A 72,089-nucleotide genomic window follows, 5' to 3' on the forward strand; every position below is an offset into this window, starting at 1 on the left:
GGAAAATTTTCAATATGATAAGAACTGATGGTATCTGGTATGAACTGGCACAATAGCTCAAACTCTGAATAGAAATACCTTCATTCTCATTTAATCTGTTTATTCAATACTATTGTGTCATTGGCAAGCTCCTTCTCTTTCCTAAACCTCAATTTTGTCATTTCTAAATATGAAGAGTTCAAGCTCACCCCCTTATTTGTTGTGTGTGTTCATGTGCTAAAGCATCTGACTTAAGACAGATAGTAATTACATGGCACATGTGAAAGCTGTTTATATTCTTGGTCTTATTCTTGCTCTATAAGAAGGAATGATGATTCAAAACCAAGCCAATTAACTCTTTATTAAACTGTTTTTATTTTGGATTTTGTCAGCATTCCACACACTATGTTTTCAGATATTCAGATGTTCCATTTCATAACTTATAGTGATAAGCTTTTCATGGAAAAATACATTTTTGTTCAACAGGACAAATAAGCAGTAAAATTTTGATGAAGCTGAAGTATTCTGTTGTTTCAAAATAAGCCAACAAAAACAGTAATCTATTTAGTTCTTTGGCCCATTTTTTGATTGGGTCATTTATTTTTCTGGAGTTGAGCTGTAGGAGTTGCTTATATATTTTTGAGACTAGTTGTTTGTCAGTTGCTTCATTTGCTATTATTTTCTCCCATTCTGAAGGCTGCGTTTTCACCTTGCTAATAGTTTCCTTTGTTGTGCAGAAGCTTTTAAGTTTAATTAGGTCCCATTTGTTTATTTTTGGTTTTATTTCCAGTATTCTGGGAGGTGGGTCATAGAGGATCCTGCTGTGATGTATGTTGGAGAGTGTTTTGCCTATGTTCTCCTCTAGGAGTTTTATAGTTTCGGGTCTTACGTTGAGATCTTCAATCCATTTTGAGTTTATTTTTGTGTATGGTGTTAGAAAGTGTTCTAGTTTCATTCTTTTACAAGTGGTTGACCAGTTTTCCCAGCACCACTTGTTAAAGAGGTTGTCTTTAATCCATTGTATATTCTTGCCTCCTTTGTCAAAGATAAGGTGTCCATATGTGCGTGGATTTATTTTTGGGCTTTCTATTTTGTTCCATTGATCAATATTTCTGTCTTTGTGCCAGTACCATACTGTCTTGATAACTGTGGCTTTGTAATAGAGCCTGAAGTCAGGTAGGTTGATTCCTCCAGTTCCATTCTTCTTTCTCAAGATAGCTTTGGCTATTCAAGGTTTTTTGTATTTCCATACAAATTGTGAAATTATTTGTTCTAGCTCTGTGAAGAATACTGTTGGTAGCTTGATAGGGATTGCATTGAATCTATAAATTGCTTTGGGTAGTGTACTCATTTTCACTATATTGATTCTTCCAATCCATGAACATGGTATATTTCTCCATCTATTAGTGTCCTCTTTGATTTCTTTCACCAGTGTTTTATAGTTTTCTATGTATAGGTCTTTAGTTTCTCTAGGTAGATATATTCCTAAGTATTTTATTCTTTCCGTTGCAATGGTGAATGGAATTGTTTCCTTAATTTCTCTTTCTATTTCCTCATTATTAGTGTATAGGAATGCAAGAGATTTCTGTGTGTTGATTTTATATCCTGCAACTTTACTATATTCATTGATTAGTTCTAGTAATTTTCTGGTGGAGTCTTTAGGGTTTTCTATGTAGAGGATCATGTCATCTGCAAATTGTGAGAGTTTTACTTCTTCTTTTCCAATTTGGATTCCTTTTATTTCTTTTTCTGCTCTGATTGCTGTGGCCAAAACTATGTTGAATAGTAATGGTGAAAGTGGGCCCCCTTGTCTTGTTCCTGACTTTAGAGGAAATGCTTTCAATTTTTCACCATTGAGGATAATGTTTGCTGTGGGTTTGTCATATATAGCTTTTATTATGTTGAGGTATGTTCCTTCTATTCCTGCTTTCTGGAGAGTTCTTATCATAAATGGATGTTGAATTTTGTCAAAGGCTTTCTCTGCATCTATTGACATACAGATGGCTAACAAACACATGAAAAGATGCTCAACATCACTCATTATCAGAGAAATGCAAATCAAAACCACTATGTGGTACCATTTCACGCCAGTCAGAATGGCTGAGATCCAAAAGTCTACAAGCAATAAATGCTGGAGAGAGTGTGGAGAAAAGGGAGCTCTCTTACACTCCTGGTGGGAATGCAAACTAGTACAGCCACTATGGAGAACAGTGTGGAGATTCCTTAAAAAACTGGAAATAGAACTGCCTTATGATCCAGCAATCCCACTGCTAGGCATACACACTGAGGAAACCAGAAGGGAAAGAGACATGTGTACCCCAATGTTCATCGCAGCACTGTTCATAATAGCCAAAACATGGAAGCAATCTAGATGCCCATCAGCAGATGAATGGATAAGAAATCTGTGGTACATATACACAATGGAGTATTACTCAGCCATTAAAAAGAATACAACTGAATCAGTTCTAATGAGATGGATGAAACTGGAACCTATTATACGGAGTGAAGTAAGCCAGAAAGAAAAACACCAATACAGTATACTAATGCATATATATGGAATTTAGAAAGATGGTAACAATAACCCTGTGTACGAGACAGCAAAAGAGACACTGATGTACAGATCAGTCTTATGGACTCTGTGGGAGAGAGAGAGGGTGGGGAGATTTGGGAGAATGGCATTGAAACATGTATAATATCATGTATGAAACGTGTCGCCAGTCCAGGTTCGATGCACGATACTGGACGCTTGGGGCTGGTGCACTGGGACGACCCAGAGGGAGGGTATGGGGAGGGAGGAGGGAAGAGGGTTCAGGATGGGGAACACAGGTATACCTGTGATGGATTCATTTCGATATTTGGCAAAACTAATACAATATTTTAAAGTTTAAAAATAAAATAAAATTAAAAAATAAAAGAACAATAATCTATAGAGGGAAGAAATTGGTATTCCTTCTGTGTTTTATTTTTGGTTTCTAGGATACATCTTCCTCTTTTGCAGTCTTCTTTTTGAACGACATACCTTTAAGGGCATCCTGGGAAAGAGTATGTGGAATGAATTTTGGACTTATTTATGTCCGAAATATTTTTTTTTTCTTGCATGCTGGATTAATAATTTGAATGGAGTGTTCGTTCCATATTGCCATTTTAACAAATTATCACAACTTTAATGGCTTAAAACAATATAAATTTATGTGTACTGACTCGGGGACTATTGCTTTGGAAAATCAGCCTCCTCTAGAATTTCTTGAGAGGTTCTTGTGCCTAGACCTCCTACTGTGACTTCTAGGGAGACTGATAAATGACAGCTTTATTCAAGCTTAAGCTCACAGGGTCATAATAAATATAGATTATACATATAACAGAATGGGACACCAAGCCCTGGAATGGCACTCATCAATTTAATCTGCTGCTTGTGTGGTCCAATGCGCACCTTGATGATTTCTTTTATATGAAGGATGAGGGGCTCTTGTGGGAAACCAATCCACTCACTCCAGACACCAACTTCCTTTATTGAATCACTAAGATTATTTGCTTAAAGTTTACTGCAAAATCCATGTAATAAGATCTGTTGGTTGTGTTAAATTGTTGGCTTCTGTTTCCATCTTTCCTATTTCTCCATCCCAGAGCAAGTGGAAGGGTGAAGGGAAAAAATGGCTGGGGAGATAAGGGTCTGGTTGGGGAGAAGAAATCATAAATTCAGTGGCTTAAACGACACAAATTTATTTTCATACAATTCTGATAAATGGTTGTCTAAATAGGTCAGCAGAACTGCCTTCCTTCTAAAACTTTTAAAGGGAAATTCATTTTCTTGCTTTTCTGAGCTTCTAGAGTCCTCTATATTTCTTAACTTCTAACCTCATCTTACATTTTCAAAGCCAGCAACACATATCTTTGAATCTTTCTCTCAATTTTTATCATCCCATTGTCTTTTTCCTATTCTTATTTTTTGGTCTCCCTCTTATTAGGACCCTTAATCTTATATTGGACCTATTCAGATAACTCAGAATTTTTCCCATCTCAAGATTCTTAAACTAACACCTCCAAAGTCACTTTTGCCATGTAAGGTTTCAAGGATTTGGATGTGGGCATTTTGGAATGTTATTACTTTGTCTGTCACAGACCCTGAAAGATTCAAGTCCATTCTGAATGCCTGAAACACGTCCAACCTGTTCCAAGGTCCCCAACAATCTCAAATTGTTACATTAACATCTTAAGTCCAGAATCTCATCTAATTCTCATCATCACAAAGACACAAATTTCATTATCTAAATAATCTAAATTAGGTATAGGTGACAAGAGGATGAGATGGTTGGATGGCATCACTAACTCAATGCACATGAGTTTGAGCAAAGTCCAGGAGTTAGTGAAGGACAGGGAAGCCTGGTGCACTGCCTGGCTAGCAAAGAGTCAGACATCAATTAGCAACTGAACAACAACAGGTATAGGCAAAACTCATTGTATAATCCATCTGAGGGCAAAAACTTTACTCTCTGTATGTGAAACTTAAAAATATCTGCTCCCAAACTACAATGGCAAGATAACAATAGGTTAAGTGCTATCAATGTGCCAATTCACAAAAGGAGAAAACAGAAAGAAGAAAAGAGGTCTCCAGTCTTAAGTAATTTCAAAATCCAGCTGGGCAAGCAACCTTAGGTTCCCAATATAATGGGAATAATCCTCTGTAGTCTGGCTCTGCTCTCTGAGCCAGCGGCTCTACTGTCTGGCCAAGCCCCCACACTAGGAGTCTCCTTTCTTTTTGGAAAGGTGAAGGGCTGTATGTGTTTGCAGCTGAGTAGTTTTATCAACTTGTTTCCTGCCAGTAGAATCTTGGGAGCCCAGCAGTCTTTCTTTGTTCTTTCTGTTTCTTTCAGTCCAAGCTGGCAGTGTGGCTGCTGGCAGAGTATTCTCAAGAACCTTGTAAATCTCCCTTCAGTTTCAGGGGTTCACTCCATTAGACCAAAGGCTCATCTGCACATCTATCTTGGATAATCCCACTTCTGTTCTTGGCTTTTGCTTAGATGGTGAGGAGACCTGTGAGTTACTAGTATAATCTCTCAAAGAACCACATGTGTAATTGAACATTCTGCTCTTTTGATCCTCCCAGAGCACAAGGAAAAGGTTGTGCGGCCACACCCTTGGCCTTCTCTTCAGAAAAGGCTTCTTGAGAATCTGTTGCTGTTGTCCCATTGCTTAGTCATGTCTGATTCATTGAGACCCATGGACTGCAGCACACCAAACTTCCTGTCCTTCACCATCTCCCAGAACTTGCTCAAACTCATGTCCATTGAGTCAGTGATACCATCCAACCATCTTATCCTCTGTAGTACCTTTCTCCTCCTGCCTTCAATCTTTCAATGTGATTAAAATGGTAATGTTTCTTAAATTCATATGTTTGCCTTCTCCAAAATTCATATGTAGATCCCACAATATTCAAATCAAAACACCAATATTCTTTATTTATATTCACAAGGCAGTTACAAAATGCAGATGGAAAATAAAGAACTGAGAAGAGCCAAAACCATTTTAAGTAAGAGTAAATTTGGGGGAACCTGTAGTGAATTCCAAGTTGCCCTGCTTTTTATTAGTTAGATTTATAGTGAACACAGTCAGTATGTTATCAAGCTTCTTTAGTGGGGGCTTCCCTGGTGGCTCAGTTGGTAAAGAGTCTGCCTGCAATGCAAGAGACCTGAGTTCAATCCCTGGGTCAGAAAGATCCCCTGGAGAATGAAATGGCTACCCAATCCAATATTCTTGCCTGATTTCCATTAACAGAGGAGCCCGGTGGGCTGTATAGTCCATGGGGTTGCAAAGAGTTGGACATGTCTGAGCAACTAACACACACATATATTGCTATGATTCTCCCATCTCTAATGAGATTGGTTTTCAGTTCTAGGAGAGGGTAGCCTCTTGTGTGAGTGTTTTATTTCCAGTCCTGGGGTAATGGCTTCTCCCGATGTCTATTGCTATATTCTTTAGAGTTCTAGTTGCCTCTTATAAGTCAAAGCTCAATACTCCAATTCTCATGTTAAATTTTTTATATTAAAATTATCCTCCCAAATCATCCACCCCCCCCCCCAGGTTCGATGCAGGATACAGGAAGCTTGGGGCTGGTGCACTGGGGTGACCCAGAGGGATGGTATGGGGAGGGATGTGGGAGGGGGGTTCAGGATTGGGAACATGTGTACACCTGTGGCGGATTCATGGTGATGTATGGCAAAACCAATACAATATTTTAAAGTAATTAGCCTCTAATTAAAATAAATAAATTAAAAAAAAAACAAATAAAACCAATACACAAGGAAAAAAAGTAAAATTATCCTGTTCAAGTTATTGTGTGGCTTCTGATTGATGTATTGCCAAAAACAAAAACCAAAACAACCCTGAAAATAAACCAATACAACAGAATATTTATCAACAATAAAACAAAATACACTCTTGACATATGCAATTATATTGGTAAATACCAAAACATTATTATAAGAGAAAGATGCCATAAAGAAAAGACTACCTATGCAAAATTTAATTTACATGTTTCTGAAAAATGGAACAGGGAAGAAATCATATCAATGATTGTGAGAGGTAATTATTACAAATTCACATAAGGGTAGGTTTGTGGATGCAGCAAATATTACATACTTTGTCCAGTGGTCCAAAACTGCATACATTTGTCAACAGTTGGGATGATGAATGGAAAGTCAACTCTGATTCATTTGTTGACGAGCTATTTTCTTCTCTTGGAAGTTTTTAGTTGCTAATCCAAAGGGATGTCTTAGGTGTCAATCTGCATATCCATTATTCTTTTTGATTTTTCTAGAAGTTTGATTAGGCCCTTTCACTTTGATCAGCTTCCCTGATACCTCAGATGGTAAAGAATCTGTCTGCAACGTGGGAGACCAGGGTTCAATTCCTGGATTGGGAAAACCCCTTGGTGAAGGGAATGGAAACTCTCTCCAGTATGCTTGCCTGGAGAATCCCATGGACAGAGGAGCCTGGTGGGCTATAGTCTTTAGGGTCACAAAAAGTTGGACTTGACTGAGAGACTAATATACACCCTTTCACTTTAAAAGCTTGTTTAATGCTCAGGACAACCTCCTATAATGGATTCTTTAATAGTTTGTTCTCTTCTATTTCATGAAGGCCCTTTATATTCCCACTTTTCTGGTACCATTGCTCCTTTCTAGTAACTCTTCTCCGAACATTATCCTGTATTTTGTTGGGTTACTGTCATATGGTGTGACCCAATATATGTTGTCTGAAGAAATGAATGGCTACCCACTCCAGTATTCTTGCCTGGAAAATCTCACGGACAGAGGAGCCTGGTGGGCTACAGTCCAGGGATTGCAAAGAGTCAGACGTGATTGAGCAGTGGAGCATGCACACAATATAGCCTAAATGCAGTTGGTTGTTCCCAGGAAGACATGTGAATTAAATTAACATGGCACTTTTAGAAAGGAGTATAAAGCTGTTTTTGTTTCCAGGAGTTGAATCCTAGGTTGCAGAACTCAGTGTTTACATTTATCACTATGAAGAGAAAGTCATGATGAGAAATGAGTTATACCCATACCAACATCTTTATCTGTATCTCCATCTTCATTCTATATCTATCATCAGTTTCTGCATGAAACAGACCAATGTCTATATCTTTAACAGTGGTTTTCAACAAGGGAAAACTATGTCTCCAGGGAACTTTGGCTGTCACACTGGATGAGGTGCTCTTGGCATGGAGAAGGTAGACGGCAGAGATTGTGTTCAACATCCTGCAGGCACAGGACAACCTCCCCCTAAAAGGAATTCTCCAGCTCACAAGGTCCACAGTGCCAGGTTTGAGAAAACTTGATCTAGAGAGATCTTTAGAAAAATGGGATCCCGTGGTTCTTCTCCCCAACTAAGTACTATTCACTTCTTATTTTCTGAAAATATTCCATTATCTAAAGTTCACTCCTCTTTTTTGCTTAATGTAATTTAAATGAATTTTCAGTTTGTTTCAACAAAGAACGACTGAACTACCAATGGCTTTTTCTACATATTTTAGTGTGTGTTAAGTAGTGGAAGATATCAATACATTGAAATGATACTGTTCCTTCTTCAGTTGCCCTATGTGCTTGTATTTGAAACAGTACCAGATTTTACTGGAACTGAGAAAACAGAATTGCAAAAAGTTTACCTCTAAAGGCACTGCAGTGTTACTTTACTATTTTGAGCATTCATATTCTTTATATGTTATGATGGTGAAAAATTTTAACTAAATAGCATATGAATATAAAAATATAACTCAAACTGAATCATCACATTACCATGCACTGAAAACTAACACAATATTGTAAATCAAGTACATTTCACATTTTTTAATAAGAAAAAAGTAAAGATCAGTGTAAAATTCATAAACATATAAAACTTCTTTGCTTTCAGAACTCATGACTCAGTGTCTGCCAACCTGGAGATGCTGGTGTTCATTAGCAGCCAAAATTTGTTTTGAATCAGAAAATAATGTTTGATTTGAAGTCGAGATTTTCCCCATAAAGGCATTTCTGAAATTTTTTCTTCTCTAGTAAGTAGCAAACTTTCTGTGAGGTTAGTGAATACATGATGCCCTCATTGTGTGAACTGAAGAAGGCTAAGGCATGAGAAAACATGAGCATGAGAAATGGAAAAAAGTTATACATTATTAAGTAGTTAAAAATATTTTTCCTCTTAGAATGAAGGAAAAACAACTATTCAAGAGTTCTTGCACAGATTACCAAAGCATATGTGTATCTTTTCTTTAAAAATTTCTATTAAAAATTTACATGCTAATATCTGCATATCATCTATTTTTAAAGTAAGTGCTTTACTGACATTTGATTTAGGTCATACCTGAACGGTCTAGTCGTTTTACTTACTTTTTTCAATTTAAGTCTGAATTTGTCAATAAGGAGCTCATGATCTGAGCCACAGTCAGCTCCCAGTCTTGTTTTTCCTAAGTGTGTAGAGCTTCTCCATCTTTGGCTGCAAAGAATATAATCAATCTGATTTTGGTGCTGACCATCTGGTGATGTCCATGTGTAGAGTCTTCTCTTGTGTTGTTGGAAGAGGGTGTTTGCTATGACCAGTGCGTTCTCCTGGAAACACTCTATTAGCCTTTGCCCTGCTTCATTCCATACTCCAAGGCCAAATTTTCCTGTTACTCCAGGTGTTTCTTGACTTCCTACTTTGCATTCCAGCTCCCTAAAATGAAAAGGACGTATTTTGGGGGTGTTACTTCTAAAAGGTCTTGTAAGTCTTCATAGAACCTTTCAACTTAAGCTTCTTCAGCGTTACCAGTTGGGGCATAGGCTTGGATTGCTCTGATATTCAATGGTTTGCCTTGGAAATGAACAGAGATCATTCTGTCATTTTTGAGATTGCCTCCAAGTACTGCATTTTGGACTTTTTTGTTGACCATGATGGCTACTCCATTTCTTATAAGGGATTCCTGCCCACAGTAGTAGATATAATGGTCATCTGAGTTAAATTCACCCATTCCAGTCCATTTTAGTTTGCTGATTCCTAAAATGCCGACATTCACTCTTGCCATCTCTTATTTGACCACTTCCAATTTGCCTTGATTCATGGACCTAACATTCCAGGCTCCTATGCAGTATTGCTCTGTACAGCATTGGGCCTTGCTTCTATTACCAGTCACATCCACAACTGGGTATTGTTTTTGCTTTGGCTCCATCCCTTCATTCTTTCTGGAGTTATTTCTCCACTGATCTCCTGTAGCATATTGGGCACCTACCAACCTGGGGAGTTCCTCATTCAGTATTCTATCATTTTTCCTTTTAATACTGTTCATGGGGTTCTCAGAGAAGGCAAAGGCACCCCACTCCAGTGCTCTTGCCTGGAAAATCCCATGGGCGGAGGAGCCTGGTAGGCTGTAGTCCATGGGTTCACAGAGAGTCGGACACGACTGAGTGACTTCATTTTCACTTTTCCATTTCATGCATTGGAGAAGGAAATGGCAACCCACTCCAGTGTTCTTGCCTGGAGAATCCCAGGGACGGCGGAGCCTGGTGGGCTGCCATCTATGGGGTAGCACAGAGTCGGACACGAGTGAAGCGACTTAGCAGCAGCAGCAGCATGGGGTTCTCAAGGCAAGAATACTGAAGTGGTTTGCCATCCCCTTCTCCAGTGGACCACATTCCATCAGATCTCTCCACCTTGCCCACCCGTCTTGGGTGGCCCCACACAGCATGGCTTAGTTTCATTGAGTTAGACAAGGCTGTGTTCCGTGTGATCAGATTGGCTAGTTTTCTGTGATTATGGTTTCAGTGTGTCTGCCCTCTGATGCCCTCTTGCAACACCCACTGTCTTACTTGGGTTTCTCTTATCTTGGATGTGGGGTATCTCTTCATGGCTGCTCCAGCAAAGTGCAGCCACTGCTCCTTACCTTGGACAAGGGTTATCTCCTCATGGCCGCTCCTCCTGACCTTGAAAGTGGAGTAGCTCCTCTCGGACCTCCTGCACCCACGCAGCCTCCTCTCCTTGGACGTGGGGTTGCTCCTCTCGGCAAAGCAAAATGGCTGTCTGAGGAGGCCTTACAAATAGCTGTGAAAAGAAGGGAAGTGAAAAGCAAAGGAGAAAAGGAAAGATATAAGCATCTGATGCATAGTTCCAAAGAATAGCAAGGAGAGATAAGAAAGCCTTCCTCAATGATAAATGCAAAGAAATAGAGGAAAGCAACAGAATGGGAAAGACTAGAGATCTCTTCAAGAAAATCAGACATACCAAGGGAACATTTCATGCAAAGATGGGCTCAATAAAGGACAGAAATGGTATGGACCTAACAGAAGCAGTAGATATTAAGAAGAGGTGGCAAGAATACATAGAAGAACTGTACAAAAAGATCTTCACAACCCAGATAATCACAATGGTGTGATCACTGACCTAGAGCCAGACATCCTGGAATGTGAAGTCAAGTGGGCCTTAGAAAGCATCACTATGAACAAAGCTAATGGAGGTGATGGAATTCCAGTCGAGCTATTTCAAATCCTAAAAGATGATGCTGTGAAAGTGCTGCACTCAATGTGCCAGCAAATTTGGAAAGCTCAGCAGTGGCCACAGGACTGGAAAGGTCAGTTTTTATTCCAATCCCAAAGAAAGGCAATGCCAAAGAATGCTCAAACTACTGCACAATTGCACTCATCTCACACGCTAGTAAATAATGCTCAAAATTCTCCAAGCCATGCTTCAGCACTATGTGAACCATGAACCTCCAGATGTTCAAGCTGGTTTTAGAAAAGGCAGAGGAACCAGAGATCAAATTGACAACATCTGCTGGATCATTGAAAAAGCAAGAGAGTTCCAGAAAAAAACATCTATTTCTGCTTTATTGACTATGCCAAAGCCTTTGACTCTGTGGATCACAATAAACTGTGGAAAATTCTGAAAGAGTTGGGAATACCAGACCACCTGATCTGCTTCTTGAGAAACCTATATGTAGCTCAGGAAGCAACAGTTAGAACTGGACATGGAACAACAGACTGGTTCCAAAGAGGAAAAGGAGTACATCAAGGCTGTATATTGTCACCCTACTTATTTAACTTATATGCAGAGTACATCATGAGAAACTCTGGACTGGAAGAAGCACAAGCTGGAATCAAGACTGCCGGGAGAAATATCAATAACCTCAGATATGCAGATGACACCACCCTTATTGCAGAAAATGAAGATGAACTAAAAAGCCTCTTGAAGAAAGTGAAAGTGGAGAGTGAAAAAGTTGAGTTAAAACTCAACATTCAGAAAACGAAGATCATGGCATGTGGTCCCATCACTTCATCGGAAACAGATGGGGAAACAGTGGAAACAGTGTCAGACTTTATATTTTTGGGCTCCAAAATCACTGCAGATGGTGACTGCAGCCATGAAATTAAAAGATGCTTACTCCTTGGAAGGAAAGTTATGCCCAACCTAGATAGCATATTGAAAAGCAAAGACATTACTTTGCCAACAAAGGTCCATCTAGTCAAAGCTATGGTTTTTCCAGTGGTCATGTATGGATGTGAGAGTTGGACTATGAAGAAGGCTGAGGGCCAAAGAATTGATGCTTTTGAACTGTGGTGCTGGAGAAGACTCTTGAGAGTCCCTTGGACTGCAAGGAGATCCAACCAGCCCATTCTAAAGGAGATCAATCCTGAGTGTTCATTGGAAGGACTGATGTTAAAGCTGAAACTCCAATACTTTGGCCACCTCATGGGAAGAGTTAACTCACTGGAAAAGGCCCTGATGCTGGGAGGGATTGGGGGCAGAAGGAGAAGGGGATGACAGAGGATGAGATGGCTGGATGGCATCACCAACTTGATGGCCATGAGTTTGAGTAAACTCTGGGAGTTGGTGATGGACAGGGAGGCCTGGGGTGCTGGGATTCATGGGGTGGCGAGGATTCAGACATGACTGAGCGACTGAACTGAACTGAACTTACTGACATTATATCAGTTAACATGTTGTGCCTTTAGATGGAAGAAAATGAGCTCGATTTTTCTGCAATAACTAGGAGAATGTATTGGCTCACAAAGTTAAATGCCTAGAGGTGATTCTATCTTCTGTCTGGTTGATTTAACAGTTCAAGGATGTTACTGAGTTCCTTTTCCTTTCTCACCATTCTCGCTTCCAGTGTCAGGCTTATCCCAGGCAAAGTACCCAGGATACTCCCAAGATGAGTGCCAATAACCTTATGGGATATAATATATGCTTCTTCTCACACATATCGAGAGAAGAGAGAGTGAGTGTTTTGGAAGCTATCTCAAAGATCAAGCTTTCTTCCTTCTAATTTGCTATTGGAAAGAACAATTTAGTTCATATGCTTCCACACTAATTAGCATAGGACAGATGTCTGTCTTTTATGTATATATGAATGTAAATAGACATCACCTCTGGACCCTTAAAAGTTAAGATTCTTGTTCAGAAGGTCTGGGTTGAGGTCGGATAATTTACATTTCTAACAGGTCTCTATGCAATATTCATCTATGTTGCTGGTCCTCAAGTCTTTCAAATGGTAAATGCTTCTCAGATTTTTTCTTTATCAGAGATAATGGCTTGTGATCAAGTCTTCCCAAATAAAGAGTGCCTTTTCCTGCTTCAAAGAAAGAAGTCAGCATTTAATTTTGCTCTGTCTCTTTATGACCTTTCTTAACTCTCCATTCAGAGGAAGAGCTTTACAAAGTTGCCATTTAACCAAGTACGGCTAACCTAGAACATCTTTTATAAGAATTTTGAGAAAAGAGATCTTTAAAGATAATCTCCATATTATTTCTTCCTGCCATTGGTTTGAAAATCATACTAGAGAAAAAGAAATATTCTGAGAAAATATTGTTCAAGATTTCAGAATAAAGTAATGAAAATGTTGCTGTAAAGTTTAATGTCTTGAATAAGTCATCCCATTCTGGTGTAACTTTGTCATATTGACATTCAGATCAGATCAGTCGCTCAGTTGTGTCTGACTCTTTGCGACCCCATGAATTGCAGCACTCCGGGACTCCCTGTCCTTGACCAACTCCTGGAGTTCACTCAGACTCATGTGCATCGAGTCAATGATGCCATCCAGCCATCTCATCCTCTGTCGTCCCCTTCTCCTCTTGCCCCCAATCCTTCCCAGCAGCAGAGTCTTTTCCAATGAGTCAACTCTTCACATGAGCTGGCCAAAGTACTGGAGTTTCAGCTTTAGCATGATTCCTTCCAAAGAAATCCCAGGGCTGATCTCCTTCAGAATGGACTGGTTGGATCTCCTTGCAGTCCAAGGGACTCTCAAAGTCTTCTCCAACACCACAGTTCAAAAGCATCACTTCTTCGGTGCTCAGCCTCTTCACAGTCCAACTCTCACATCCATACAGGACCACAGGAAAAACCATAGCCTTGACTAGCCGGACCTTTGTTGGCAAAGTAATGTCTTTGCTTTGCAATATGCTATCTAGGTTGGTCATAACTTTCCTTCCAGAGAGTAAGCGTCTTTTAATTTCATGGCTGCAGTCACCATCTGTAGTGATTTTGGAGCCCAGAAAAATAAAGTCTGACACTGTTTCCACATTCTTCTATAGAAAAACCTAATTTCTTGATGACTGATCTACATAACTTCCAGTGGTTAATTTACAGATTTTTCTTTCGAAAACTTTCTTTCTTTCAATTTCAAAACTCACACATGGTCCCACTCTTGGCCATTCTCCTTCCTTCCTGGAATTTCATGCCCATATTTCAAAACTTGCTGGTATGTCTATCACACTCAAGTCCATAGCAATCTTTCCTTCATCTTTTGTAATACAACCTTTTAGAACATGTGAATCAGTTACAAAATGCATTGTAATTTTTGTTTTATTTCCTTTTACTTACATTATTTAACTTATGCTCTGTTCTCTAACATTATTTATGCTGTATGTCTTTTCCTAGTAACCTTCCTTCTATAATCAGCTATTCAAAAATATTGACTTGGCTGATTACAATGAATCTTAAAAAAAATTACAAGTTTGACAACTGCATTTTGAAAAAATGGGTTGGGCAAGCTTTATCTATAGAATATTTTCTTTACTACATTGTTGAATGCATATCCTGTAATAAGAAATATAAATGATTCTCCATGTTAGGAGACATAAACTTAAATTTCAGCATGGAATGATTTATTTGAAATGTTTATATCTTTCAGGTTAACTGCTTAGGCATTCTGAAAAATTTAGAATCATAAAGTATTTACCTTTTCACCACTAGCAAGATAGTTCCACAAAAACATCGATTTCTGCTTTATTGACTATGCCAAAGCCTTTGACTCTGTGGATCACAATAAACTTTGGAAAATTCTGAAATAGATGGGAATACCAGACCACCTGGCCTGCCTCTTGAGAAACCTATATGCAGGTCAGGAAGCAACAGTTAGAACTGGACATGCAACAACAGACTAGTTCCAAATAGGAAAAGGAGTACATCAAGGCTGTATATTGTCACCCTACTTATTTAACTTATATGCAGAGTACATCATGAGAAACACTAGGCTGGAAGAAGCACAAGCTGGAATCAAGATTGGTGGGAGAAATATCAATAACCCCAGATATGCATATAACACCACTCTTATGGCAGAAAGTGAAGAGGAACTAAAAAGCCTCTTGATGAAAGTGAAAGTGGAGAGTGAAAAAGTTGGCTTAAAGCTCAACATTCAGAAAACGAAGATCATGGCATCTGGTCCCATCACTTCATGGGAAATAGATGGGGAAACAGTGGAAACAGTGTCAGACTTTATTTTTGGGGTTCCAAAATCACTGCAGATGGCGACTGCAGCCATGAAATTAAAAGACGCTTACTCTCTGGAAGGAAAGTTATGACCAACCTAGATAGCATATTGAAAAGCAAAGACATTACTTTGCCAACAAAGTTCCGGCTAGTCAAGGCTATGGTTTTTCCTGTGGTCATGTATGGATGTGAGAGTTGGTCTGTGAAGAAAGCTGAGCACCGAAGAACTGATGCTTTTGAACTGTGGTGTTGAAGAAGACTCTTGAGAGTCCCTTGGACTGCAAGGAGATCTAACCAGTCCATTCTGAAGGAGATCAGCCCTGGGATTTCTTTGGAAGGAATGATGCTAAAGCTGAAACTCCAGTATTTTGGCCAGCTTATGCAAAGAGTTAACTCATTGGAAAAGACTCTACTGCTGGGACAGATTGGGGGCAGGAGGAAAAGGGGATGACAGAGGATGAGATGGCTCAATGGCATCACTAACTCGATGCACGTGAGTCTGAGTGAATACTGGGAGTTGGTGATGGATAGGGAGGCCTGGCGTGCTGTGATTCATGGGGCCGCAAAGAGTTAGACACGACTGAGCAACTGAACTGAACTAAACTGAACTTACAGAAAGTAATTGCCTTCAAATTAGTTAAAAAGGTGACAATTTGCAAGTATCTTTCATAATGTTTTAATGAACCTCTTAAAGTTTCAAAAAACTATTTCCTTGGACATATATTTAGATTTTTTTAATTCCCTAAAAATTTGCATTCATCCTCCCACATCATGTTTTACAAAGTTTAAAAGTGACCAAAAGTATCTCTGGCCAAAGACAGAAGCATAATGGGAAATTCCTTGTGCTCATATTCCACAGTCTGAATTTAGATGGGTTTCATCCTACTGATAGATCATGAAACACAGGACTTCCTAATTATTCTATAAGAATTTTGTTACCCTGGATGCACACTAGCCCTCTCTGAGAAGCTTATAAAAAAATTTTAATATCCAAGAATTATTCTACAGTAAACCTAAATATCAGTTGGCCAAAAGTTTTAGACATAGGTATTTTTAAGTGCTCTTCAGAAGATACAAGTGTATGGCAGGGTTAAGATTAATTGACCTAGGGAATAATTAGTGAACAAGGATGTTAAATACTTTTATGGTATGAGAACCATCATTTGGACTACTACCCAAGTGTTGCAAATGTAGGAGAAAGCCTGACTTTCCTTCCCTTTGGATTTACATTTCTGCTTCAAGCCAAAAGAATTGACTCCAATGTTTAGTTATCGGACCAATCTTTCAATCCCTTGAAACTTTATTACTGCTACCAGTGAGGTAAATATTCTCTTTGCTGCGAGCCTATTCATTGTTTTCAGTTGCAACTTTTTTTCCTGTTTTATTTTCATTAGTCTTTTTGTGGATTGAATTAAATTCTAGGTGCCCTCAATGATATACTCTGGTAACTACAATCCACCAGGGTGACATTGAATTCTAAGCATATTCTAAAGTTTCCTTTCCCTGGGAATATCTTCCCTTAGTCATGGAAAGCTAATGGGGAGAAGAGTCAGAAACTTCACTCTTGCTCCTACAAAGTATGAAGCAGTATGCATTGTGAAACTTTTAATTTCTTTTTGTTGTTCTTCTTCAGGTTTCTCACAGGCAGAGAATGTGCAGGCAGTGACAATAACAACAAAAATGGCACTTGCCCTTCTTCTGTGAGCTCTCTCTCATGGAAAGAGACACTTTTTTATATACATTATGCCATTTCTTCACATGACTTTATTTAAACATATCAACTTGAAGAAGATCTTTTAAGGATGTGACTAATTCTATAATAGTACCCAGTACTAATTGTTCCATAGATAAAACTAATAATAATAACATTTGGCAGAGGATGAGATGTTTGAATGGCATCACTGACTCAATGAAAATGAATTTGAGCAAACTCCGGGAAATGGTGAAGGACAGGAAAGCCTGACATGCTGCAGTCCATGGGGTTGCAAATGACTTAGTGACTGAACAACAGCAATGACAAATTTCACTATAATAAATACTTATTGACATTCATTGTTCTACTATTGGAGATACTCCTCTCTCTTTTCCAGAGCCTCATCCCATACAGTATCTTCTTGCATGCATGCTAAGTCACTTCAGTCATGTCCAAATCTTTGCTACCCTATGGACTGTAGCCCACCAGACTCCTCTGTCCGTGGGATTCTTCTGGCAAGTGTTCTGGAGTGGGTTGCCGTGCCCTTCTCAGGGGACCTTCCCTATCCAGGGATCAAATCTGCATCTCTTAAGTCTCCTGCATCTGCAGGCAGAATCTTTAAAATTTTCCTTAATTACTGGTGCTTTTTCTAGGCACATGTAGATCTCCCCTCATATTAATAGAGAAAACTGCAACCTCTCACTCCCTGTTCCCCTCCCAGCCACTCTCTATACCTCTTCTTCCTCCACCAACCAGGAGTAATAAACCTAAATTCTGTGCTCAGAATTTCTACCTTATTCTTTCCCTTCAAATTCCCCATGTGTTATAACTTGGCTTGCACTCCAATTCCTTTAAACCTACCTTAAATGCCAAGCGAAGTTCTTATCTAACTTCGTCTCTAAGACGTTTAACAGCATGGACACTTTTGCAATCCCTTTAGTTTCTTTGATTTCAGTCACATTTATTTTCATTTTGTGTCTTTGATCATTTCTTTCCTTTTTTTTTTTTCAGGCACTATTATCTCTTCCCATGACTTGAAAGTTGTCATTCCATAAAATTTTGTCCTTAAAGTTTTCTTCTCATCAATTTTCACACTTTCCCTAAATAATTCCTTCCACATCATTGGTTTGAGTTATATCTTCATCAAGTGATTTTAATATTAAATTTCATATAAAATTTTTATTTTATAAGATGCTGTAATCAAATTGTCAAAAGCCAAATTCATCTCCCTCCTTCTATTTTTATTCTTTAATCCATTATTGAACAGTTACTTACTGAACATCTATATATAAAGTATTATTTTAATTACTATAAAATTGCCATGAGCAAAAATGTCAAGAGTGCAAGTTCTAATAGTAATGGAGTAAAGGATGACTTGAGTGAGAGTAAAGAGTACGATAAAGAGGCAATTTTATGGTGTACAAGTTTGAGAGGGAACATTTGGAGTTTGATTTGTAGAGGATAAACTTGAGTAGTTTATTAGACAATGAAATACAGGAGTCCCATAGAGAGGTAAATGTGGATTTAACATTCACATGAGAGATCTTAGTTGTCTGTAATAAATAACAGAGAAATCAGAACTTAGATGTTAAGATTCATGGAATAGAATAAAAATCAAGGAGGTGATTATAGATAGGGAGTATCAGATATCTGTCTGACTTTTGAGACACAACAACCAGGTATTAGAAGGATGAGAATGGAAGAATAAAATGTCAGCTAAAGATAAGAGAATAAAGAAAGAATGATTTTCTGGAAGGGAAGTTACATAGGTATTTCAAGGAGGAGGAACTAGGAGTTAAAGTTGGAAATGCATTTAATATTTTGAGTAAAGTACCCTCTGAACATTTCTACCTGCTAGAAATTCACTGGTGTCCACTTTATGTCTTCATTAAGATATCTGTAACAAAATGTAGAGTGCTAGCTTGTTTGGAATAGTTTAAATAAGAAGTAGATGGAAAAAAATCCACAAAAATCCATTAATTAATGACTACATTTTTCAGAAGTTTTGTAATTAAAAGTAATAGTAAAATAAAGGGGTTTCCTTGGTGGCTCAGTGACACAGAATCCACGTGCAAAGTAAGAGATACAGGAGACATGAGTTTGACCCCCGGGTCAGGAAGGTCTCTTGGAGGAGGGCATGGCAACCCATTCCAGTATTCTTGCCTGGTAATCTCAAGGACAGAGGAGCTTGCCAGGCTACAGTCCATAGGGTTGCAAAGAATTGGATATGACTGAAGTGACTGAGCATACACACATGCACAGTGAAATAATGGGATAAAGAGAGAGATTTTGTTTTCTTTTGAAGATGTGTGGAGTAATATAATGATTTAATGGTTAAGCAAATGACAACAGGAAAAAAAAAGAGAGAGAGAGAGATGCAGGAAAGAGAAGGAGCATTGCAGGACTGATTTTCTTGAAAAGGTAAAAGCAAATGAGCCCTATCACATAAGTGGGGTGGTCAGTCATAGAAAGGACTATGAAATATTGATTCACAAGTATCAGAGAAAACACCAAAAATGCAGTGAGCTAGTGGATGTGATGGTATTAGTGTATGGAATTTTACTTCTGAGTTCACCTGTTAACATTTCACCAAGAGGCTGGATGCAATGTCATCATGTGACCACGTTAGTGGGAAACAAGGAGGAGAAAGGAATGTAGAGGAGAGAATGCAGCCAAATAGTCATTTAGGACAGTAAGGGATTCTGGGTGAACTGAGTAGGGGACTGTCACAGGACTGCTATGCTAGGGATGCTTTTGAAATTAATGGTCATGAATTACAAATCCAATTGGTATCACATTTTACAGCATCAGATACCTTTTTTTTGGGGGGGGGGTGCGGATCTGGCCATTGACTAGACATAATGTTAAATTTAACCAGAGTTTTGAGTTGTTTTTCCCAAGAAAACATAACTAAGAAGTTTGGTAAATAAGTTGAGTGTAAGAAAGGAAATTCATACACCCTGCACTCCATAAAAAGAGAAGTTAAATGAAGAGACTATAAAGCAGTGGAAAAGAATTGAGGACCATCACTAAAGACCATCAGAGATGAGGTAATCTGGTATATAACAAGGAATAAAAAGGTAGCAATTGGAGAGTAGACTCTTGAGTCCAAGATTTTGGTACAACTTTTGGTAATGATATGTTCAAGGTTATGATAAGACAGTAAAGTTGTAACTGGAGTGAAGAACAAAGTAACTATAGAAGTGAAAAAAAAATGAGATAATCACAGAAGAATTTTCTAAGTAGATATTTAGAGCAAGAAGAATTATAAAATGAACCATGTTGAAGAACTTAATAAAGCAGGTTGAAAAATATTCATGGAATGTGAGCTAATGTGACCAAAAATCTATAAGCAATTAAAGCAAAGAGTTGTGGTAGGTGATATAGAAGAGTATTAAGAATAGATGGTATATGAGTTGTTTTCATTGACATATAGTTGATTTACGATGTCATTTTAGTTTTAGGTGTACAGCATTGAGATTTGATATTTTTATGGATTATACTCCATTTAAGGTTATTATAAAGTATTGGTTATAATATCTGTGCCATCCATTACATGCTTGTATCTTATTTTATACCTAGGAGTTTGTACTTCTTAATCCCACCCCCTTATATTGTACCCACATTTCTCTTTCCATTAGTAACCAACCACTAGTTTGTTTTCTGTATCTCTGAGTCTGTTTCTATATGAGTTTTAAAAGTGGGGACTTGGCAAAAAGAAGGGAGTTCCAAAAGGGTGGATAATACTATCAAGAGCAAAGAGGACACTTATCTAGTTTCTCTCCCTGGTCTTACAAAGACTGTGAAAGACAAACAAGCAAACACAGCTGTAAGAAAACAGCTGTAAGAAAAATACTTCCACATTAAGGAGAAAATTTTCAATTAGAGCAAGAAGGTGAAGATAATATTCAATACAAGCTTAAGGAGGTAGAGGCTTGCTTAGTCTGGACATCAGGAGGAGCTAGTGTTTCAGATATGAAGCAGCCCATCCTTAGGGCTGAGATATGATTCCAGGTAATGAGGACTCTTGAAATCTTGAGTGTCTTGTGGCAGTGATATAAAACAAAAATTCGGGTGTAAATGACAATTATCTTGTATAGTTTTAGAGATGCAGTAGGCTATGGTTTTTCCTGTGGTCATGTATGGATGTGAGAGTTGGACTGTGAAGAAGGCTGAGCGCCAAAGAATTGATGCTTTTGAACTGTGGTGTTGGAGAAGACTCTTGAGAGTCCCTTGGACTGCAAGGAGATCCAACCAGTCCATTCTAAAGGAGATCAGTCCTGGGTGTTCTTTGGAAGGAATGATGCTAAAGCTGAAACTCCAGTACTTTGGCCACCTCATGTGAAGAGTTGACTCATTGGAAAAGACTGATGCTGGGAGAGATTGGGGGCAGGAGGAGAAGGGGACAACAGAGGATGAGATGGCTGGATGGCATCACTGACTTGATGGCCGTGAGTCTGAGTGAATTCTGGGAGTTGGTGATGGACGGGGAGGCCTGGCATGCTGCGATTCATGGGGTCGCAAAGAGTCAGACACGACTGAGTGACTGAACTGAACTGAACTGAATGAATAAAACTCAACCTTTCTTGCCATTTCTGCAAGTAGATTTCTTGTAGTTCAAAACATGACCTGATGTCTTTATAAACTTCTTCCTCTTCCTTTCTACTAAAACAACTTTCTGCTAAAAGTATTTTGCACTTATTCAAGCATTCTTGCCCTAGGTTTATTCTACTAGCCTAGATTTTTTTCTAATTGCCTCTTTGCTTTGATTTTCCTTTGAGTCTTGTGCAGCATGCTCTCTGCTTGCCCTAAGCCAATCACTCTTTCATAGTGCTAAAGACAGACAGATTTTTCTCACATGAAAATTTATCAATTTAATTCTCAAGTTCAACATTCTAGCAGGTTAAAATCTAAACACATTTCACAATATTCAAAGTATTTTGTAATCTGGCCTATACTCTCTTTAACTCACATTAACCATTTTCCAGTTATAACTTTCTGCAGTTAGATGTGGAACCATACCTGTACACATGCCATCTTTTTGAAATCTTTTCTTAATATTTTCCCGTAAAGCTAAATCTGATTTATACATTTATTTCCAAGTAAAAGATAAATCCTCCATGTTCTTATCCCTAGGTATCCAAAGCTGATTTACTCTCAGTCCCACCTTTTCCTCTGGTGCTCCAGGGCAGGAATTATCTCTTCTCCTTCTAATTTTCCATTGGCATAGCTCCATTAATCAGTGGGCTCCTTCAAGAATGATTTCCTTTGATTTTTTTTTTCCTTTTTTTCCCACTTGGTTAAAAATGCAATCTTGACAAGTAGAAAGCATACAGTAGATGCTTTAGGTAGACACATCATTAGGTGGACACTTTATTAACTATGTACACAAAGAACAAGATAACTTTAAGCATTACCATGGAATTCACTCAAATATAGATTTCTGTTTGTTTGTTTTATTTTGTTTTTTCAGAAGGAAATATTTGAATAAGAGGGAAAAACTGGTTAGGGGCTTCTAGTAACTTTAAGGACAAACGAAAAAAAGGTATTATTTTAAAAATATAGATAAATATCAATTGATCATGACAAATCCCTTTAATTGATTCCAGGTATACCATTATCAACACAGAAGGGAGATTCATCCTTATTGTTGGAAAATTGATTTTGAGATCATTGTGCCTTCTGTTATTTCAGTATGTGGTATCAAGGTAAAGTAGCTCATGGTAGGTGTAGTGAATTGCACTACTGGTCTCTTCATTAGTAGACTGATAGGTTAACCTTCATACAAGTGGATGATTCCTAATTGATATGTTTTGTGTAATTGAATTGGAACATTTCTTCCTGGTTTGTCTTCTACAGTCTAAAGAAAGAAGTACATACAAATATGTGAACCAAAATGACTTTTCTATGAATAGTTGACAGGTGTCCTTAGCAACTGAAGGTGCATACTTTTTAACTTCTGGAAATGATGCCTTTGACCAAGTTATTTTTTAAAAGAGACACTAACAAGATTAAGAATTAGACTTGATAGTTGGCTAGGAGTGTAATTTGATGACTTAGTATGTCAGGGATATTTTCATTTCTTCTCTAATATTCACAGCCCTGTCTCTGGATAATTACACTTGTTTTAGTGTACATGCACCCTTCATACAATCTGTGTTTTATGATGAAACGTGGGTGTCAAAGCTGAGCTAACCGGCATAACATTAATCAGTATCCATGGGACTCAGCAAATGAGACTAGAGAAAACATTTCTAAAGTAGTATGCTCTCTCTGAACCTTTCAAGGTGGGGCATGGCAGAAATGTGCATACTGCTATGGTTATCTTCTTTCTCAGGAGTAAATCAGCCTTAGGATAAAAAGAGCTCATTATGAGAGGCAAAGTAGACTCATAAAAGGATCCTGCTTCCTGATGAGGTAGCAAAGCAAAAAACCAAATAAAACATGAGCCTTTGAACTCTCCAGATAGCAGAGCCAGTAAATCCACTTTATTGCTTGAACTAATTGGAGTTACATTTTCCATTATGTCAAAATGAAAGACTGATAACCAGTATACAGAGGATTGTTACGAATTGCCATAGCAAGGCTGTTGTTTTCTGGAGGCAGTTGCTCTTAAGATATGTTTGGGTGACGACAAAGACCATGTTTTACCAAAACATAGATTTCTTCTATTTGATCAAAGTATAGAAATTCCATAAAGGCATTAAATTTTTGATGGTGAACACAGAGAGCAGTCCTGACATAATGAGGAGAAAGGACTGGTATATTTCAGTGGGAAGGATATGTAATTTTAAAAGCTTTTGGTTTCACTAAATTCTGTGGGGGTTTGGACAATGGGGAGCTGTGGAGGGAAGTATCTGGGGAAGATTATTGCTGGGGCCTCCAGGGAGTTTTGGATGAAAAGGATGTGTGGGTCCCAATTCACACAGATTGCTTGTCCCTCAAAAGCAGCCCCTATATATATGCAGTGCTTTAAGTTGATATAGATAGGTGGAAAACAGAATCAAAATTTAACGGTATGAAATATTTTTACCAAAGTTAATTTTTTGAGTGTTTGTACTCTTTTAGAAACTGGAATTTTCTAAAATAAATTGTTATTTTTCTGTTGAGTAAAACAACATATATTTGGTTTTAGCAACATTAAAAAAAATAGATTGAAGTGGGTTATAATTGAACTCCCCACAATATTCTTGCCTTTCTTATTTGAAAGTTCTTATTATGACTTACAATGAAGAATTTCAGGAATACTATTATGAATTTTCATTGGAGTCTGAATCAGGGTTGGAATTTTGTTCTTTTTTAAGTCCCTTGGGTTGTTTGAGTATTTTTTAGGGTAAGGCCTGACTGGGGCTTCCCAGATGGCTCAGTGGTAAGGAATTTGCCTGCCAGTGCAGCAGATGCAGGAGACACAGGGTTGATCCCTGGGTTGGAAAGATCCCCTGGAGCAGGAAATGCAACCCACTCAACTATATTTGCCTGGAAAACCCCATGGACAGAAAAACCTGGCTTTTTTGTCAGTTCTTCGAATCAGGTGGCCAAAGTATTGGATTTCAGCTTCAGCATCAGTCCTTCCAATGAGTATTCAGGACTGATTTCCTTTAGGATGGACTAGTGAACTTTTATCTCCTTAAGAGTGTTGTTTATAACACGACCTTACTCTATCAGCTGCTTCCCTCTTTTCACTAATTAATTTTCATAGCATCCACCAACCTAAATGAAAGCTCAAACTGTATGATAAGTGAAGATTGCTATTGTCACATTCAAACTTGTTACAAATGACGATAAACACTAAATGACACATGAGTTCAAGATGTGAGTCATACTTAATTGTTTACCTTTGTGTGGAGAGCAGTATTCAGAAAACCCCTTTCAATTTATTCATCATTATGATGCTTGGAAAAAAGTCATATCAATAAATAAAATAAATATACCAATAACATTCTTTTCCATCTATTAAGTATGGTGAAAAATAGATATTTAATAGGTAAAACCAAAGTTCTCAAATTCAAATCTTTTGGCCTAACACATTTAAAAAATTTATGCAATCTGTTTAATATATACTTAATACTAAAGAAGATACTCAAATATTTTATTTTATGGATTTTCATATAAAATACTAGATGCCTTTAACTCATATTAGGACTTTTTCTTTATTTTTATTAAATTTATTGTGCTTTACTACTTATGTGCAATGATAAAAAGAATTTAACACCATAAAACCAGCTCCAAGGTGCCAGTATTTCCTAAACTGATGAAAATCTAAATTACTTAAGTAAAGACTTGAGTATAGTTATATACTTTTTGGGAAAATAAATATGTTCTCAGAAATTTCAATTCTTTTCCATTCAGTTCAGTTTAGTTCAGTCTCTCTGTCATGTCCGACTCTTTGCGACCCCATGGACTACAGCATGCCAGGCTTCCCTGTCCATCACCAACTCCCAGAGGTTGATCAGATTCATGTCCATCAATTCGGTGATGCCCTCCAACCATGTCATCCTCTGTTGTCCCCTTCTCCTCCTGGCTTCAATCTTTCCCAGCATCAGGGCCTTTTCCAATGAGTCAGTTCTTCACATCAGGTGGCCAAAATATTGGAGCTTCAGCTTCAGCATCAGTCCTTCCAAAGAATATTCAATTATTAATTAATTAAAATATATTCCATGCCTTCCCTTGGGGGCTTGTGGCTGAGCTGGTAAAGAAGCCACCTGCAATATGGGAGACCTGAGTTCAATCCCTGGTTTGGGAAGATCCTCTGGAGAAGGGAAAGGCTACCCACTGCAGTATTCTGGCCTGGAGATTTCCATGGACTGTATAATGGGCTCACAAAGAGTCAGACAAGACTGAGTGACTTTCACTGTCACTTTATATTCCCTGCCAAAATATTAAATTTTGATATCATATTGTGTTAAATCAGAATGCATCTAGATAGGCAAACTTTCTCTGCAAAGAAAGATAAATAATATTCTAGCTTTGTGGTTCATAAAGTCTCTGTTGCAAAAAACCTCTGTTATTTTACACCAGAAAGTAGCCATAAATCATATGTAAATAAATGAGATGTCTGTGTTCCAATAAAGCTCTTTTTACAAAAATAAAAAGCTATGAGCTGGATTTGGTCCATAAGTCATGGTTTTCTGACCTCTGATCTAGATATGTAGAACATCATTTTCTAATTTCTTAAGTAGACGAATGTATTTGGTCTGCCTTCAGAATATGTATGTATCCATAAATATATCTACATATTTTATATATGTCAGGGGGATGTTGCAGGAGTGGTTCCAGATCACCACCATAAAATGAATAAATCAATAAAGCAAGTCATGTGAAATTTCTGGTGCCAGGGTGTATAAAAGTTATGTTTGGACTATTCTATAGTCTACTAAGTGTGAAATAGGATTATGTCTTAGAAAATGTACATAGTTCAATTTAAAAAATGCTTTACTGTTAAAAAATGCTAAGCATCATCTGAACCTTTGCTGCTACTGCTGCTAAGTCGCTTCAGTTGTGTCCAACTCTGTGCGACCACAGAGACGACAGCCCACAAGGCTCCCCCATCTCTGGGACTCTCCAGGCAAGAACACTGGAGTGGGTTGCCATTTCCTTCTCCAATGCATGAAAGTGAAAATAGTAATTTTTTTGTTGTAGAGGATTTGTCTCTAATATCTGAGTGATCAGGGTGGTGATTGCGTGAAGGTTGGAATAGCTGTAGAAAATCTTAAAATAAGACAATGACGTTTTCTGCATCAGTTGACTCTTCCTTTAATAACAGAGGAGAGCAATCTGACGCCATGTTGGATATTCCTTTAGCTCTAAGTTTTGTGCTCTGTCGTCTGTGCTTAGTCATGCGGGCTGTGAAACGTTGTCTAATAGAATGTTTCCTATAACGTGAAACATGCATATAGCCTTTTACCAAGGCTCTGCCTCTAGGCTGGACCTTTAAAGCCATAACACTTTTCATTCACACAGAGACAAAATGTTGCAGAACAGAAAATGACATTTGTTGTATTGGGGGTTTGCAGGAAAACAGTGACTAGACTTAACCAGACAGCTGCAAGAACAAAGGATTATCACATACCCTCTAGAGTGTGGCCGGCACCAGGAAGTCTGCAACAGCCAGTTATGCCTGCCCTTGCCACCAGCTCTTACTATAAAAGAAGCCTGAATTTTAACTCAGGTAAAATGGTTCTTTAGACACTAGCTTGCCATTTACTCCATCTGCTGGCTTTCCCTGTAAAACTGCTGTTTCTTTTCTCAACACATCTCTCAGTGTGACCAAAAAGCACATGAAAAGAAGCTCAGTATCACTATTTATTAGAGAAATATAAAAAAAACTACCGAAAGGTGTCACTTAACGTTAGTCAGAATGGCCAGCATCCAAAGATCTATAAGCAACAAATGCTGTAAAAGGTGTGGGGAGAAGGGAACAACCCCACGCCTGGGTGTATGTATACCCAGAGAAAACTCCAGTTCAAAAAGATATATGCACCCCCATGTTCACTGCACTGCTATTTGCAATAGCAAGCTGACAGGGAACTGACACATACACACTGCTATATATAAAATAGATAACTAATACAAACCTGTTGCATAGCACAGGGAACTCCGCCCAATTCTCTGTAATGACCTGTCAGAAAAGAACCTAAAAAAAAAAAAAAAGTGGATATATGTATAACTAATTCACTTTGCTATGTAACTGAAAATAAAACATTATAAATCAACTACAATAATTTATTTTTAATTGCTAAAATGGAAATATCTTAAAGCAGGTAATTTTTTGTCTTTTCAATCACATTTGCCATCAAAACTGATAATATTAAAAAAGGAGGTCCTGATGCTAAGTCTAATATGTAAAGAGCCTAGAGGTTTTCACTGCATAGTTATAATAATAAAAGGCTGAGTAAATTAAAAAATAAAGACTTTTCTTAGACTTAGAGAAATCGAATTGAAGTACAAAACACTAGACTGTAATCTAAAGAGACAGCAAATTTGAGAGTCATAGTGAGGTCTCCTAATCTGGGATAGATGCTGCTCAAACCAGCAACTAAGAACACTTGAATGGGAGTTTTGACAAATTTCTGAAGACTAAATGTAAGACTAGTGTAAAACGGAGAAAATCTTTGGATTTTTATAGGTCCCACTTCTAAAAATCTTACCAGATTATTATGGTGATGGCTCAAGAAAGATTGTATGTGGCTCTATCCAGGAGAGGGCCTAGACATTAGAAATACACTCAAGATATTATAACAAAGCCAACTTTCCACTGAAAAGGATTTGACCAGAACCTTGTCTGATCGATGACAGGGCACCAGCTGAAATCCAGCCCCTCTAGTCTTCCTGTTTCACCTAAGGATGGGGTCAGTGGGGAGTGATAAGACATTGGTTAAAATCACAATTAAGGTTGGTTACAAATCAAGTTAAATACTGAGATTTAAACGTAAAATTATAGAACAATTATTCTCTTCCACATTCTACTCCAACACTAACAGAGATCCAGGTTATAACAGTAGATTACAGATGAAAAGAGTGCAGGACACAGACTATCTGTGAGAGATCTCTTAGCAAATCCCAAAGACAACATGAAAAACAAAATCTAAGACACCAGAGGACTTTGAAAACTTTGGCACCTTCAGTTATGTCAAGCAATCAGTTCAGTTCAGTTCAGTTGCTCAGTCATGTCCAACTTTTTGCGATCCCATGAATCGCAGCACGCCAGGCCTCCCTGTCCATCACCAACTCCTGGAGTTCACTCAGACTCACGGCCATCGAGTCAGTGATGTCATCCAGCCATCTCATCCTCTATTGTCCCCTTCTCCTCCTGACCCCAATCCTTCCCAGCAGCAGAGTCTTTTCCAATGAGTCAACTCTTCACAGGAGGTGGCCAAAGTACTGGAGTTTCAGCTTTAGCATCATTCCTTCCAAAGAAATCCCAGGGCTGATCTCCTTCAGAATGGACTGGTTGGATCTCCTTGCAGTCCAAGGGACTCTCAAGAGTCTTCTCCAACACCACAGTTCAAAAGCATCAATTCTTAGGCGCTCAGCCTTCTTCACAGTACAACTCTCACATCCATACATGACCACAGGAAAAACCATAGCCTTGACTAGACGAACCTTTGTTGGCAAAGTAATGTCTCTGCTTTTGAATATTCTATCTAGGTTGGTCGTAACTTTCCTTCCAAAGAGTAAGCGTCTTTTAATTTCATGGCTGCAGTCACCATCTGCAGTGATTTTGGAGCCCCAAAAAGAAAGTCTGACACTGTTTCCACTGTTTCCCCATCTATTTCCCATGAAGTGATGGGACCAGATGCCATGATCTTCGTTTTCTGAATGTTGAGCTTTAAGCCAACTTTTTCACTCTCCACTTTCACTTTCATCAAGAGGCTTTTTAGTTCCTCCTCACTTTCTGCCATAAGGGTGGTGTCATCTGCATATCTGAGGTTATTGATATTTCTCCTGGTAATCATGATTCCAGCTTGTGCTTCTTCCAGCCCAGCGTTTCTCATGATGTACTCTGCATAGAAGTTAAATAAACAGGGTGACAATATACAGCCTTGACGAACTCCTTTTCCTATTTGGAACCAGTCTGTTGTTCCATGTCCAGTTCTAACTGTTGCTTCCTGACCTGCATACAGATTTCTCAAGAGGCAGGTCAGGTGGTCTGGTATTCCCATCTATTTCAGAATTTTCCAAAGTTTATTGTGATCCACACAGTCAAAGGCTTTGGCATAGTCAATGAAGCCAAAATAGATGTTTTTCTGGAACTCTCTTGCTTTTTCCATGATCCAGCAGATGTAAACTCCTAGATAAACATACACCATCACACCAAAGACCTATTTACCCAATACATCTAGTCCAGATTTTAACAAAATTGCAAAATGTGCTAAAAGCCAATAAAGAGTCCGAAGAGACAAAGCAAATTATCAGAAATAGACTGATATTAAACAGATATTGAAATTATCAGAGAATTTAAAATAGCTATGATTAACTTGTTATGAACCCTAATGGAAAAAAATTGACAACGTGGAAGAACAGATGGGTTAGATGGAAACACTAAGAAAGAATTAAGAGTAAATACTGGAAATGAAAAAATACCGGAACAGGTTTGAAGAATCCTTTGATCATCTCATCAGTAGACTGGACACAGCTGAGGAAAAGATCAGTGAGCTAGAATATATGACAATAGAAACCTCCCAAACTTAAACACAGGGAGAAAAAGGAATAGGAAAAAAAGAAAAGAGAGTGAGCCATAGGACAATTTCAGAAGATGTAACTCATGTGCAATTAGAATACTAAAAGGAGAAAAAAAACAGAATGAAGAGAAAGATTTAGCCAAATATTTTCCAAAATTAATGACAAATAATAAAGAATAGATGCTGGAAGCTCAGAGAATATCAAGCAAGCTAAATACTTAAATACTGAAAAATCCACAGTAGGGATAATGTATTCAAATTTAAGAAAATAAAAATATTTTAAAAGACAGAGAAATAACACCTTATCTGCAGAGGAAGAAACAATTATATGAGACTTCTCAACAGATAACTCACAAGAAGTGGGCTGTGACAAATTTCATTCTTTTTTTTAAAGCTAACAACACAGAATTCTTTGTCAAGCCAAATTATGCCTCAGAAGTAAAGAAAAAAAAAACTTTCTCAGAAAAACAAAAATTTAGGATATTCATCAACAAAAGAAATATCTTGAAAGAAATATAAAAAAAAGTTATTCGGGGAGAATTGAAAATATATGGGTCAGATATCAAATCTATGTAAAGAAAGGAAGGATGTAAAAAAATAAATGAGTAAAATAATTGTTAATTATTTCTTTTTAGTGATATAAAAATAACTTTAAAATAAAAACAAGAACAACATATTTTGCACTTATAGATTATGGCTGAGTCTAAAGTTTAAGGGGCTTCCCAGGTGTGGGAAAGAATCTGCCTGCCCATGAAGGAGACTCAGGAGATGCAAACTTGATCCCTGGATCAGGAAGGTCCTCTGGAGGAGAAAATGGCAACCCACTTCAGTATTCTTGCCTGAACAATCCCATGGACAGCTGGAGCCTGGCCGGCTACAGTCCGTGCGGTTGCAAAGAGTCGGGCATGACTGAGTACATCCACACGTGTCTATTGGGTGGGTGGTAACAGAAGGTCCCTATAAACCATGAGATTTAAATGGTAAACACAACGATAAGAGGAAGTGCAAACAAAAACAAATGATGCAACCAAAATTCAAAACCTACACGTTTGAAAATCAAAAAGCCATTTAAGCACATAAACACTCTGAGTCACCCTTGTTCCAACAGTAACATTATTTACTCTCAAATATGGATAATCTTAGAATACTCTTGAGGATATTTTTCTGCCTATCTATAGCATTTTATGACATAAAGTAAGTTATAAATAATAGCCAACTAATTGTAGCTTTTTCTTCTACTTGCCAATAATTCACTTACCATAAAAATACATTTTGTATATTCTACTATATTTTTATTCATTTATCAAATGTCTAGTGAATACTAACCACAGGTAACTGCATCATAGAACTATCTTGCAGATGTTTTCGGGCATGTATTATGTAGTGGCCAAGTTTGAAGAATCTGAAAGTTTCATATCCTGGACCCATCACTTACAAACCACATAAAGAAAAGTGAAGTCGCTCAATAGTGTCTGACTCTTTGTGACCCCGTGGACTGTAGCCCACCCGGCTTCTCCATCCATGGGATTTTCCAGGCATGAATACTGGAGTGAGTTGCCATTTCCTTCTCCAGATCTTCCTGACCCAGGGATTGAACCCGGGTCTCCCACCTTGTAGGCAGATACTTTACCGTCTGAGCCCCCAGGGAAGTCACTGTACATCCCATGGAGTTCTCCAGGCCAGAATACTGGAGTGCCTAGCTTTTTCCCTTCTCCAGCAGATCTTCCCAACCCAGGAATCGAACTGGAGTCTCCTGCATTGCATGCAGATGCTTTACCAACTGAGCTATGGAATTCTCCTATAAACCATGTGGTTGTGAGCAATTTGTTTATCCTTTCTATATTTCACTTTCTTAATCTGTGTGCTGTGTGTCTTAAGTCACTTCAGTCATGTCTGTCTCTTTATGATCCCATGGAATATAGCCCACCAGGCTCCCCTGTTCATGGGATTCTCTGGGCAAGAATACTGGAGTGGGTTGACATCTCCTTCTCCAGGGGACCTTCCCAACCCTGGAATATCCCCAGGACTGAAGGACTGCAACTTTTCACTTTCATTAATATGAATGTAACATATTTTCAGAAGAGGACACTTATTATTTAGTTTTACAAAGTTACTCTAAGGAAGAAAACTTTTGAAACAGATCAACTTCTCGATCCTAAAATTTTCCTTTTCCTATTCATCTCCACAGCACAGAGTCAGGAGGAAACGTGTTGCCAACGGGTGTCCATTTCTAAGACATGACACTGTAGAAATGATAGATCAGACCTGGAAGCAAGTAGAAAGCCTTTTGAAAAAAAATTGGAAAACAGTCTGATTTTCCCCTCCTGCATGCTTCCTCAGGCCAGAGATACATTGGATGCTGAAATATTTGGGACACTTAATATGTCCTTGAGGCAAATATAAATAAGATAGCATCTTTGTTTCACAGTGACTGTGTATTTATTGACTGTACATTGATTTGATTGCTTTTGTGTTGTTCTTGTTCTGGAAATGCTGTTTTATACTTTGTCGGAAATAGGAAGAGAGTTTAGGTTCATTTGACCTATTAGCCTTACTATGACTTGTGTGTGTACCAGAAGATTTTCCAATGCCTGATTATTATGGAAAAAATTATGAAAGTGTAAGACTTTCTGGGAACTAATTGGCTGTTGCCACAATTTCTATATTTTCATAACCAGTGTCTGGGTATTTTGATATTATTATTTGGATGGAAAATCATGCAAAGAATATTAAATGTTTTTTTTTTCTTTTGCTTCAATGACTGCCAGATATTAAGCAATGGTTAGAATGTACTTCCTTTGAAAAGAAAAGAAAAAAAAAAAAAACCACACACAGACACTGTTCAAGTACTTTTTACCACAAAAGGAAGATTAGCTCCATTACACCCTTAAGCAAACACATGTGAAACTCAAACTCATTTTAGAAAATAACTACAATTAAGAAGTAATGCAGATCTTCCCTTTATAATTGCAATATACCAAAGATATGCATTTCTAATATTTTTCAAGGCTACAATTGCTATTCAGTTTTATAGAGACACTTGTTATAGAAGCACTTGGAAGGACTTATATTCTCTAAATATATTCTAAAAGTAAATTTCCATTATGCAACAGCTGGACAGAGAATCCAAAAAATTGGAAATTCAAACTCTTTAGTAGAGGCCATTAAAGTTTATCCAAATGAGAAAGTGTAGATTTGGCTGAACCACTCCCTTACCTTCATAGAATAATCACTTAGAAAGAAAAACTCCCTGGATAATTCAGATGATTTGGAAAAGATGTTCTTCCTCAGAAAATTATTTTAAACTCTGAAACAGAAAGTCAAGTTTCCCACACTATCTCACACACCCTAAAAGGAACTAGTTTGTAGCCAGTGGTTACGCCCTTCCCCTCTCCTATCTGAGTCTTTGGAAATGGATTCCAGCATTCTAAATATACTGGATCTCTTCTTTAAAAACTCAAAAGGAATCTCTAATTTCCTAAGGACATATCATGTATCTGCTAAACAAGAGAAGAGCTTTAAAGACAAGTTCATTTCCTAAATGTCAATCAAAAAAGTATACAGAAACCATAAAAACAACTGAAGACTCCAGAAAGATGATGCTGTCAGTGACCATGGAAAACTCAGTCTGTGACTTACAGGGTGGCCGTCCGCTGGATCTTCACTGAGGTGATGAGCAACGCAGAAGTGTCAGCCAGTTTGTTCCCAGGGCTTCTGTAACTGTTTTCAGATGGATACTTGTGCAAAGTTAAAAAAAAAAAAAGAAGAAGAAGAAGAAAATGAATCTTCTTCTCAGAAATTGCTCTTACAACAACTTTGCTCTGAAATGTAGCCACAATGGAGTATTTCTTGGAAAACATGAAAGTCTATATAGTGGATAACTTACATGAATAAAGAAAACACATATGATAGTGAAACACTAGAGAAAACTTAACACTCTGGCAAGGGACTCATGATACATCAACACAGAGACCTGCGTTTCTTCACAATATGAGCTGTTGATGAGCAGGCAGTGGGTGAAAAATAAGTCTCAAACACATTAAATATAAGGGCAATGAATGGGAGAATGGATCTCGATAAGGATCCTACAGGGTAATTGAATTTGGTGGGTGAAAAACAGAAACTGGCTTTGGAAGGGGCCAGAGACATTTCTGTCTTAGGGTATTGTTTACATCATATCCTTACAAATGAGCTGGAGATACATAGAAATATGAAATTATAGGTCAGCCATATCATCTTGCCTTGAAAAATGTTCAGAAATGGAAGGCTGTACTTACATATTTCCACCTATTTATGTATCCATTCATTAGTATCGCTACAGAAGGAGATAAAAACTAAATAAATAGGAAAAAACAACAACAACAAAAATGAATGAGACAAGTGACTAGGTCTAAACTGGAGCGAAGTGACACTATATCAATGGATTTCTACGTTATCTTTGGAAGGTAGACTAGACCTCCTAGGACGTGGCAACTAAAAAGACTCTGAGGACAACAAAGTAGTCATGCGACGATCAGGGACCGCATATTTCAGGAAGAAGAAAACAAGGTCTTTGAGTTCAATCAAGTTTGATTTATTTAGAAAGCAGCAAGAAAGAAGACAGTAACAGGAAGAAAAGTGAAAGTGCTCTTTCAAAATAGTCGTGAAAAGTTGGGAGCACCACAGGTTTCTCACCGTGATGCACTTATTTTTTAGCTTATTTCTTTTTTTTTTTAATTTTTATTTTATTTTTAAATTTTACATAATTGTATTAGTTTTGCCAAATATCAAAATGAATCCATCACAGGTATACATGTGCTCCCCATCCTGAACCCTCCTCCCTCCTCCCTCCCCATACCATCCTGCTTATTTCTTTTTTTAAATAAATTTGTTTGCTTTTAATTGAAGGATAATTCTTTACAATATTATGTTGGTTTCTGTCCATATATCAACATGATGCACTTAAAAATCAACCAACCAATTACCACAACCAGTAACAGCAACAAAAGCAAACTATGTCCAAGATCAAAACCAATGAGCTGGATTAAAAACCATGATGCAGGGAAGCAATATAGAAAGAAAACAAACTATTTGGTGAAGGAGGACTAGAGTCCACTCAGTGAAGCTAAACTATGGTCTGGACTGGTCCGAGTTTTGATTGAAGGAACATCTTATTGTTTCTAGTTTTTGAGTTTCTTTAGTTCAAAGATGATTTTTCCTTAAATCTGATTGTATCAGGATGAATCAACTGAATATGTACAACTTGGAAAAGTGAATTAGATCAAGTTTTGGGTCTGAACCTCTACAACATATGATGCTTAAAATTTTCAGTTTAGGGGTGAGCACACTCAGGGGAGCTGAATGATTTTAACCCTGTTAATTATCTTTTAGCACACAAGAAGGTCAAATTCAGGTGGAAAGCCAGGAAAGTATCATAATAGTACAATAAGATTAGAAGGATAACCTGAAAGAAAAACATCTCTGAATAAGGTATGAACACAGAAGTGTTTTACTGACTGTCAAGGTAAGGTTCACCTACAAAGATGCTTCAGTTCAGTTCAGTCACTCATTCATGTCCAACTCTTTGTGACCCCATGGACTGCACCATGCCAGGCCTCGCTTTCCATCACCAACTCCCAGAGTTTACTCAAAGTCACACCCATCGAGTCAGTGATGCCATCCAACCATCTCATCCTCTGTCATCCCCTTCTCCTCCCACCTTCATTCATTCCCAGCATCAGGGTCTTTCTAAATGAGTCAGTTAAATAAAGATGCTTACAGAATTTAAAATCTCCAAAGAGCACTGACTGAACATTGAAGCAGATAGGCAAATTCTTACCCAAGACCATACTAATTGCTTCATGTTTCTTTATTAATTATGCAATTATTTTTAAACCTGAAATATTTTGATGTATTTATTGAAAGGGATATTATTCAACTGATAAAATAAATGCTTCTAAACTTCTCAGAAATTTGAAAGTGCCTACATGTATGTATTTCATGTTCATGTTTCAGTTAAGACACAAATATAAAAGTTTTCAAGAAAATTATGAGCTGTAACATATAATAATTTCATGACTGAAGGTACTTTTAAAATTGTAGAGCAATATACCTATGTGAATTTTAGTATTAGTATGCTTTCTTGTTGTTGTCACTAAGTCGTGTCCAAATCTTTGCAACCCCATGAAGTACAGCACGACAGGCTCCCCTGTCCTTCACTATCTCCCAGAGTTTGCTCAAATTCATGTCCACTGAGTCAGTGATGGTATCCAACCATCTCATCCTCTGTTATCCCCTTCTCCTCTTGCCTTCAATTTTTCCCAGCATCAGGATCTTTTCCAATGAGTCAGTTCTTCTTCACATCAGGGCCAAATTATTGGAGCTTCAGCTTCAGCATCAGTCCTACCAATGAATTGAAAGTGTTGATTTCCTTTAGGATTGACTGGTTTTATCCACTTGCAGTCAAAGGGAATCTCAAGCATCTTCTCCAGTGCCACTGTTTGAAACATCAATGCTTCAGCACTCAGCCTTCTTTATGGTCCAGCTCTCACATCTGCACATAGCCACTGGAAAAACCATAGCTTTGACTATATGGACCTTTGTTGACAAAGTAATATCTCTGCTTTTTAATATGCTGTCTATGTTTGTCATGGGCTTCCCTAGCAGCTCAGTTGGTAAAGAATCTGCCTGCAATGCAGGAGACCCAGGTTTGATCCCTGGGTTAGGCAAATACCCTGGAGAAGGAAATGGCAACCCACTCCAGTATTCTTGCCTGGAGATTTCCATGGACAGAGGAGCTGGGCAGGCTACAATCCATGGAATCACAAAGAGTTGATGTGTGAATTTCCCTTTCCCTTTTCTTCCAAGGAACAAGCCTCTTAATTTCATGGCTGCAGTCACTGTCTTCAGTGATTTTAGAGCCCAAGAAAATAAAATCTATCACTGTTTCCATTTTCCCCCCATCTATTTGAAATGAAGTAATGAGACCAGATGCCATGATCTTAGTTTTTTGAATGTTGAGTATTAAGCCAGTTTTTTTCACTCTCCTCTTTCACCTTCATCAAGAAGCTCTTTTGTTCTTCTTCACTTTCTATTTTAGAGTGGCATCATTTGTATATCTGAGGTTGTTGATATATCTCTTGGCAATTTTAATCCAGCTTGTGATTCATCCAGCCTGGCATTTCACATGATGTACTCTGCATATAAGTTAGATAAACAGGGTGACAATATACAGCCTTGACATACTCCTTTCCCAATTTTGAACCAGTTAGTTGTTCATGTCTGTTTCTAACTGTTGCTTCTTAACTTGGACTACAAGGAGATCCAAACCAGTCAATCTAAAGTAAATCAGTCCTGAGTATTCATTGGAAAGACTGATGCTAAAGCTGAAACTCCAATACTTTGGCCACCTGATGTGAAGAACTGACTCATTGAAAAAAATCCTGATGCTGGGAAAGACTGAAGGCGGGAGGAGAAGGGGACAACAGAGGGTGAGATGGTTGGATGGCATCACCAACTTGATGGGCATGAGTGTGAGTAAGCTCTGGGAGTTGAGGATGGACAGGGAGGCCTGGTGTACTGCAGTCCATGGGGTCGCAAAGAGTCGGACACGACTGAGTGACTGAACTGAATTGAACTGAACCTACATACAGGTTTCTCAGGAGATAGGTAAGGTGTTCTGGTATTTCCATCTGTTTAAAAATTTCCAGTTTGTTGTGATCTGCACAATCAAAGGCTTTCACATCATCAATGAAGAAGTTGTAGATATTTTTCTGGAACTTCCTGGCTTTCTCCATGACCCAGTGAATGTTGGCAGTTTGATCTCTGGTTCTTCTATCTCTTCAAAACCCAGCTTGTACATCTGAAAGTTCTTGGTTCACATACTACTGAAGCTTAGCTTGAAGGAATGTGAGCATAACTTTGCTAGCATGTGAAATGAGAGCAATTGTATGGTAGTGCAATGATTCTTTAGGTTTAGAATGAAAACTGACCGGCTCCAGTCCTTTGGCCACTGCCAAATTTTCCAAATTTGCTGATATATTGAGTGCAGCACTTTAACAGCATGATCATTTAGGATTTTCAACAGTCATTTCATTCTTTCTGAAGCTATTAGTAATTGCCCTCTACTCTTTACCAGTAGCACACTAGACACCTCCCAACCTGGGGGCGCTCAACTTCTGGTGTCATAGCTTTCTGCCTTTTCACACTGTTCATGGGGTTCTCGTGGCAAGAATACTGGGGAAGTTTGCCATTCCTCCAGTCAGAACTGCTTTGTCAGAACTCTTCACTACATCTGATCCATCTTGGGTGGCCCTGCGTGGCATGGCTCATAGCTTCCTTGTTACACAAGTCCCTTCACCATGATAAGGCTGTGATCCTTAAGGGGCATTATTATGTTTAGCTTCTGATAAATGATTGGAAATAACTAATTCAAGTCACTATGGATTCTTGTCCAATCGGACACTTCAATACTTCTAGTTCCTTGTTGTGAAGGCTCCAAAATCTTATGCTTCATTTTTTGTAACTCCTTTGAGGTCTGCCCTTAAATTTTTTTTATTCTATTAAGATTACCTGTATGGTCTACATCTTTCTTCATTCCTCACTTAGAGTCTCTGTCCTCACAAACCAAGTCAGTTCAGTTTAGTTGCTCAGTCGTGTCCGACTCTTTGCGACCCCATGAATCACAGCATGCCAGGCCTCCCTGTCCATCACCAACTCCCGGAGTTCCCTCAGACTCACGGCCATCGAGTCACTGATGCCATCCAGCCATCTCATCCTCTGTCGTCCCCTTCTCCTCCTGCCCTCAATCCCTCCCAGCATCAGAGTCTTTTCCAATGAGTCAACTCTTTGCATGAGGTGGACAAAGTACTGGACTTTCAGCTTTAGCATGATTCCTTCCAAAGAAATCCCAGGGCTGATCTCCTTCAGAATGGACTGGTTGGATCTCCTTGCAGTCCAAGGGACTCTCAAGAGTCTTCTCCAACACCACAATTCAAAAGCATCAATTCTTTGGTGCTCAGCCTTCTTCACAGTCCAACTCTCACATCCATACAAGACCACAGGAAAAACCATAGCCTTGACTAGATGAAACTTTGTTGGCAAAGTAATGTCTCTGCTTTTCAATATGCTATCTAGGTTGGACATAACTTTCCTTCCAAGGAGTAAGCATCTTTTAATTTCATGGCTGCAGTCACCATCTGCAGTGATTTTGGAGCCCCCCAAAAATAAAGTCTGACACTGTTTCCACTGTTTCCCAAACCAAGTCAAATATCCCAAAGTAAAGTATTAGCCCCAACATTTCTTATCTCTAAAATGTCTTTTGTATCCCACGATTTTTTAAATAAATATCTCACATATGTTATCTCTAAGTTATGAGGTTTGTTGTTGTTGTTGTTCCTGTTATTCTAAGATTCCTACCAATTAGTAAATTCAAGAGTGTGATGAGCAGGATGGCTTTCTAAAGCTTTCCAGTCTCTAAACACTTGACTAGGTTATATTAAATCACACACACACACACACACAATCTATAGATAGAATTGAGATCATGACTTCTATTAATAGATGAGAAGATTATTCTGGATTATTCAACTGGATAATGGGGTAATGGAGGCGATGGAATTCCAGTTGAGCTACTTCAAATCCTAAAAGATGGTGCTGTGAAAGTGCTGCAACTCAATATGACAGCAAATCTGGAAAACTCAGCAGTGGCCACAAGACTGGGAAAGGTCAGTTTTCATTCCAATCCCAAAGAAAGGCAATGCCAAAGAATGTTCAAACTACCTCACAATTGCACTCATCTCACATGCTAGCAAAGTAATCCTCCAAATTCTCCAAGCCAGGCTTCAACAGTATGTGAACCGTGAACTTCCAGAAGTTCAAGCTGGATTTAGAAAAGGCAGAGGAACCAGAGATCAAATTGTCAACATCCACTGGATCATGGAAAAAGCAAGAGAGTGCCAGAAAAACATCTATTTCTGTTTACTGACTATGTCAAAGCCTTTGACTGTGTGAATCACAACAAACTGTGGAAAATTCTTAAAGAGATGGGAATACCAGATCACCTGACCCACCTCCTGAGAAATCTGTATGCAGGTCAGGAAGCAACAGTTAGAACAGTTAGAAGCAATAGACTCGTTCCAAATTGGGAAAGGAGTACATCAAGGCTGTATATTGCTACCTTGCTTATTTAACTTATATGCAGATTACATCATGTGAAATGCCAGGCTGGATGAAGCACAAGCTGGAATCAGGATTGCTGGAAGAAATATCAGTAACCTTAGATACACAAATAACACCATCCTTATAGGAGAAAGTGAAGAGGAACTAAAGAGCCTCTTGATAAAATTGAAAGGGGAGAGTGAAAAAGTTGGCTTAAAATTCAACATTCAGAATACAAAGATCATGGCATCTGGTCCCATCACTTCATGGCAATAGATGGGGAAACAATGGAAAGAGTGAGAGACTTTATTTTGGGGGAGGGGGCTCCAAAATTACTTCAGATGGTGACTGCAGCCATGAAATTAAAAGACACTTGCTCCTTGGAGGAAAAGCTATGACCAACCTACACAGCATATTAAAAAGCAGAGACATTACTTTACCAACAAAGGTTCATCTAGTCAAGGCTATGGTTTTTCCAGAGGTCATGTACAGATATGAGAGTTGGACTATAAAGAAAGCTCAGCAGCAAAGAATTGATGCTTTTGAACTGTGGTGTTGGATAAGACTCTTGAGAGCCCCTTGGACTGCAAAAAGATCCAACCAGTCCTGACTAAAGGAATCAGTCCTGAATATTCATTGAAAGGACTGATGCTGAAGCCAAAACTCCAATACCTTGGTCACCTGATGCAAATAACTGACTCATTTGAAAAGACCCTGATGCTGGGAAAGATGGAAGACAGGAGGAGAAGGGGAGAACAGAGGATAAGATGGTTGGATGGCTTCACCGACTCGATGGGCATGAATATGAGTAAGCTCCAGGAGTTGGTGATGGACAGGGTGGCCTGGTATGCTGCAGTCCATGGGTTGCAATGAGTTGAACATGACTGAGTGATGAACTGACTAATTCAGGTAGGTTCAGTATAATTATAAGAGCTCTAAAAAATAAGAAACTTTCTCTTACTGCAGAAAGATATAAAGAAGGTAGATAGGTGCAAAGTGTAAAAAGACTGTGTTATCCTGTCATTGATTCTGAGAAGTAGCCATCCATACAATGATGAGAGAGAAACATCTAGAGGCTAAAAGCAGGACCCATATGATAGCCAGTAAGGACCCTGAGATCTTCCACCTACAGACACAAAGAACTTCATTCTGCTTGGAACTGAGATGAATTTGACAGTGGATTCTCCTTCAGGGTTTTCAGATAATAGCCCTTGCTTACCGACACCTTGATTTTGGCCTTGTAAATTCAGAATGTATGATCCAGTGAGCCCACTTAGCCTTCTGACCCTCAGAACTGTGAGAACGTAAATGGGTATTGTTTAAAGTTCTAGGTTTGAGATGATTTGTTACAGCAGCAAGAGAAAACTCATGTAAGTGAAACCATACACCTCAGATTTGGACTCAGTCCACATGCCAAGACTTGAACCTATAAAACCCTAATTGGAACTTGAGTCCATGGTCTTCCAACTGAGATTATATATGTGGTTTCAGCACTTAATGAAGCTCAGATTCTTGATGTCATATTGCCTAAAGAATTCAGTGAGAGACAAAGTGATAGGTAAGAAGTGGATTTATCTAGAGAGAAATCACTTCACAGATGGGATGTGGGCCATCTCAGAGTGCAAGAGTGGCCTCAAAATGTGATGTGGTTAGTTTTTATGGGCTGGGTAATTTCATAGGCCAACGAGTGGGAGGATTATTCCAATTATTCTGGGGAAGGGGACAGAGATTTTCAGGAATTGGGCCACTGCCCACTTTCTGGTCTTTGATGTTCCATGACCAGCCTTGGAATTGTCATGGTGCCTCTGGGTGTGTCATTTAATTTGTTGATGTGTTACAGTGATCATATACTGAGGTTCAAGGCTTAGTAGAAGTCCATTTGTCTGCCTGTGGACCCATTTGGTTCTAATCAGTTTATATTGTGTCCTGGGCCTATGCCATCCTTTCAAAGGTTGTGCCCTGCCTCCTTCCTTCCTGTTTCATGAGAATTCACTGTTCCTAAATAACCTTTGGTTATTATTAACAAGATTAATTGGAGATGAGGGGTACTAAAACTACTAGCACTGATGGGAGGTTTTCTACCACTGTGCTCAGAAGAATGTTAAAGAGCACAGAAAAGAAAAGAGGTTTAATAGAAGCTGAGTATTTCTTGGAAGTCATTTATATTCAGGGCAAAATGTCAGCAGCAACTACCCCTAGTATGTCTTTAAAACATATTTACATCAAAGAGGGTATTTCTTTTGTTCTCATTAAGAAGAATTATGGCAAGTTCATGTAACTGAAAGCCCTACCTCAGTTGGTTTGATTTTTTTTTCAATATATGAGTCATTACCAATGCAGTTCTTAAATTCCCACAAGAAAAGAATAAGTACTTAGCTGACAAGCAATTATTTTTTTTTCATAAACAAAAAGCTAAGCAATTCTCTTCTTCCTATTTTACCCTAAACTCTATTATGATGTGTTGGTTTTTCCTTTAATGCCATCAAAGATTGCGGCTGTTGTTTAGTCTCTAAGCCATGTCTGACTCTTTTTCAACCCCATGGACTGTAGCCCAAAAAGCTCCTCTGTTCATATGATTTGCCAGGCAAGAATACTGGAATGGGTTTCCATTTCCTCCTTCAGGAGATCTTTTCGACTCAGGAATCAAACCTTCATCTCTCCCATTAGCAGGCAGATTCTTTAACACAGAGCCACCAGGGAAGCCCTGTCATCAAAGATTATTATAAAGTAAAAGCTAAAAACTTGCATTTAGCTGCTTGTATATATAAAATAAATGAATAACTCCTTTTTCCCCCCTTATTAAGTCAGTATCTAATTTAAGACCCATCTCCCACTTACTGATTTTATTCACTTTTTAAAACAACTTTATGATACAACAAAAATGGACTAAAAAGTGAAAATTCTGGAGATAACTGGGAAGATGTTAAACTATTTTAAAATATTAAGGCAAATGTTATTGCCACCAATAAAGTAATTTTAGAAAAATACTTTGATATTTTGTTAATGCCTTTGACTCTTGAGAGTCCCTTGGACTGCAAGGAGATCCAACCAGTCCATCCTAAAGGAGATCAGTCCTGGGTGTTCATTTGAAGGACTGATGTTGAAGCTGAAACTCCAATACTTTGGCCACCTGATGCGAAGAGCTGACTCATTTGAAAAGACTCTGATGCTGAGAAAGATTGAGGGCAGGAGGAGAAGGGGACAACGGAGGATAAGATGGTTGGATGGCATCACCGACTTAATGGACACGGGCTTGAGTGTACTCCGGGAGTTGGTGATGGACAGGGAGGCCTGGTGTGCTGCAGTTCATGGGGTCACAAAGAGTCAGACACGACTGAGTGACTGAACTGAACTGAACTGAATTTTGCAACTTTCTTTTATACAAAATTTTGCATCCTTTTTATATTCCAAAAATACTTATTATAGGTAAATAATAATTTCATTTCACACTTTTTCACATAACTTTTCTGCTCTTGTGATATCTCTGAATCAATACTTGTCATGAAAAAAATATTAATAAGTGCTTTGTGAGTAATTAGGATATGATAGTATATAGAAGCAGGAAGTCTCTAACAAATTTGGCAGACTGCTTAGATTATTACAAGATAGTTTTGAATTGTATGTAGGCAAAGAGTGATTGAGGTGGCACTAGTGGTAAAGAACCCACTTGCCAATGCAGGAGACATAGAAATGCAGGTTCAGCCCTTGGGTCAGGAATATCCCCTGGAGAAGGAAATGGCTACCCACTCCAGTATTCTTGCCTAGAGAATCCCAGGGACAGAGGGAACCTAAAGGGCTACAATCCAGAGTTGCAAAGAGTTGGACATGACTGAAGTGATTTAGCATGCAAAGAGTGAATATGTTAGTTGCTCAGTCGACCCTGACTCTTTTGTGATCCCATGTACTGAAGCCCACCAAGCTTCTCTGTCCATGTAATTCTCCAGGCAACAACACTGGGGTAGGTAACCATCCCTTCTCCAGGGAACCGTCCCAACCCAGGGATGGAACAAGGGTCTTCTGCATTACAGGTGGATTCTTTACAGAGGATGAGATGGTTGACTAGCATCACCAACTCAATGGACATGAGTTGAGCAAACTCTGGGAGATAGTGAGAGACAGAAAAGCCTCACGTGCTGCACTTCATGGTGTCATAAAGAGTCAGACACAACTTAGTAACTGAGCAACAACAAAAGAGTGCATAAAAAATTTAAAAGTATCATAAATTCATAACTTCAATTTCTATATTAATTTTTTATGTTCTGATGTGGTTATAACTCTGCTTATTTTAAAATATTTCTTATATAGGAAAATTAAGAACTCTAATTTATAATATTCTTATCTACAATATTCTTGGAGCATTATTTAATTTTCACCTATCCATTTGTTCATTCATTTATCCAGCAACTATTTAATTGAGCATGTCTTATATAGTAAGCACTTTTCTAGATTATGGGGGCATAGTAAAGGTAATAAAATAGCCCCCCAAATCCTGTCTTCATTGAAGTCACATTATCATTGACAGAGAGGTTCCTAATTCAATGAGTGTTTATAGAATAGCTCAAAATATATTATTCATGTGAATTTCTATATACCTGACTTAATTTAGTTCATCTCCAATTATTTCACTCTTTATCTGGCAACCTTTAGAAAATAAAATATCAATCCCATTATGCTCTTAAAGTTGTTGTTAAAAAAACAAAGAAACAAACATACATGAACACTAACCCAGAGGATAGCAGGATCAACTTACTCTGCTTAACTTGAATGAGGAAATATTTTTTCCCACTTTACAGCTGGAAAATAAGGGACAGGCAAATGTTAAGTAACTCACTTGAGGTCAGTCAGCGAGGATCAGTTGAGTCTGGGCTGTAACTCAGAAGTTCCTGATTCCCTGTGGTTGGGCCACAAGTTCATAGCCGCTGGCTCATAGCAGCTTCCGGAGTAGAGCATAGTTTTCCTGTAAGCTCTAGAGAGTTAGGCTGACACATCAACATAAGTGCTTTCAGAAACCAGGCTCCAAGGAAGGTCAGTGACCACAGGTTCTTATTGCTTTAACCTTTCTGTCCACGTTGAGGAAATTCACAACAAGGTAAGACTTGCCAAGAGAAGGAAAGCAAGAAAGATAACTGTAGGATGTTGTGCCTAACAGTCCATGGGTGAAAATTTAGGGTTCACAGAGTCTGGGAAAATTAACTTTTCTGCAGCAGAAGTTGTGAAATTAAATTTACCACTCTTGGCAGTTTTCTGACAAATATTTTTGTTTTTTCATTAATCCCAAAAGAAACAGTACTAACTCCAAGTTAAAATTAGAGCCAGGCCAGTGAAGAGACTGTGAATCTTTATACCTGAGAGTTTAATGTGCTATAGATTTAGACAGTTAAGCCTGGGAGTCTGAAGAATAATCAACTTGGATTCAGGTGCAGCTAAATCAATTCCAAAAACTCTGGCGCACAAAATGCAGGGTTTCCTGATTTGATGGATTGCAGTGCACTTGGGTGGGCTCAAAAACTATGAGAGAAAAACAAAATTAAATGCTTTTAAATTGACTCAAACCACTGGATTGCTAACATTCAGCACATGAAAATAAGGACACAGTATTGAAAAGTTGCATTGCAAAAAAAAAAAAAAAACCAGCACAATAGAACAAAAACAAACAAAACAAAAATCATACTCAGTTCAGTTCAGTTCAGTCGCTCAGTCGTGATCGACTCTTTGTGACCCCATGAATCGCAGCACGCCAGGCCTCCCTGTCCATCACCAACTCCCGGAGTTCACTCAGACTCATGTCCATCAAGTCAGTGATGCCATCCAGCCATCTCATCCTCTGTCGTCCCCTTCTCCTCTTGCCCCCAATCCCTCCCAGTATCAGGGTCTTTTCCAATGAGTCAACTCTTCACAGGACGCGGCCAAAGTACTGGAGTTTCAGCTTCAGCATCATTCCTTCCAAAGAAATCCCAGGGCTGATCTCCTTCAGAATGGACTGGTTGGATCTCCTTGCAGTCCAAGGGACTCTCAAGAGTCTTCTCCAACACCACAGTTCAAAAGCATCAATTCTTCGGCGCTCAGCCTTCTTCACAGTACAACTCTCACATCCATACATGATCACAGGAAAAACCATAGCCTTGACTAGACGGACCTTTGTTGGCAAAGCAATGTCTCTGCTTTTTAATATGCTATCTAGTTTGGTCATAACTTTCCTTCCAAAATCATACTAGGAGCATTCAATTCTCTCAGTCTCTGAAGACTACAGATTGTCCAGTGTGATTACTTTGCTGCTGCAATGGAATTAGAGAAATAGAACAAACAAACATTTCCAAAGAGAGATGGGGTTATTCACTTATCAGCAGAATCCTACTCCCTATGGTACAATTAGACATCCAACATATAGAGATCCACTTAATAGCTATTTAAATGCTGAGGTATTTAGATATAATGTGTATCTTTGATGTGCTCAGCACTACTTTAGGTACTGAAAGAAGTGCAATGGACAAAAAAAGAAGAAAACACCCTTTAGGTATAAACTATTCTCATGGACCTTACATATAAATTGTATGAATAAACAAAAGTTAGATAAGATGAAACAAAACATCTATAAAGAAAATCAGGTCAATGATGTCTCTTGTTTTGCCATTGCTCCATCACATCTGACTCTTTGTGATCCCATGGACTGTGGCACACCAGACTCCTCTGTCCTCTGTCATCACCTGGAGTATGCTCAAACTCATGTCCATTGAATTGATTTTGCCATCCAACCATCTCATCCTTTGTCACTCCCATTTGCTCCTGCCCTCAATCTTCCCCAGCATCAGGGTCTCTAGAATATATATATTGTCATAGACTCAGGGTCAGTATTTGGTTACAGGTAGAGTTGAGCAGGTATCTTGAAGTTATGTATGTATAGTGACATCACTGCTTCACCTAGGATATAGATTTAGTGTGGGTAGCTAAGGGAGGAAGTTACTGATGGAGATAATCAGGGAGAAGGGGGATTAAAGATCCTGAATTTATCCTCTATATACCCACTCTGTCCTCTGGCTGAGTGTATTTAATATTTTAGATAAATTGTTAGATATAAGAGTTTCTTCTGCAGCTATATTGACAGAGAAGGAAAAACAGCCTTTGGCCAATTATATCACATGTTTCCTGTGCTTTCCATAAAAATAAACATTGTTTTCTAAGAGAGTTAAAATGATATGACTAAAAGTCTAGAAGTCAGGCTTTCCCTGGTAGCCAGTGGTTAAGAATCTGCCTTCCAATGCAGGGGACACGTTTGATCCCTGATTGGGGAATCAAGATCCCACCTGCCATGGGGCTACTAAGCCCATGCACTGCAACTACTGGACCTACATGCTCTAAGGCCTCTGTCCCGCAACAAGAGAAGCCTGCTTGAAGCAACTAGAGAAAGCCCATGCTCTGTGATGAAAGAAACAGCAAAGCCAGGAAAGGAAAGAAAGAAAAATCTCAGAGCCATCACTCTTGCACACGTAGTTATCAAGTTCTTTTATCTGGTGTTTGTTTTTTCACCTCTTACCATACACATCACCGCAAGGTACAAGGATTGCGACTAAGCCTATAACACATTCCTCTGCCCCCTTTTTGCTACCTATCATTTTGTCTTAGGTCTTCCCAGGTGGTGCTAGTGGTAAAGAACCCGCCTACCCGCCAATACAGGAGACATAAGAGACGCGGGATCTATCCCTGGGTTGGGAAGATCTCCTGGAGGAGGGCATGGCAAACCCCTCCAGTATTCTTGCTTGGAGAATCTCTATGAACAGAGGAGACTAGCGGGCTACAGTCCATGGGGTCACAAAGAGTTGGAAAAAAATTCTAGATGATGTAGTGCCTTCAATTTTAACTCTACTGCCTGGCACTAATCAACTAAGCACACACTGCCTCTTGCACTCTGTACTCATAGCTCCAGCTGAACCTTGCTCTTTCATTCACTCCCCCTGGCATATAACCTATTACATAGCTTTCCTCCCTCCCTCCCTTCTTCCAACTTCTTTCCTTTTTCCTTCGTCACTCTCTACTTTCTTTCTCCAGTTTTTTCTTTCATTTCCTTTTCTTTCCTTCTTTTTTCTCATCACCTATCCTCTCCTCTCTTCTCTTCTCTCTTTTTCATCCCTTTCTGTCTTCCTCCCTCCTTCCATCCCTCCCTCTCTTCCTTCTTTCCATTTTCCCTTCTTTTGTTCTTTTATTTATTTATTTATTTTGATCTTCATTAAGATACCTCAGGTGCCAAATCACTTTACATAGGTTTAACATCAACCTCTCTGATTAACACAGAGAAAAAAACAATGCATACTACTGGTTTTCTCTTTCATGGCTTGGCTGAGATTAAAAAACAAAAAGATTGATAACACACTCAGGTGCTGAGAGACTGAGAAGCAGGAATTTATATAATTGGATTAAATTAGTAATATTTGGTAAAACCTATGGGGAAAGCAATTTGGTTATAGCTACTGCAAGTGAAGATGAACATGACCAGTGAAAAACCAATGCTGCTTTTTTAAGACTTATTAGTATCTTACAAATATATGCACATATGTGCAATAAATGCTTATTCTTTGTAGGGTTTTTGCTTTTCAGCATAGCAAAGATTTATATAGTAAGTATTTATCAAAAGAGACTTTAGATTAATGAATTTCACACATGGAATACATCTGACTAAATAGGACACATGTATTTAAATAATTAAATATGATTATTTTTAAACAAAATTAAATAATACTTATTCATCACTTTAAAAAACAACAAAATAACTTTCTGTTTTAAAGTGGAAGCATATATCCAATATATATTGATTAGAAAACTGAAACAATAACAACAAAAATCAAAGTGCTGAAAAGCATATGTATACTACAATTTTCTGAAAAAAAAAAACAAACAAAAACCTGGAGAAATTAACTATATATTTAAATTTACTTGTATATCCATGGATATATTCTGCAAGAGTACACAAGAAGTTGGAAACATTGCCATTAAAGAAAGGAATTGGAGCAGACTAGGAGGGGAACTTTTCACTAAGTGCACTTTTGAAATTACGAAAATTGAAAATGTACTTTTGAAGAAAGAAGTTCTTACTAAACACTCACCTGAACTGTTTTTTCTTGTCACCATATGCTACAGTTACTGAAAATTAATGTGGATTTCATCGCTAAGCACTAAGCGTTGCTTCAGCATGATGGTGATCAAAAAGCCCAGAAACTCCTAGGACTTATTTCAAATTTCAAGAGTAACATGTTCTGGTGTCTTGGAAGATTTTCAACATCATTTCAGTGATTCTTCACGTGGCTCTAGCTCTGACAGGATGTGGCAAACTTGCCACGTTTTGTGGACCGTTGCATATTCAGGAATCCACCATTCGTCAGTGAATATTTCCTCATGTCGGTATTTTTGTTTTTGAAAATTACCAAACACTGAAGACACATTAGACCGCTAAACATTCCAAAGACCTATGATTCTAAGGTGGTTTCCAAAGGAAAATAAAAGTAAAAATGAAGGGAAAAATTGATGACATAGCATTCTTGATATAATCCATTATGATTATGGTTTAAAAGGCAACATATACATTTTTGTGAATTACACATTTGACAGATAATCAAGCATCATTCCGAATATGAAGAGAAAAATTTGTTCTTTGGGCAGTTTTCATTTTTATAAAGACACTTAAATCAAAAAAGAAAGCTACTATTGCATGGAAATTTTGTGTTCTTGCTTATATTTTCTGCATACACATTTTTCAATGAAAAATTATTTTTCCCCTTTGGACTGAAGGATTTAACCTAAATTTTCAACCCCTCTAGAAAATTTCCAGGGAATATTTTATTTTGTTTGGCATTATGTAAGCACTGGGAATATTTACTGAGTAGGAACCAAACCACAAAGTTCTACAGCCAACTTCAAGCTGAATTAACTCCTAGAAGCTTCAATATAGCATATTTTGTATGTGATTTCTTTTGCATTACTTATCCTCTTGTTTATATATCTCACTGCAGTAAATTTGAATGTAAAACTGTGTATATGCAGCAAAACAGGAAAAAAAAGATTTTAAATTATATATGAAAACTATTTATGAATTACATTTCTTTTTCTTCAAAGATCAAAGGAAAACATACTAACCATATCTTGATCTTAGTAAAAATAAAGTTTGATAATATGCTGCCATAAATTATTTAAAGTTTAAAAGTTATTCTTTCTTGTAACTTGATGATTTTACCATGAATTGCCTTCCTTTTTAATTGCTTGTTAGTGTTTAAACTAATTTTAAACACATACATGGAGAAGGCAATGGCAACCCACTCCAGTACTCTTGCCTGGAAAATCCCATGGACGGAGGAGCCTGGTAAGCTGCAGTCCATGAGGTTGCTGAGAGTTGGACATGACTGAGCGACTTCACTTTCACTTTCATGCATTGGAGAAGGAAATGGCAACCCACTCCAGTGTTCTTGCCTGGGGAATCCCAGGGATGGGGGAGTCTGGTGGGCTGCCGTCTATGGGGTCGCACAGAGTCAGACACGACTGAAGCGACTTAGCAGCAGCAGTAGCAAACACATACATATCAGGAAATGTTTACCTTTTATTCCTTGTAACTAAATTTTTAGCCATACTTAAAAATGAAGATTATCCTACCTAAAATTAATTCTTTCATTTCACTTCTTAATCCTAATTCTGTTGATGGTTTAGGATTATCCTTTAGGATAATTTCAGAATTTCTAAAAATAGATACATACAAAAATATCATTTTTAAAGGTACACATGTAGTTCTAATATGTAAAAAACATTATATTTTAAGGGGGTTGTAATATTTGAGAATTTTTTTGCATGAGGTGGAGGATATAATTAAAAGATGAGCAGCATTCACATATCATGACCAAATTTCAGACAGCAGTTGAAGCCATGTTCTTGTGAATTAGGATTTTTACTTTTTAGTATTGGGATTACACTTTGTTAGTCTCTTCCTAACTTCTTGAAAACATGTTAAGGATCAGTGTATACTAAAGTTTTAATTCTCATTTAATTATTGTTATTTAGCAGCTAAGTCATGTTTGACTCTTCTACAACCCCATGGATTTTAGCCTGCCAGGCTCCTCTGTCCATGGGATTTCCCAGGCAAGAATACTGGAGAGAGCGGCTATTTCCTTTTCCAGGGGATCTTCCTGACTCAGGTATGAAACCCAATAGATGTATTTAAATACAACCCACTACTTGAAATATTCCCATTGAAGGGACTCTCTTAGCTTTAATGACAGCAGCCTTAGCAAAAGACATAGCTATCACTGTTGTATTTCCCTCTGACTTTGGGGATCAACTTCACCATCATAACTAGAGTTTCACCTTTCTTCTGGATCAAGTCTTCTTTCAGAAAGACTCAAAATGTTGTGTCTACCTCTGCCACTGGACAGAACTAACCCCTGCCATGTTGCTTAACTGCCACGGCCATGGCCTCAACTCTGGTACTGAGAAGCCCAGTTCATTAATGCTAAATATTCCCTGCTCATCTTGTAATTTGACAGATACTAGATACTAATAGTCTAGAATGGCCTGACATCCAGTGGAAATGGCAAACAGAAAAAGAGCTTTAACTCAGATGGCAGTGGCTATTTGGCTAAGAGAATCAGGAATACAATAAGAGAAAGTGGTGGCCCATCTCCATCATTGCTAGTGTCTGAGATTACCACCAGATCGAGAATCAGTACAGGTCTGCAGGGAATAATGGTCCAAAATCAATAGCTAGTGCCTCTGTGCTCCTATTAGTACATTGAAAAATGAATCATTCAGATCTTGTGATCTACACAGTCAATGGCTTTTGTGCAGTCAATGAAGCAGAAGTAGATGTTTTTCTGAAACTCTTTTGCCTTTTCGATGATCCAATGGATGTTGCCAATTTGATCTCTGCTTCCTCTGCCTTTTCTAAATCCAGCCCGAACATCTGGGAGTTCTCGATTGAAGTTCTACTGTTGAAGCCTGGCTTGGAGAATTTTGAGCATTACTTTGCTAGCCTGTGAGATGAGTGCAATTGTGTGGTAGTTTGAATATTTTTTTGCATTGCCTTTCTTTGGGATTGATATGAAAATTGACCTTTCCTAGTCCTATGGACACTGCTGAGTTTTCCAAATTTGCTGGCATATTGAGTGCAGTGAGAAACACTGGGCTGGAGGAAGCACAAGTTGGAATCAAGATTGCCTGGAAAAATATCAATAACTTCAGATATGCAGATGACACCACCCTTATGGCAGAAAGTGAAGAAGTAAAGAGCCTCTTGACTCTTGATGAAAGTGAAAGAGGAGAGTGAAAAAGTTGGCTTAAAGCTCAACATTCAGAAAAACTAAGATCATGGCATCTGGTCCCATCACTTCATGGCAAATAGATGGGGACAGTGGAAACAGTGGCTGACTTTATTTCTCTGGGCTCCAAAATCACTGCAGATGGTGATTGCAGCCATGGAATTAAAAGATGCTTACTCCTTGGAAGAAAAGTTATGGCCAACCTAGACAGCATATTAAAAAGCAGAGACATTACTTTGCCAACCAAGGTCCATCTAGTTAAGGCTATGGTTTTTCCAGTAGTCATGTATGGATGTGAGAGTTGGACTATAAAGAAAGCTGAGCACCAAAGAATTGATGCTTTTGAACTGTGGTGTTGGAGAAGACACTTGAGAGTCCCTTGGACTGGAAGGAGATCCAACCAGTCCATTCTAAAGGAGATCAATCCTGGGTGTTCATTGGGAGGACTGATGTTGAAGCTGAAACTCCAATACTTTGGTCAACTGATGTGAAAAGCTGACTCATTTGAAAAGACCCTGATGCTGGAAAAGATTGAGGGTAGGAAGAGAAGGAGATGACAGAGGATGAGATGGTTGGATGGCATAACCAATACAATGGACATGGGTTTGGGCAGACTTCAGGAGTTGGTGATGGACAGGGAGGCCTGGCTTGCTGTGATTCATGGGGTCGCAAAGAGTCGGACACGACTGAGTGACTGAACCGAATTGAACTGGAGTGCGGTGCTTAAACGTCATCTTTTAGGATTTGAAATAGCTCAGCTAGAATTCCATCACCTCCACTAGCTTTGTTCTTAGTGATGCTTCTAAGGCACGCTTGACTTCACATTTCAGGATGTCTGGCTCTAGGTGAGTGATCACACCATTGTGGCTATCTGCATGATTAAAAACTCTTTTGTACAATTCTTCTGTGTATTCTTTCCACCTCTTCTAACGTCTTCTGCATCTGTTAGGGCCATACAGTTTCCGTCCTTTATTGTGCCCATCTTTGCATGAAATATTCGCTTGGTATTTCTAATTTTCTTGAAGAGCTCTTTAGTTTTTACCACTATTTTTTTCTCTATTTCTTTGCATCGGTCACTTAGGAAAGCTTTCTTATCTCTCCTTGCCATTCATTGGAAATCTGTATCCAGATGGATATATCTTTCCTTTTCTCCTTTGCCTTTAGCTTCTCTTCTTTTCTCAGCTATTTGTAAGACCTCCTCAGACAGCCATTTTGCCTTTTTGCATTTCTTCTTCTTGGGGTTGATTTTGATCACCGCCTCCTGCACAGTTTTACAAACCTTCAGGCACTCTATCAGATCTAATCTTGAATCTATTTCTCTAAGGGATCTGATTTAGGTAATACCTGAATGGTCTAGTGGTTTTCCCTACTTTCTTCAATTTAAGTCTGAATTTGGCAATAAGGAGTTCATGTTCTGAGCCACAGTCAGCTCCAGTCTTGTTTTTGCTGACTGTATAGAGCTTCTCCATCTTTGGCTGCAAAAAATATAATCAATCAATCTGTTTTCAGTTTTGACCATCTGGTGATGTCCATGTGTAGAGTCTTCTCTTGTGTTGTTGGAAGAGGGTGTTTGCTGTGATCAGTGTGTTCTGTTGGCAAAACTCTGTTAGCCTTTGCCCTGCTTAATTTTGTATTTCAAGGCCAAACTTGCCTGTTACTCCAGGTATCTCTTTACTTACTACTTTTGCATACCAATCCCCTATGATGAAAAGGACATCTTTTGGGGGTGTTAGTTCTAGATAGTCTTGTAGGTCTTCATAGAACTGTTCAACCTCAGCTTCTTTGGAATTGAGGCATAGATTTGGATTACTCTGATATTGGATGGTTTGCCTTGGAAACAAACCAAGGTCATTCTGTCATTTTTGAGATTGTATCCAAGTACCACATTTCGGACTCTCTTGTTGACTATGAGGGCTAGTCCATTTCCACTAAGTGATTCTTCCCCACAGTAATAGCTGTAATGGTCATCTGAATTAAATTCACCTACAAAGAGTTAAAAATGATTCCATTTTCTCCATATCCTCACCAACGTTAATCACTTGTTTTTATGATGATAGTTATTCTATCAAGCATAATGTGATATCTCCTTGTGTTTGATGTGCATATTCCTAATGACTAGCAAGCAATGTTGAGCATGTTTTCATGTACCTGTTGGCCATTTGGGATAACATTTATTCATTTCTTTTTTTCATGTTTTGATTGATTTTTTTTTTTTTGCTCTTCAGTTTTATGAGTCTATATATTTTGAATATGAACCCCTTATCAGTATATGACTCCCAGCCCTTAGGTAGTCTTATTATTTGGTTGAGTATTTCTTTTGCTGTGTGAAGCTCTTTAGCTTGATGTAGTCCTGCTGATTAATATTTACTTTTATTTTGTTTTTTTATTATTTTATTTTATTGTGTTTTAGTGCAATATCCAAAAACCATTGCCAAGATCTGTGGCATAAAACTTTTCCCCTACATGTGTTTTATTTATAGTTGCTTTATAGTGCTATATCAGTTTCTGCCTTATAGCAAAGTAAATCAGCCATACATATAAATGTATACCCTCATTTTGGCTTTCCTTCCTGTCTACATCACCACACAGCACAAAGTGAAGTTCCCTATGCTATACAGTAGGTTATCATTAGTTATCTATTTTATACATAGTAGTATGTGTGTGTGTGTGTGTAATTCCCTGGAAGCTAAGCTATTAAAGAATCTGCTTGCAATGCAGGAGACCCTGGTTCATTTCCTGGGTTGAGAATATTCCCTGAAGGAAGGCATGGCAACCCACTCCAGTATTCTTGCCTGGAGAATCCCTATGGACAGAGGAGTCTGGCCGGCTGCTGTTCATGGGGTCATAAAGAGTCAGATATGACTGCGACTAAGCACAGCATATATATCACACACACATATATGTCAATCAATCTCCAAATTCATCCCATCTCTGTTGGTATCCATAGGTCTATGTGTTTGTTCCCTATGTCTTTGTCTATATCTCTCCTTTGCAAATAAGATCACTTATATCATTTTTTATTCCACATATATGTCCTAACATATGGTATTTTTTTTTTTTTACAACTTCATTCTGTATGACAGTCTCTAGGTCCATCGATGTCTCTGCAAGTGGCACAACTTTGTTCCTTTTAATGGTTGAGTAACATTCCAGTGTGTGTGTGTGTGTGCTTGTGTGTGTGTGTGTGTGTGTGTGTGTGTGTATACTTTTTACTTTTATTGTGTTTTAGTGCAATATCCAAAAAACCACTGCCAAGATCTGTGGCATAAAACTTTTCCCCTACATGTGTTTTATATATATATATATATATACAACTGATATATATATATATATATAAACATATATATATATATATATATATATATATATATAAACTGATATATATATATATATATCAGTTCAGTTCAGTTCATCCATCTAAAGGCACAACATGTTAACTGATGTAATGTAAGTAAGTTCAGTTCAATTCAGTTCAGTCGCTCAGTCGTGTCCGACTCTTTGTGACCCCATGAATCACAGCATGCCAGGCCTCCCTATCCATCACCAACTCCTGGAGTTCACCCAGACTTATGTCCATCGAGTCAGTGATGCCATTCAGCCATCTCATCCTCTGTCGTCCCCTTCTCCTCCTGCCCCCAATCCCTTCCAACATCAGAGCTTTTTCCAGTGAGTCAACTCTTCACATGAGGTGGCCAAAGTATTGGAGTTTCAGCTTCAGCATCAGTCCTTCCAATGAACACCCAGGACTGATCTCCTTTAGGATGGAGATATATATATATATATATATATATATATATATATATATATATATATCTCACCACATCTTCTTTATCTATTCCTCTGTTTATGGACTGTAAGATTGCTGTCATGTCCTGGCTATTGTAATTAGCGCTGCGAGGAACTTGGGGTACATGTATCTTTTTGAATTATCTTTTCTCCTAGATAAGGGAGGAGGTTTATGATTTGAGTTCTTGGGAGGTTTGAGGTTTGAGTTCTTACATTTAAGTCTTTAATCCATTTTTAGCTAATTTCTGAGACTGGCATATGACACAAGTACAGTGTCTACTTTCCCCAGAACTTTTTAATAGAGACTATCCTTTCCTCCGGAGAAGGCAATGGTACCCAACTCCAGTAACTCTTGCCTGGAAAATCCTATGGATGGAGGAGGCTTGTAGGCTACAGTCCATGGGGTCACTAAGAGTCAGACATGACTGAGCAACTTCACTTTCACTTTTCACTTTCATGCACTGGAGAAGGAAATGGTAACCCACTCCAGTGTTCTTGCCTGGAGAATCCCAGGGAGAGGGGAGCCTGGTGAACTGCTGTCTATGGGGTCTCACAGAGTCAGACACTAGTGAAGCGACTTTAAGCAGCAGCAGCATCCTTTCCCCATCAAGTATTCTTGTCTCCCTTGTCAGGAGAGAGTTTACTGTGGGTTTTCAGTTCTGCTCCATTAGTCAAAGTGTCTTTTTTATATCAGTTACCACACTGATTTTGCAATCAGGAAATGTGTTACCTTCAGTTTCATACTTCTTTCTCAGTATTGCCTTAGCTCTTCAGGGTCTTTTTTGACTCCACACAAATCGTAGGATTGTTTTTCTCTGTTTATACAAAAGAAATACTATTGGAGTTTTGATAGGGATTGAATTAAATCTATAGATATCTTTAGGGAGTATAGGCATTTTAACACAATTACTTCTTATTCATGAACATTTTCCATTGTTTGTATTTTCTTCAATTTCTTTCACCGAATCTTGTTTTCAGTGTACAGATTTTTCACCTCCTTGGTCAAATTTATTCTTAAATATGTGTTATTTTGTGTGCTAATATGAATCAGTTCAGTTCAGTACAGTTGCTCAGTTATGCCCAGCTCTTTGCTACCCCATGAACCACAGTACACCAGGCCTCCCTGTCCATCACCAACTGCTGGAGTTTACTCAAACTCATGACCATTGAGTCAGTGATGCCATCCAACTATCTCATCCTCTGCTGTCCCCTTTTCCTCCTGCCCTCAATTTTTCCCAGCATCAGGGTCTTTTCAAATGAGTTAGCTTTTTCGAATCAGGTGGCCAAAGTATTGGAGTTTCAGCTTCAACATTAGTCCTTCCAAAGAACACCCAGGACTGATCTCATTTAGGATGGACAGGTTGAATCTCCTTGCAGTCCAAGAGACTCTCAAGAGTCTTCTCCAACACCACAGTTCAAAAGCATCAATTCTTCAGTGCTCAGCTGTCTTTATAGTCCAACTCTCACATCCATACATGACTACTGGAGAAACCATAGCCTTGAATAGATGGACCTTTGTTGGCAAAGTAATGTCTCTGCTTTTCAATATGCTGTCTAGGTTGGTCATAATTTTCCTTCCAAGGAGTGAGCATCTTTTAATTTCATGGCTGCAATCAATATAAGCCCTTAAAACAGTTTCAGAGTCCCATATTTGAATAATCGATGGCCCCAAATATCATTCTAAAAGTTTTATCCATTTTTTGAGACTAGGGATAAGAAGAAATTTTGCTTTCAGACCAAATTGTCTTTCTAATTTCTAATTCTTTCTAGATCTGATAATAAACTCAGCATTTATTTTACTTGGTATCTTCTTTTTCATATCTTATCAAAGAAAAGCAAAGAAACTGATATTTTGAACATTCTCTCTGGAAATTGTCTTGGCAGGGTTTGCTGTATAATTCTGTTAGGTGTTTTGATGTCATAGTATACCAAAGTAGCTTTTTCCTCTGCTGTATCAATCTTCATTAATAAACATCTATCATTTTTCAGACCTCAACCAACAGCTAACCAGTCATGAGAGGCAAAGCTATCTAGCAAATAATGTCATCTATCTAGAGATATCAGAGAAGGCAATGGCACCCCACTCCAGTACTCTTGCCTAGAAAATCCCATGGATGGAGGGGCCTGGTGGGCTGCAGTCCATGGGGTAGCTAGGAGTTGGACACGACTGAGCTTTTGACTTCACTTTCACTTTTCACTTTCATGCATTGGAGAAGGAAATGGCAACCCACTCCAGTGTTCTTGCCTGGAGAATCCCAGGGACGGGGGAGCCTGGTGGGCTGCTGTCTATGGGGTCGCACAGAGTCGGATACAACTGAAGCAACTTAGCAGCATCTAGAGATACGAATGTGCCCACCTAAGAACAGCAGAGGAACTTCATAGTGAAGTCCAGTCAAAATTGCAGATACACAATTTTATGAGCTAAACAGTTTTTTTTTTAATTAATTAATTTTTTACTGAAGGATTGTTGCTTCACAGAATTTTGCTGTTTTCTGTCAAACTTCAACATGAATCAGCCATAGGTATAGATATTCCCCCTCCCTTTTAAACATTTTAAGTTTTATAGTGATTTTTTTACTCAGTGAAAATATTTTTCTAATTACACAATTTTCACTTCAACATTCTAGCTCTAATGCATTGTTTATTTATTTTGCTTATACTTTCTTTTCTATGGCATGACATAAGTCTCTGAAATTGTGTAGATTTGTTTTTGAAGGTTGGTTCTATCAGTTATTAGCTATGGGCAATAGGACATGTTAATTAACTTTTTGGATTTTCAATATTCTTAACTGTAAAATAGGGATACTCCTTCCCACATAGAGTTTATATTATGATTGATAAATGAAGATATATAAAATATCTGAAATATAGTAACCACTTAATAAATATTAGTCTCTCTTATCCTTTCATCCTTAAATAAGTGTTATAGTAGATGAAAAAGTAGCCACAGTTTTTTAAGGGTGTATGCACACCCTTTTACAATATGACTTTGCTCTTCCTCTCAGAAAATGATAGGGTATGATTCTTCACTTTCTTGAATTTAGTCAGATTTTTTGACTAATGGCGCTTCCCTGATAGCTCAGTTGATAAAGAATCTGCCTGCAATGCAGGAGACCCTTGTTCAATTCTGGGGTCGGGAAGATTTGCTGGAGAAGGGATAGGCTAATAATATATTGTAGAAGTGATGTTGTAGGGTTTCAATGACAAGCTTTAAGAAACCTAGCATTCTCACACTGTTAGAAACCAGTCATCCGTCCAAGTCGGCCTTGAAAGAAAACTGGAGTGGCCTTGTTGGTAGCTTGAGCCAACTTCCAGACATGTAAGTGAGGCCATCCTGAACCAACCAGCCCCCAACCAGCCTGCTCCCTGACCACAAATGCATGAGTGATCCCAGATGACACCACATGAAACAAATATGAGATGGCCCAGCTGAGCCCTACCCTAATTACGTACTTACAGAATCATCAGCACATACATTTTTTTTTTTGTTTTACCACTGACTTTAAGAGTATTTTTCCATACACCAAAAGCTAATTGAAATATATTTACAGTATTCATTGTTAATATATCTGGTATCATATTTTTTTAAATTAGACAAGTGTGACGACTTTATGTTTAAAAAGGGGGTGTCACACATTCAACTCTTTGAACTGTTAAAAAGATGCAAAATGATAATATTTGGAAAAGTACTTTATAGACTACAAACATATTCAACTATTTATCAATTTTCCAGTCACTTTTTAATGCACACTCATGCAATTGTTCTATGCTTATTTATATCATTGCTTGTTGGTAATTTATATTATTTATATCATTGCTGAACATTACAATATTCAGTAAGAAACTTGGTACCAAGAAAAAGCTTCAGCAGTAGTAGTAGACACAGACAAGTAACGAGTAAATAAAAATGTTATAGGACAAATTCTCAAGTACAGTACTGTGTCTGCAAGCAGGAGAGGTGTCTAAACCAGTGTTATAAGGATAGTAAAAAAATTCATCATGGTGGTAAAAATGATCAAAAACCTATAAAGCAGAATCCTTCTTATTTGGGAGGAAAAGATTACACAGTGGAGGGAGGTACATTATGCACACACTAAAATGGAACATATGGGATCTATAAGATATTAAGTAGTGTGAGTGGTCATAATTGTGCAGTATTCAATGGGGATAAGTTAATACTATCCTTATCCTTTCCAAATCAGCGTCAATAAACTGATAGCTATAAGATGATGCAGCTTGAAACAACAGTTTATTATGAAAGAAGCTGGATTGAAGATATGATTTAAAAACTTGATCAAATGTTTAAAATCTCCACTATATTACGCAGTGTCTATTGCAATCACAGGCAAAACTAAAGCAATTATGGGTTTCTCTCACAGATATAGACCTTTCCTCACTAAGATTAATGCAAGACAAGAGAGCGAAAACAAGTTTTGTGTCACATGAGAAGAGGAGAAGGAAAGGGGTTAGTAGAGGTATGCTCAATTTCTTCTCCCCAAGCTTACCCTTCAGTTAAGTCATTTTTGCCATGGAGAGAAGTGAATGACAATTATGGAGAAAAGTCAGAAATGTTATTCAAGATGAAAACTCTTCCATCTATAAACATGATAGAAATCAAGATACGTTTTTAATAATAAATACATGGATATCTCAATTGAGATTAGGCAAAATAATTAATTCACAATATTAAAGAAGGAAATGTTAACAATAAAATAAAATTTAGCTTAATGGAAATATTCACTTGAAGATAACTGTCACAAGTGTAAGTTTCAGTGAATAGCTGTGCCTGGAATTTTCAAGATCCCCTCTCATTTGTGCTGATCTGGCTAGCTTAGATTCAATTCACTTCAGTTGCTTAGTCGTGTCCGATTCTTTGCGATCTCATTGACTGCAGCATGCCAGGCCTCCCTGTCCATCACCAACTCCCGGACTTTAGTCAAACTCATGTCCATTGAGTCGGTGATGCCATCCAACCATCTTATCCTATGTGTCCCCTTCTCCTCCCATCTTCAATCTTTCCCAGCATCAGGGTCTTCTCAAATGAGCCAGTTCTTCAAATCAGGTGGCCAAAGTACTGGAGTTTCAGCTTCAGCATCAGTCCTTCCAATGAATATTCAGGACTGATTTCCTTTAGGATGGACTGGTTGGATCTCCTTGCAGTCCAAGGGACTCTCAAGAGTCTTCTTCAACACCACAGTTCAAAAGCATCAATTCTTCGGTATTCAGCTTTCTTCATAGTCCAACTCTCACATCCCTACATGACTATTGGAAAAACCATAGCCTTGACTAGATAGACCTTTGTTGGCAAAGTAATGTCTCTGATTTTTAATATGCTGTCTAGGTTGATCATAACTTTTCTTCCAAGGAGTTAAGTGTCTTTTAATTTCATGGCTACAGTCACCATCTGCTGTGATTTTGAAACCCAAGAAAATAAAGCTTAGGTAGTCATAATCATAGTGTTAGTCACTCAGTCAATGTCTGACTCTTTGTGAACCCATGGAATGTAGCCCACCAGGCTTCTCTGTCCATGAGATTCTCCAGGCAAGAATATTGGAGTGGATTTCCATTTCCTTATCCAGAAGATCTCCCCGACCCAGAGATTGGTCTTCTGCATTGCAGGCAGATTCTTTACTGTCTGAGCTACAGAGAAATCCCTAGCTTAGAAAAGGGTGATGCAATTCTCTGTAAGGATTAAGTAATTAGCTTACTCCAGAACCTGGGTAGCAATCAGCTCTACCCAATCACAAGCTCCAAGAAGTAGATCCAAGTGTTACTCCCTGAAGGGAAAATGGATGCTAAGTGGTTTGAGGAAAATGTGTCTTGTTCTTGTTGAATTCTTAAGTTAGGTCTGACTCTTTTGTGACTGCATAGACTATATATAACCCAGCAGGCTCCTCTGTCCATGGGATTTTCCAAGCAAGAGTACTGGAGTGGATTGCCATTTTCTCTCCAGGGGAACTTCCCGACCCACTTCTTCTCCATGGGCAGGTGGGTTTTTTTTTTATCACCAAGCCAACAGAGAATACCATGAATTCATGTCTACTAAAACATTTTTCATGAGAAGCCAACTAATAGAAAACATAATAAAAGTTGAATTGAAAATATAGTAAAGAGTGGAAAATATAATTAGTCTTTATAATAATCTATATCATAAAACTATGATATTTTATGCTTTGATATTAAGATGGATAGTTCTAGAATATATTCTTTCAAGAAAGCAAATTATTTTTACCTTAAATATATTTACATATAGATATATGTACCTATATAGAGAAATATAATCTCATATATGTTTAGAAACAATTTGGTGTTGAAGGTTTAAGAGCCTCAGACCTAAGTGCATTTATATAATTTAAATGAATGCTATGATTTTTAAAATTGACGCATATTTAGATATCAATGTGTATGTGTGTAGAGCATTTAAGTTATACTTTGAAAAATAGGCTGACTATAAGGGATTAGTATTGAAGTCAAAATGAATCCTAAAGAATTGACTTCATTGAAAATATTACTTTCTCAAAGTTTCCATTCTGCCTTGCTATAAAGGTATATCATTAAAGGTGTGTCACAGACTTAGTTTCACTGATGAGTGACTCACAATTATATACTTAAAAGAGGAGAGGCACACTCATTGAATGCTTTCTAACTCCACCTCTACATTTTACATGAAACAGTAATGTATAAAACCCCTTGTAACTAATAGTTCTTTGATACAGATGACTCATAACCAACACTGTTAACTAAAATACCACTTACAAGTTGAGCAGTGTGAATCAGGAGGTGAAAGTTTCATATGTGAAATTTCCTCTATAAATTAAGAATAGCGTATTCTTAGGTAGAGAACAGGTCATATTTCCCTAACGGATGTTATAAAATTTTAATATCAGAGAAATACTGTGTGATTCATGTCAGAAATATTTAGTTTCATTTCATTAAAAATACATGTGTTGTAAGGTCTTAAGGTGTTTCTAGAAATACATGTTATTTACACTAAATTAGATGTAACTTATCAACTGGATTTTTTTAATCTTCTCAATCATTTAAGTGCTCCAAACAGTCATTTTGATTAAGTAATTAAAAGTCTTAGTTAAAAGAAAAAATATATGGACTACATAGAAACCTAATTCTACAATGAAACACAAATGGTTTATTTAATTAACATTAATTAGCATATAGTTCCATTAGTACGTATTTTTTTAAAAAAACTATAGCTCCTCAAAGTGAAAAAAAAAAAAAAGAAATATATGTCTTGCAAGTAGTGAGAGCAAGAGAAAATCATCATTTTAAGACACCACTTTTGAACACTATGTCAAATTTTTACTACTTTACATCTCAGCTCTATTTCATAAATTTTATGTCTTAGGAAATAGCTATACTTTATATTCCAAGGTGAAAATAGGTGTGATAAGCTACAACATCCCTTCATTTTTGTTTTTCCTACTTCTATGGTTACTTCAGTATCTCCTATACTTAGTAGGACTTTTTCATATACACAAATGTATCCATTCACCTTTCTCTTCCTTATGTAATTTTGCTCTTCATCCAACTCATATCTTTGAATTTTTAATCTTTTTCTTCCTCATGACTTATTTCAAATAATTAACATGCTCAAAACTCTTTCTACTGAAAAATCAAAATCTAGTAAATAACCTTTTTATTAACCTAACCTCTTTTTTTTATTATTATAGTCTCTCCTGTGTCCCTTTCTTTCTTTGTAATCAAAGTTATTGAAGGCATCCAGAATCAGTCTTGAGGCTAGCTTGAGACCCAGTTAGTCTCAAGCAATAGTGGCTTAGATTAAAGGTCTCAACCTACAGCAACCGCCTATACCACATTGATCATCCCATCGCCTTGAGCAACTGTTACTTGTGCTATCCTTGGATAGTCTGGCTCTCAAAACAGAAAGAAAATGGAAAAACAGAGCAAAGCTGGCTCTGATCACAAACTTTTCAAATAACCCCATCTCAGGAAATATTCCTGAGGAGTTGTGAAAAGCCAGAGATGTTCCACTACTGGAGCAACTTTCATGAGGAGGGAATGAACAGGAAAGCTAAACATCCCCTCCCACTCAAAACAGTGCTCTAATTTGTTCTTATAAACCACTGGGCTTCTCTGCCAAAACTATGGTCACTTGAGTTTGTGGCTCTTAGGAAGAGGTTTTTATGTCCATATTGGAATGCCCAACCCCTCCAACTCCACCAGTATTTCCATCTCCATCTCCACCTCCATTTCCACATCCACCTCCATCTCCTGGTTGCCTTCACAGAATGCTTTATATTGTTTTGTAATTCCAGGTCTTTGAATACTTTATTCTGCTGTTTCAGCATCCTTCTTTTCCCTTTTTCACTTCAAGCACATCTCAAAGATATTGATGGCTTGGTTCTAGACCACAGCACTAAAATGAATATTGCAATAAAGTGAGTCACACAAAATTTTTGGTTTGCCAGTGCATGTGATAATTATGTACACATGATACTAGTTTACTAAGTATGCAATAGCTTAATGTCTTAAAAAAGTTATATTCTGGGGGGAGGAGCTAAGATGGCAGAGGAGTAGGACGGGGAGAACACTTTCTCCCCCACAAATTCATCAAAAGAACATTTAAACGCCGAGTAAATTCCACAAAACAACTTCTGAATGCCGGCAGAGGACATTGGGCACCCAGAAAAGCAACTCAAGTCTTCGAAAGGAGGTAGGAAAAAATATAAAAGACAAAAAAAAGAGACAAAAGAGGGAGGGACGGAGTTCCGTCCCGGGAAGGGAGTCTTAAAAGAGAGAAGTTTCCAAACACCAGGAAACCTTCTCACTGCCGAATCTGTGCCAAGCCTTGGAAGCACAGAGGGCAACATAACAGGAAGGAAAAATAAGTAAACAATTAAAACCTGCAGATTGCGAGCCCTACGGTAACTCCCCCAGCGGAGAAGCAGTGCAGACGCCTACATCTGCCATTAGCAAGCAGGGGTTGGGCAGGGAGGCACAGCACGGGCTGCATCGCTTAGAGTAAGGATCTGGCCTGAATGCCCCTAGCGCTATCTGAGCGAAATAATTTGGGCTAGCAAACCAGACTGTGGGATATCTACCACGCGAAAAGCCAGCCTTAACCTAAGACACCGCCAGGCCCGCGCACGAAACAAAGGACTGAACAGAGATAGCCGGCTGCAGACCATCCCCCTCAAGTAACAGGCAGCCAGAGCTGGAAGGGGGCAATCACAGCCCCAGAGAGACATTATCTATAAAACTGTAAGCAGGGTTTTTTGCTAACTAAGACTTCTTGGGGCTCTGGACGGTCAACATCTGCCTGAGAAAGTGCTCTGGTTGTACACCCAGATAACCGAGCAGCGGGGAGGCGATAAGTCAAAGCAATCGTGCTCGCCAAACACCTCATCACCTGAGCTGCTCGGACCTGGGAAGGGCACAAAACACAGGCCAACCGAGTCTGCGCCTCTGAGGACTACCCGAGTGCCTGAACCTGAGCGGCTTGGACCCGGGAGGTGCAAGCAGCCCAGGGCTGGCTACAGATGGTTCCCGGCGGAGCAACCTAGAGCCTGAGCAGTGTGGGCAGGGAGGCTACACGAGCCGTGAGCGGGGGCAGGCCCAGTGTGGCTGAGGCACTGCGAGCACACGCCAGTGTTATTTGTTTGCAGTGTCCCTCCCTCCCCACAGCGCGACTGAACAAGTGAGCCTAAAAAAAAAAAGTGTCCACCACCGTCCCCTTTGTGTCAGGGTGGAAACCAGACACCGAAGAGACCAGCAAACAGAAGAAGCTATAACAGAGGGAACTGCCTTGGAAGCTACAGGCAATAGATTAAAACCCTGTGGTTAGTACGGACTGCATAGGAAGGAGCCTATAGATCTTGAGAAATATAAGTCGGACCAGGGAACTAGCCGAAAATGAACTGACCCCACAATACTCACAACAAAACCAGAGAAAGTCCTAGATATATTTTTACTATTTTTACGACCATTCTTTTTTTCTATTTTTTTTTTAATTTTTAAAAAGTTTTAAAGTCCTCTCTTATTCCTTTAATTTTCACTTTTATAACCTACTATTACTTTGCAAAAAAAAAAAAAAGACCCTATTTTTTGAAGCAAACTTCATATATATTTTTTTAATAATTTTTGTGACCTTTTTTTTTTTTCTTATTTTCTTTAACATTGTATTTTTGAAATTCCAATCTCTAGATTTTTAATTTTAGCTTTTTGGTATTTGTTATCAATTTTGTACCTATTTTTTTAATATAATTTTTGTGACTTTTTTTTTCCCTCTCTTTCTTTCTCTTCTTCTTTTATATAACATTGTATATCTGAAATTCCAAACTCTAGTCTAGATTTTTAATTTATGCTTTTTGGTATTTGTTATCAATTTTGTACCTATATTTTCTTTATAATTTTTGTGACTTTGTTTTTTTTTTTCTCTCTATTTCTTTTTCTTATTCTTTTTTTTTAACATTATATTTTTGAAATTCCAAACTCTACTCTAGATTTTTAACTTTTGCTTTTTGGTATTTGTTATCAATTTTGTACCTGTATTTTCTTTATAATTTTTGCGAATTTGTTTTTGTTTGTTTTTTTTCTCTCTCTTTCTTTTCCTTCTTCTTTTCTTTAACATTGTATTTTTGAAATTCCAAACTCTACTCTAGATTTTTAATTTTCGCTTTTATGTATTTGTTACCAATTTTGTACCATTAAGAACCCAGTCTTCAGTACCCATTTTTCACTAGGGAGTGAGATGACTGGCTTGACTGCTCTCTCTCCCTTTGAACTCTCCTTTTTCTCCACCGGGTTGCCTGTGTCTCCTCCCTAACCCCTCTCTACTCTACCCAACTCTGAATTTCTGTGTGTTCCAGATGGTGGAGAACACTTAGGGAACTGATTACCGGCTGGATCTGTCTCCCTCCTTTTCATTTCCCCCTTTTATCCTCCTGGCCACCTCTGTCTCCTTCCTCCTTCTTCTCTTCTCTGTATAACTCCATGAACATCTCTGTGTGGTCCAGTTGTGGAGTGCACGTAAGGAAGTGATTACTGGCTAGCCCACTCGCTCCTCTATTGATTCCACCTCATCTCATTCAGGTCACCTCTAATTCCCTCCTCCCTCTTCTCTTCTCTATGTAACACTGTGAACCTCTCTGGGTGACCCTCACAGTGGAGAAACTTTTCATCTTTAACGTAGATGTTTTATCAATAGTGCTGTACAGAAGGAGAAGTTTTGAAACTACTGTAAAAATAAGACCGATAACTAGAAGCAGGAGGCTTAATTCCAAACCCTGACTCCAGGGAACTCCTGACTCCAGAGATCATTAATTGACAGGAGCTCATCAAACACCTCCAAACCTACACTGAAACCAAGCACCACACAAGGGCCAACAAGTTCCAGGGCAAGACATACCAAGCAAATTCTCCAGCAATGCAGGAACACAACCCTGAGCTCCAAGATACAGGCTGCCCAAAGTCACCCCAAAACCATGGACATCTCATAACTCATTACTGGACACTTCATTGCACTCCAGAGAGAACAAATCCAGCTCCACCCACCTGAACACTGACACAAGCTTCCCTAACCAAGAAACCTTGACAAGCCACCTGTACAAAACCACAAACAGCGAGGAAATGCCACAATAAAGAGAACTTCACAAACTGCCAGAATACAGAAAGGACACCCCAAACTCAGCAATTTACACTAGATGAAGAGACAGAGGAATACCCAGCAGATAAAGGAACAGGATAAATGCCCACCAATCCAAACAGAAGAGGAAGAGATAGGGAATCTACCTGATAAAGAATTCTGAATAATGATAGTGAAATTGACCCAAAATCTTGAAATCAAAATGGAATCACAGATAAATAGCCTGGAGACAAGGATTGAGAAGATGCAAGAAAGGTTTAACAAGGACCTAGAAGAAATAAAAAAGAGTCAATATATAATGAATAATGCAATAAATGAAATAAAAAACACTCTGGAGGCAACAAATAGTAGAATAACAGAGGCAGAAGATAGGATTAGTGAATTAGAAGATAGAATGGCAGAAATAAATGTATCAGAGAGGCAAAAAGAAAAACAAATTAAAAGAAATGAGAACAATCTCAGAGACCTCCAGGACAATATTAAATGCTACAACATTCGAATCATAGGGGTCCCAGAAGAAGAAGACAAAAAGAAAGACCATGAGAAAATACTTGAGGAGATAATAGTGGAAAACTTCCCTAAAATGGGGAAGGAAATAATCACTCAAGTCCAAGAAACCCAGAGAGTCCCGAACAGGATAAACCCAAGGCAAAACACCCCAAGACACATATTAATCAAATTAACAAAGATCAAACACAAAGAACAGATATTAAAAGCAGCAAAGGAAAAACAACAAATAACACACAAGGGAATTCCCATAAGGATAACAGCGGATCTTTCAATAGAAACTCTTCAAGCCAGGAGGAAATGGCAAGACATACTTAAAGTGATGAAAGAAAATAACCTACAGCCCAGATTATTGTACCCAGCAAGGATCTCATTCAAATATGAAGGAGAAATCAAAAGCTTTACACACAAGCAAAAGCTGAGAGAATTCAGCACCACCAAACCAGCTCTCCAACAAATACTAAATGATATTCTCTAGACAGGAAACACAAAAAGGGTGTATAAATTCGAACCCAAAACAATAAAGTAAATGGCAACGGGATCATACTTATCAGTAATTACCTTAAACGTAAATGGGTTGAATGCCCCAACCAAAAGACAAAGACTGGCTGAATGGATACAAAAACAAGACCCCTACTTATGCTGTCTATAAGAGACCCACGTCAAAACAGGGAACACATACAGACTGAAAGTGAAGGGCTGGAAAAAGATTTTCCATGCAAATAGGGACCAAAAGAAAGCAGGAGTAGCAATACTCATATCAGACAAAATAGACTTTAAAACAAAGGCTGTGAAAAGAGACAAAGATGGTCACTACATAATGATCAAAGGATCAATCCAAGAAGAAGATATAACAATTATAAATATATATGCACCCAATATGGGAGCACCACAATATGTAAGACAAATGCTAACAAGTATGAAAGGAGAAATTAACAATAACACAATAATAGTGGGAGACTTTAATACCCCACTCACACCTATGGATAGATCAACTAAACAGAAAATTAACAAGGAAACACAAACTTTAAATGATACAATAGATCAGTTAGACCTAATTGATATCTATAGGACATTTCATCCCAAAACAATGAATTTCACCTTTTTCTCAAGCGCACATGGAACCTTCTCCAGGATAGATCACATCCTGGGCCATAAATCTAGCCTTGGTAAATTAAAAAAAAATTGAAATCATTCCAAGCATCTTTTATGACCACAATGCAGTAAGATTAGATCTCAACTACAGGAGAAAAACTATTCAAAATTCCTACATATGGAGGCTGAACAACACGCTGCTGAATAACCAACAAATCACAGAAGAAATCAAAAAAGAAATCAAAATTTGCATCAAAACAAATGAAAATGAAAACACAACAATCCAAAACCTGTGGGACACTGTAAAAGCAGTCCTAAGGGGAAAGTTCATAGCAATACAGGCATACCTCACGCAACAAACAAAAAAAGTCAAATAAATAACCTAACTCTACACCTAAAGCAACTAGAAAAGGAAGAAATGAAGAACCCCAGGGTTAGTAGAAAGAAAGAAATCTTAAAAATTAGGGCAGAAATAAATGCAAGAGAAACAAAAGAGACCATAGCAAAAATCAAGAAAGCCAAAAGCTGGTTCTTTGAAAGGATAAATAAAATTGAGAAACCATTAGCCAGACTCATCAAGAAACAAAGGGAGAAAAATCAAATCAATAAAATTAGAAATGAAAATGGAGAGATGACAACAGACAACACAGAAATACAAAGGATCATAAGAGACTACTATCAGCAATTATATGCCAATAAAATGGACAACGTGGAAGAAATGGACAAATTCTTAGAAAAGTACAACTTTCCAAAACTCGACCAGGAAGAAATAGAAAATCTTAACAGACCTATCACAAGCACGGAAATTGAAACTGTAATCAAAAATCTTCTAGCAAACAAAAGCCCAGGTCCAGACGGCTTCACAGCTGAATTCTACCAAAAATTTAGAGAAGAGATAACACCTATCCTGCTCAAACTCTTCCAGAAAATTGCAGAGGAAGGTAAACTTCCAAACTCATTCTATGAGGCCACCATCACCCTAATACCAAAACCTGACAAAGATCTCACAAAAAAAGAAAACTACAGGCCAATATCACTGATGAACATAGATGCAAAAATCCTTAACAAAATTCTAGCAATCAGAATCCAACAACACATTAAAAAGATCATACACCATGACCAAGTGGGCTTTATCCCAGGGATGCAAGGATTCTTCAATATCCACAAATCAATCAATGTAATACACCACATTAACAAATTGAAAAATAAAAACCATATGATTATCTCAATAGATGCAGAGAAAGCCTTTGACAAAATTCAACATCCATTTATGATAAAAACTCTCCAGAAAGCAGGAATAGAAGGAACATACCTCAACATAATAAAAGCTATATATGACAAACCCACAGCAAACATTATCCTCAATGGTGAAAAATTGAAAGCATTTCCTCTAAAGTCAGGAACAAGACAAGGGTGCCCACTTTCACCATTACTATTCAACATAGTTTTGGAAGTTTTGGCCACAGCAATCAGAGCAGAACAAGAAATAAAAGGAATCCAAATTGGAAAAGAAGAAGTAAAACTTTTACTGTTTGTGGATGACATGATCTTCTACATGGAAAACCCTAAAGACTCCACCAGAAAATACTAGAACTAATCCATGATTATAGTAAAGTTGCAGGATATATAATCAACACACAGAAATCCCTTGCATTCCTATACACTAATAATGAGAAAACAGAAAGAGAAATTAAGGAAACAATTCCATTCACCATTGCAATGGAAAGAACAAAATACTTAGGAATATATCTACCTAAAGAAACTAAAGACCTATACATAGAAAACTATAAAACACTGGTGAAAGAAATCAAAGAGGACACTAATAGATGGAGAAATATACCATGTTCATGGATTGGAAGAATAAATATAGTGAAAATGAGTATACTACCCAAAGCAATTTATAGATTCAGCACAATCCCTATCAAGCTACCAACGATATTTTTCACAGAGCTAGAACAAATAATTTCACAATTTGTATGGAAATACAAAAAACCTCGAATAGCCAAAGCTATCTTGAGAAAGAAGAATGGAACTGGAGGAATGAACCTACCTGACCTCAGGCTCTACTACAAAGCCACAGTCATCAAGACAGTATGGTACTGGCACAAAGACAGAACTAGAGATCAATGGAACAAAATAGAAAGCCCAGAGATAAATCCATGCACATATGGACACCTTATCTTTGACAAAGGAGGCAAGAATATACAATGGATTAAAGACAATCTCTTTAACAAGTGGTGCTGGGAAAACTGGTCAACCACTTGTAAAAGAATGAAACTAGAGCACTTTCTAACACCATACACAAAAGTAAACTCAAAATGGATTAAAGATCTAAACGTAAGACCAGAAACTATAAAACTCCTAGAGGAGAACATAGGCAAAACACTCTCTGACATACATCACAGCAGGATCCTCTATGACCCACCTCCCAGAATATTGGAAATAAAAGCAAAAATAAACAAATTGGAGCTAATTAAACTTAAAAGCTTCTGCACAACAAAGGAAACTATAAGTAAGGTGAAAAGACAGCCTTCAGAATGGGAGAAAATAATAGCAAATGAAGCAACTGACAA

At 38.1% G+C, this 72,089-nt stretch overlaps 1 long non-coding RNA gene across 1 annotated transcript; it reads right to left on the reverse strand.

The window, feature by feature from the left end:
* Positions 1-25,030: 25,030 nt before the first annotated feature.
* LOC133254144 (uncharacterized) lies at positions 25,031-33,812 on the reverse strand. Its single transcript, XR_009738583.1, has 3 exons — positions 33,721-33,812; positions 27,475-27,533; positions 25,031-25,514 (listed from the first exon to the last, which is right to left on the reverse strand). It is a non-coding gene; the product is annotated as an uncharacterized LOC133254144 (long non-coding RNA).
* Between the last annotated feature and the right edge of the window lie 38,277 nt (positions 33,813-72,089).

Source organism: Bos javanicus, chromosome 1 (genome assembly GCF_032452875.1).
Source record: "Bos javanicus breed banteng chromosome 1, ARS-OSU_banteng_1.0, whole genome shotgun sequence".
NCBI lineage: Eukaryota > Metazoa > Chordata > Mammalia > Artiodactyla > Bovidae > Bos > Bos javanicus.